General features: G+C 39.1%; 4 protein-coding genes across 6 annotated transcripts; all 4 read right to left on the reverse strand.

Annotated features, from left to right (window-relative positions):
- Nucleotides 1–4757: 4757 nt before the first annotated feature.
- Nucleotides 4758–12196, reverse strand: LOC108433909 (IgGFc-binding protein-like). The gene is made up of 8 exons (XM_017708776.2): nt 11581–12196; nt 10748–11312; nt 9976–10172; nt 9731–9866; nt 8170–8498; nt 6656–7214; nt 5067–5108; nt 4758–4973 (listed from the first exon to the last, which is right to left on the reverse strand). The coding sequence occupies exons 1-7, from the start codon at nt 12019–12021 to the stop codon at nt 5104–5106; spliced, it is 2232 nt and encodes a 743-aa protein (XP_017564265.2). The 5' UTR covers nt 12022–12196; the 3' UTR covers nt 4758–4973; nt 5067–5103.
- Nucleotides 12197–12968: 772 nt separating this feature from the next.
- Nucleotides 12969–23596, reverse strand: LOC119262338 (IgGFc-binding protein-like). The gene is made up of 7 exons (XM_037533785.1): nt 23579–23596; nt 23371–23418; nt 16168–17349; nt 15749–16089; nt 14446–15019; nt 13696–14300; nt 12969–13574 (listed from the first exon to the last, which is right to left on the reverse strand). The coding sequence occupies exons 2-7, from the start codon at nt 23414–23416 to the stop codon at nt 12969–12971; spliced, it is 3354 nt and encodes a 1117-aa protein (XP_037389682.1). The 5' UTR covers nt 23417–23418; nt 23579–23596.
- Nucleotides 23597–34403: 10807 nt separating this feature from the next.
- On the reverse strand, nt 34404–45355 carry cd22 (cd22 molecule). 3 transcript variants are annotated; one of them, XR_001858326.2, is made up of 8 exons: nt 45257–45355; nt 41123–41461; nt 40704–40970; nt 39237–39506; nt 38909–39008; nt 36439–36550; nt 34943–35010; nt 34404–34747 (listed from the first exon to the last, which is right to left on the reverse strand). XR_001858326.2 is itself a non-coding variant. In XM_017708777.2 (8 exons), exons 1-7 carry the CDS (start codon nt 45315–45317, stop codon nt 34983–34985), a joined length of 1233 nt encoding a protein of 410 aa, XP_017564266.1. In that variant the 5' UTR covers nt 45318–45355; the 3' UTR covers nt 34404–34747; nt 34943–34982. The 3 variants fall into 3 exon arrangements, 2 of the variants coding, with proteins under 2 accessions (XP_017564266.1, XP_017564267.1); XM_017708777.2 differs by having other exon boundaries at nt 34943–35066; XM_017708778.2 differs by lacking the exon at nt 40704–40970 and having other exon boundaries at nt 34943–35066.
- Nucleotides 45356–45639: 284 nt separating this feature from the next.
- Nucleotides 45640–60258, reverse strand: LOC108433853 (IgGFc-binding protein-like). The gene is made up of 15 exons (XM_017708688.2): nt 60209–60258; nt 60019–60066; nt 57903–59078; nt 57490–57824; nt 55969–56542; nt 55232–55836; nt 54529–55099; nt 53163–53764; nt 52334–52898; nt 51307–51503; nt 51065–51200; nt 48887–49215; nt 47658–48216; nt 45912–45945; nt 45640–45815 (listed from the first exon to the last, which is right to left on the reverse strand). Exons 2-14 carry the CDS (start codon nt 60062–60064, stop codon nt 45941–45943), a joined length of 5700 nt encoding a protein of 1899 aa, XP_017564177.2. The 5' UTR covers nt 60065–60066; nt 60209–60258; the 3' UTR covers nt 45640–45815; nt 45912–45940.
- Nucleotides 60259–60948: the final 690 nt, after the last annotated feature.

Consider the following 60948-nt stretch of genomic DNA (forward strand, 5'->3'; position numbering starts at 1 on the left):
GTGGCCGTATGAAAAAGATGAGCTGCCAGGAAGAGGAAATCAAATAAACTAGCATCCCCTTTGGTCAAGAATAAAGACATAACATATGTGACACACACGTCTTTGGGGTCCCAGCCACTGAGGGCGATGTTCTGACATCATAAATGCATGCTGTACCAAGGAGATGAGGAGATGATTGTGGACTACAGGAAACAACAGAGGGGTGGTCACTCTCCCCTATTCATCAATGGAGCCGAAGTGGAGAGAGTCAGCAGTGTGAAGTTTCTTGGCGTACACCTCACTGATGACCTCACCTGGACCCACCACACCAACACTATTATGAGATGCCCGTCAGCATCTCTTCTTCCTGCATAGGCTTAGGAAGTTTGGTCTGCCTCCACTTCTACAGGTGCAGCATAGAAAGCATCCTCACAGGCTGCATCACTGTCTGGTACAGCAGCTGCACAGCCTGCGACCACAAGGCCCTTAGAGGAGTGGTGAGGACAGCAGAAGCCATCATAGGCATAAAAAATCCCCCCCCCCCCCATCAAAAACTGCGTGTCCCATCATGTCACACTCTGCTGCTTACAGCTGAAGTAGACAGATTCATTAGTTATAATGTGAGTGTTTGGATTTTGTCGTTGTCGCTAATAATAATGCTAGTGTTAATGTTAGCATAGACAGCTCTCGTGTTGGGGTTGTTACTCAAAAAATGTAATGAATTAGAAGTTACTTATTTCTTCTTTATTCTGGGTTTACATTATGTACTGCTTCCTGGAACAAAATACTCACTTTTTAATTTCTACGTTACTCCATGTTACCATATTATTTCCCTCTGTTGACAAATGGTAACATCCTGTCACTCTCTGTTCCTGTCTTTCTTTTTTGCCTTGATGTGTTAGCTCTTCCCCTGTCCTGCCCTGACTTCCGCCTACACATGTTCTTTGTTTCTTAGCCCTGCCCTCTCATGATTTCCAGGTGCTCCTTGTCTTCTGTGTTAGTATATATACCCATGTGTTTCCTTTGTTCCATTGTCAGCATTAGTGCGTGTTCCTGGTTTAGGTTTGTGATTCTTGTTTCCCTGTTTTTCTTTGTGTTAGTCTAGACTTTGTTTTATAGTTTATCTAGTCAGTTCATATTCTTTGTAGTTCCCTTTGTTACCTTGTTTTGGTGTTTCCTTTGTGGATCCTAGTACTGATTTTCTGCCTGCATGTTGTTTGGTGTAACAGTGTGGAGCGATGATCTGGCACACACATATGTGAAGACAAGCAAGATATATTAAGGGCAAATCCATAATCAGGGTTGAAACAGTCCAGGGTCAGAGAGCCAACACGGAGAACAGAAGGGACAGACATAACAAAAGAAACACAGGGACACCACAACGGGAGCTGGAATAAACAAACAGCACGAGAATACAACACAATTGCATACAATACATACACGTCGAACAAATCAAACAAAGACCAGCAACCAAACATGAGAAAACACAGGGCTTAAATACAAGAGGTCTAACAAGGGACAACAGGACAGTGGAAAACAGGTGGGAATAATCAAGGGCAGAGACAAGAAACAAGGGGGGGCAGAACTGGTAGGAAACCAAACAAAGAAGCACATGGACATGTAAACAGAAGCACATGGAGGAGTGGAGGGGCCAATCGTGACATCTGGATTGTCCACGTAAGGACCAAAATAAAATGCTCTCACACTTGTGCCCCACCTCCTTGTCTATCTCATCAGCCCATTCATTATACAGAAAATGTCTATTTTTTGCAGTAAAGGTACTTAATAGAGTACCCTAGAGCCTCAGAATCACTAAATATGCCTCTGCTTACACTGAAACCATTTTGCCTACACCATTTTGCTTGGAAAATGCAGTTTTCAATCTTCATTTATTATGATATTAATATGGTAAGTGGAGCAGATAAACTGGAAAAAAGAATACAGATATAAGGATAAAATGGCTTGTCTGTTTATATATGCTTATGCAAACATTGTGTGTGTGTGTGTGTGTGTGTGTGTGTGTGTGTGTGTGTGTGTGTGTATATACTTATGGATATATTTGCTCATGGATAATGGTATGCTACTTTGTATTGAGTAGAACAAACAATTTCATTACAGAGTAATGGCTGTTAACCCTGATCCTGGAGTTATGTACTTAAACAAAAACAGTCCAAACACTTGATATGTAATATTTTATTTGATCAACTTCATTGTTTTTTGTAAATATAGGGCCGTGAAAACTTATTTGCTCCTCACCTGATTTGATCTGTCTTTGCTAATTTGTCACATTTGACATTTTCTAAACTGCTTATCCTTCTTGGTTGCATGGGGGGAGCTGGAGCCTATCCCAGTGGTTACTGGGCAGGATACACACTGGACTGGTAACCAGTCCATCGTAGCACAGACAGACACATCCATTCACACATACCTAGGGACAATTTAGCATGTCCAGTTGGCCTGACTGCATCTCTTTGGGAGAAAGGGCACTGGTTGCCAGCCAGGAATAGAACCCAGGCTGTTTTTGCTGTGAGGTGACACAAATGCAGCTTTTTTAATGATCATTCCATTTATTGAAGATGCCTTTGGCAGTAACATCTGCAATCGTTTGTGATAACTTGTGATGAATCCTTTACATTGCTGTAGAGAAATTTTAGCCCACTCTTCTTTGCTGCGTTGTTTTAATTCAGCTACCTTGGAGGGTTTTCAAGCATGATCTGCCCATTTAAGGTCTTCCATCAGCATGTCAATTGAATTTAAATAAGGACTTTGACTTGGCCACTCCAAAACATTTATTTTTGCTTCTTTTGCACCATTCAGAGGTGGACTTGCTTGTGTGCCTCAGATCATTCTCCTGCTGCATAACCCAACTGTGCTTGAGCTTCATGAACGGAAGGGTGGACATTCTCCTTCAGCATGTTTTGATAGAGAACAGAATTCATGCTTCTATCAATAATGACAAGTCATCCAGGTCCTGCAGAAGCACAGCAGCTCCAGACCATTACTCTACCACCATCATGTTTGACTGTTGGTATAATGTTCTTATGGTAGAATATAGTGTTAGCTTCATGCCAGATGTAATGGGACCCATGCCTTCCAAAAAGTTTGAATTTGATTCATCAGTCTGCAGAATGTTATCTCCAAAGTCTTGGAGGTCATCTAGATGTTTTTGGCAAATGCGACTTGAGCCTTTGTGCTCTTAAGGGTCAGCAGTGGTTTGTGTCTTGCAGCTCTCCCATGGATGCCATTTTTGCCCAGTGTCTTTTGTAATGTGCAATCATGTACATAGACCTTAACTGAGGCAAGTGAAATTAAATTTTGAAATTCTTGCCATGCACAATGAAACATTATCCAGTCAGGCTTGTCTTCTCTATGGTATATAAAGAGGATGTTAGAGAGCCCAAAAGGCATGACCAAGTCCTTATAGTGCCCCTTAGTGGTGATGAATACCATTTTCCACTCATCACCCTCCTTAAAACGGATTAAATTGTAGGCACTGCGAAGATCCAATTTAGTGAAAAAACGAGCTCCACAAAGTTGCTCAATGGCTTCTGTAATAAATTGTAAGGGATAGGTGATTTTTATTTATGTATTTTTTGCGATGTTTTAAGAGCTTGATAGTCTAAACAGGGTCCAAGACCCCCATCCTACCTTTTAACAAATAAGAACCCAGAAGCAGCTGGGAATGTGGACAGATGGATGAAGCCCTGAGCTAACACCTTGTCACTGTACTCTAGCATGGTGTTCTCTTCCTCTTGGGTTAAGGGACAGGTGCGTGATTTGGGCAATGTGGTTCCATCTGTGGTATCTATCAAGCAGTCAATAAAAACGGTGAGGGGGAAACGTGGTAGCAATTTTTTTGCTGAAGACTGAGTAAGTCATATTAAGGAGGAATGTGTACAGTGAGTGTGCTCTGTTTCTTGTTTTTTCTGGGCTAGAGCTGATTCTGAGTACACGCACAGGAGACAAAATACCTAACCTAAAGCCCGGCCTTATATACTAAACTAAATGACAAAGTAAATATGGAACAGGAGAGCATCTGTGAGAGTCTGCAGTCCCCAAATTCTGGGAATTGGGAGTCCTGGGCAGCCCCACTGGCAGAAATTCCAACCAGGCACGACACTTCAATTAAAGCCACATATAGAAAATCACTGTTACAATGGCTGCAAATAACAGTGCACCCAGTGCAGCTTGCACAAACAGCAAGTGATCAGGATCTTTGCAATCTGAGAGAGTGAAGAATCTCATAACATTTTCCAGTAACTATTATAAAAAAAATAGTATCTCTGTAAGTTCTATAGCTATGAGAGTGAGGAATTGTTAGAAGTGTTGGCCCACATACAGGCCCTTAAGGTTTATGACAATGTTTTTTTAGGAAATGGTAAAATGTCTCACTTTCAACATCTGATATGTGTTCTATGCTCTGTTGTGAATAATTACATTTATTTAAATTACATTTCATATTTATTTACATTACACAGCATCCCAACTTTTTTGGAATTGAGGTTGTATTTTCATGGATAGCACTGAGCCATTAAAGTAGGCACAGTCATAATTTCGGCAATCATTTATTGCACTAGTGTGAAAGTTTAACTGTGTAGCAGTTACAGTAATTTATAGATATATTTTTGTCAAATTTTCTATATTTGATTCAAGTTGTGCACTATTGACATTTATGTTTAATACTGACTTACAAACAGGAACACATCTATGACTCAGGAAGATGGCAGAGGCAGAGGAAATTACTCAAATGAAGAGTAGTAGAAAATTACACAATGAAATTATTGGTGATGCAAGCTTTTAATAACAAGAAAAAGAAAGGTTACAGATGAATCATGCAAAGAAACAAACAGATTAATTCCATTAGCTGGGATAACTTGTCAAGCTGTTCACTGATTTGATGCTGCCTTAGCAATTAATATGCAAATAAAATGATTAATGTTTTTCATGGAAGTTAATTGACAGTAGGACTCCGCCTCCCTCCTCTTTGATTAGATCTGCAAAACAGTAAAGACAGCATTTTTTTTTTCGTAAGCTATCATACTTCACATATCAATTACTTGTTCACTATTGATGAAACTTCTCCATACCATTTTTGCTGAAGAAAGGCCTTGAGGAATGTCTTATTCATGCTGTGGGAGTGAAAGAGAAGGAAGAAAAGTGAATAAAATTAACATTAAACAGGTATGATGGCACATCAAAGTAAACTGTGAATGCTGCATGCAGGATTAGCGTGCTGCTGTTATTTATGACATTCAGTAAACAGTCATTGAATACAGATGTAAATGCTAGAAAAGTTTTGTTCGCTTATGAAATAGGCCTCTCCAATAGTGGCTAACAAAAAACTCTCTCATGAGCGGGCTAGCCAAATATGAGCAGTCAAATCTTAGTGGAAATAATATTAGTATCAAACCCTGGCTAACTGTTATGGTCCATCTTTTTATTACAAAAGTAATGGGACACACCTCCCAATTTCAGCCACACTCAATGCTAACAGGTGGATAAAATTCAGCCATGCAGTCATGATAGACAAACACTGGCAGAAGAATGGGTCGTACTGATGAGCTCAGTGACTTGGCAGCGTCATAGGACACCACCTCTCACCTCAAATCATTTTGAGAAATTTCTGTCCTGCTGGATCAGCCCCTGTCATGAATTGGAAAATTGGCGGGGGTGGGGGGGGGGGGTCATTGGAAACATCTGTGGAGTGATGAATCATGCTCCTCTGTCACTGCTGTGGAGTTGTTTTTTTTAGGGGCTGACCTAGACCCCTTAATTCCAGTGATGGAAAATCTTCATTTTCAGCAGACCAAGACATTCTGGACAGTTTTATGCTTCTAACTTTGCAAGAACAGTTTGGGAAAGGCCCTTTTCTGTTCTAACAGAACTGAGCCCCAGAGCACAAAGCAAGGTCCATAACGGCATGGCTGGGTGAGTTTGGTGAGAAGAACTTGACTGGCCTACACAGAGCCCTGACCTTCCCCATCAAACACCTCTGGGAACTAGAGTTGCAGCTGCAAAGGGGGGATCACCTCCATATTATTGCCTATAGATTGGGATGGAATGTCATAAAAGCTCCTGTGGGTGCAACATGTAGGTGTCTCAATATTTTTGTCCATGTACTGTACATTTGTGGTTAACAAAGTAGCCACGTCTGTCTCAAGATTTCTTGCTATTATACTGACAAATGCATCCTATTACCTTGAGATACAAAGGAGAAGTGCATGTAAATAAAACTGTATTTTACACTTTACAAAGGCAATATTTCTGACAAAATAAATTACAGTAATTTTTCAGATTTTTTACTGTCATTGAGAAAACACACTTACTGTTATTTTTTGCTGCCACACCTGCTACCAGACTGTACCACAACTTTTTTTTAGCATAGCTTAGTATAGTATATTTTTTTTAGGATAGCTATTATTAGATTAGGCCATTATTATTGAATGAAATCTTATTCATATTTCAAGTGATTCCAGACTTTTGAAAGCTAGTGTAAATAAATCTTGCTGAAATTATAAGTTTTTCCATAGTGGCTTTTCAGTGCTGCTGTACTAAGTTGCCGCCCCTTCAGATGTCAATGCAGCCAAAAATTTTTGTTTGTTTCAAACCATCCTTTTCCTTTGAATTGTATGCCTTAAGTCTGTGAGTAGAAATTCAGAATGCGGATGTTACTTACGACATTTAGTAATCTGCTTCCACTGCAGTGAGACTGGTGTTTTAGCCAGCATGCAGGAGTTAACATAACTGTTAAGGGCTTTGCAGTAGGCCGTTCGGCTTCCACGAGTAAGACATGCATAGAAGAGACAGTCGTTTGGAAACTGGGCCAGCGTGACTGTCTTACTGCAGTTAGCGAAGGGTCCTGTTTTGTCTACAAGCACGCCACAGTACTCGGGGCCACGGTAGCGCTGCTTCTCTTGTTCAGTGCAGGCTGGGAAGTGCCAGCAGGTGCGGTCGTTGTCAGGAACACTCCAGGATGCAGCCCACTGTACAACGTCCGGCACACGAACACCAGCTGGCGTGACAAAGTCATCGCTTCGGTCGTTGTTATAGGTTCCGCACATGCCCACCACGTTTTTGTAGTAGCTGCTGGGCACTGTGACCTTGAAGAACTCACCCCAGTCAAAGGTGACCTCCAAGCCAAAGTCTGTCTTCAGGGTTCCAGTGATACCTGACTTAGTTATCGTGATGTTGCCGGAGTTCAGTTTTACAGGGAGTGACGATATTTTACCATCAATCTGGAGAGCAGAGAAAGAGGAAATATGGTTTGTTAGGTTACATACTTACCACAAGCCCTTAATGGCCTATATCTAGCACATCTTTATAATCTTGAAGTCTGTGTTGATAAAGACTGTGGCTGATATATAATTATTAAGCAGTGGTCACAAACTCTCCTTCTCTTCTCTAAAGAAATTAGTTCAAACCAGTATCTAATATGCTGAATCATCCCCATTACCTAAATGCATTTTATCCAGCCAATCAAGAACTTCTGAAGAAGTTAATTGGCTAGAGCAGGTGACAGATGGCTGGAACTACATTACACAGGAACATAGATCTGCAAGACCAGGGTTTGTGGCCACTGTTATAAGGCAATACCTAAGTATTTACGCATAGCTTAAACCATTAATCGCACAATGACATGATGTTTTATTAATTAAATGGTAATGTATTTACATTTGTTCCATTTATTACACTCTTATGGAACTCACAAGGCACAGTTTAGTTAGGAGACTCGTTTATCTGTTCTATGATTTTGTGATAGTTGTCATACATATTTTACCTTACATATGAACATACATATTAAAATAAAGATCAAAAGTAAATGAACTATGGTATTACAGTCACTATAGCATGCTGAATTAACTTAGTTAATGCAAAGTTAGTCGTAGAAAGTTTATATCTTTGTATAAATTTTTGCTTTTGTGTAGCACAGAACTAAAATATGGCATTCTTAACAATGCTAATAAATGTCTGTCACTTCAGTTTGTGGATCCTTATGTCAATATACTGTAATCAAGTGTTATCTTGCGATTACAATTCATAAATACTGAAGTATTGCTTTTATTCAATGCCTATACATGTGTTAAATCTCTATGTAGGTAGTCTTTAAGTACAGTTTACAGTACAGTTACTGTACACTCAGTCCAAAAAGTCCATTTCTGTAAGCTTTAAGGAAGCATTAGGTATACTCACTGTTACTTTGTTACGTTCACCATGAGTGATGACAATCTCATGACCTGGGAGCTTTATGATGGCTGACTTCATGTAAGAACCCCGTGCTCCAGAGGCAAGCCGGTTCTTGTTGATGATGGAGAAAGGTGTGAGGGTTTTGTCGTTACCTGATGTCTTAACCAATACATAGGAGCAGGTGCCCTGGAAAGAAAACTGGCTGCCATCGAATGTCTCATAGTGAGGGTCTCCAAAAGCTCGGCATGACGCCTTAGACACGGGCGTGCACACCGGCTTATTGCCCTTCTCCACACACCTCTCTCTCTCACGACAGGTTTTCTTGAAGCAAGGGTCTGAAATAGTGTAAGACATCAGTTTAGAAAACATCTTGGGTAACAGTAACATTAAAACAGTGTTCAAAATGCTACATGTCACCTCATCATGACAACTGACAAACCTACAAAAACTTCAATAAAGGCTTATTGCAGTAGGTGCTGTATGTCAGAAAAGCTGCTTTTGAGGCTCCTTAGTTGCATAAGCACTTAAGCGTTGGCCCTACCATTGAGTGATCACGGGTTCTGGTGATGTTACAGCCATCCGTGGCTGAAAGTCCAAGAGAACACAAATGTCCTCGCTCTCTCTGAATGGGCAGGATGGTGCCATCCTTCACCCCCCAGCACAATGTGATTCAGCGCAGGTGTCTGTTAGCTGATGTACCAGAACTGGTGTTTGGCGCTTTCCTCTGAGCTCATTTAGCTGTCCAATGACGTTTTGTTAGCAGCAGTTTGAAAAGATGCGACGGGTCGTCTCACAGGTCTCAGAGGAAGCCTGTGCTAGCTTTCGCTCTCCTAGTACTGGTAGTATCATGGGATAGGGGGAGTCCTAACTAGTGGACGTAACTGGATAAGACTAAATTGGAGAGAAAACTGGATAAAGCCCCCCCAAAAAAGACTGCTTTTGTCAACTCTTACATGACAGTTATGTCAGGTGACCTTGATCATGTAACATTGCTTAAAGTAAATAGTTTAAAATGCAAAAATGATCTATGTTGAATAATAAATTGTCAAATATTTTATGTATTATTTTAATGCCTAAGAAGCTTCAGTAAACCTCAGTACTCATTAATGCAAAGATCAATGAATATGCACAGTTATGCAAGCTGTAAAAACTTGACTCCCTGTTTCTAAAACACTCTTCCCTTTTCCCACACTACCCTGCAAACTGTAACTTTAATAATCAAAAAGATTCAGTCCTTCTGGGACCAGTATTTTTATTTCTTTCGCTCAGATTTGAGTCTTAATCCTCTAAACTTGCCTCATTGCAGTGTCAGTGAGCAAGAATTGCTGGTGTTTTAGCCTTTTTGCTAAGCTAACATTATCCTCTTGTGCTTAGAAGGGTATCAATTAAATACAGATTACAGTGTCAATGAAGTCTCAGTAAGTCAGAATGAACCTGTGCTGTGGTGCGGAGAAGCCGGTCTGTGTTAGTAATCAGAATGGGCTAATGTAGGGATCACATACCAGAAGGTGGTATTAATTTTTGTTATGGCCAGAGCAGTCATGGATAAGAACAGGACTGCACCTACCATTCACACATGAAGGAATGCCATCCTTCTTGCGGCAGACCTGATCTTCTTTACATCGCATGGGCTTGCATGAAAACTGTCCAGATTTGCAGGTACATGCCTCTATGCAGTTCCCCAAGACTGACGTCTCTCCAGACTACACAAAAAAGACATCTTTAACTTTTTCTCTGCTAAAATCAAGTGAGATTTCTCTAGTCAGACTGGCCATCATCAACAGAACACAAACAAACTGAAAGCCAATTTACCTTGTAGTATCTGCCACGCACCAGACAACCACAGTCACTTAAAGGCTTACACTTGCCTCCATCAAACACATAGCCTTCGTCACACTGGCATCCCTCCAGACACACTGGGCAGGTGTGTGACATCATAAGGCTGGCACAAGTGGACGAGCAGGTGTCCGCACATAGCTCATAGTGACTATTGGCAGGACATGTCATGGCTAGAATAGGAATAAGGGGGAAAAAGAGAATGATATTTATATTAATTTAAATTAACTATCTATATACCATATATAATATTAAATTATAAAATCAATTTCCTATAATACATCAAATGTGTTGAAGAATCAGGATATAACAATGCACATAGTCAAAACATGATTCAGTACGAAATGTGGTGTCTCAATGTGATAAATTTCTTGATACAGCAAAAATAAAAAGCCTAAATATTTGGCACAGAGACATAATGATGCACATATGGTCAGGTTTGGTGCAATTTTCATTTCAGAGGTCAAGATTCAATGTGATTTTTCGATATTTCCTATCTTTAAAATGTACTAAAAAATGTTATGAAAAAGGTCTGATTACATTCGATAAAGACTGGTTTGACCCAGTAAATAAAAGTTCTCTGAACTTTTTCCATGCCTGTTGTGCTACTCTGTAACAAAATAAAGCCCCATACATATACGGATTAAGCAAATTTTTTTTATACATGTAGAAATCACTGAATCCCTGTTAAAGAATCTCCTAATTAAAAAGTAATACTGTGGATAGGCAAAAGCACACAGTTACTTACGACAAAACGTTGTATTCCTCCAGATGTTGATGGAGACTCCAGCTTGCTGGCAGCTAACAACATACTTCTGGATGTAGCGGCAAAGAAGGGTCTTATCTTTAAGTTGTGATGCAACATCCTTTGCACAAGCATCATAAAATGTTTTGGGTGAAACTTTGGAATGGCATTTAGCGAATGGGCCTTTCTCCCAAATTAAGATCTTACAATCATTTTCAACCTTTGTTTGACTCCCTTTGTCAGGCTGTGGGCATTTGGAGCCACATCCTGTTTTACAGATTACTTTTTCTTGAACCAATGTCCATCCTTTCACAAATTGCGTAGCCGAGAGAGCCTGCTTACCATTTGGCAAGAGGAAGTCATCTTCCTTTTTGTCGTTATAATTGCCACAGAGACCTCGGACAGCTTTTTTGTAAGTGGATGGGATTTCAACGGTGGCCGTGGAGACAGTGTCATAGGTCACCCTCAGTCCAAAGCTGGTTTCCAAAATAATGAAAGAGCCACTTTGGTAGACTTTCACCAGGCCGTTTTGAAGTACAAGAGGCAGGACTGCTCTGATCTGGTCCACCTGCCAAGAAAGAAAAGGTTTACAATTTCCATTTCTTCATATGTTACTCAGCTATGAACATTGAATTCATGGTGCCTGAGCAATCAAAGAACCTATCTATGAAGATGCCATAGGTGCAATCCTTGCAGATAGCCTGTTGCTGCTTCCATTATTTCCTTGAAAAGACTCAAAACCCAAGTGTCTCTAAGGATACTGTCCCTGCAGTTGGCACCATATACCTTGGTAAGGTTTCTTGCTAAACTAATTAAAAATCAACTGGAAAAATTACCCTGATTTCCCATGGAAGACCAGGAATCAGTGTGATGTTATATGCAGCTACTACAATGTTGACTTTCCTTGTGATTATTACTTTTCCATGAGAAGATGTTTGTTGCACTGACACACTGAAATGTATCTGTTTCTGGTCTTTAGTCCGGATAACTTCCACCATTCTGTACATACAGTTCCCAGGCACATTGATTTGTTTGCCATCATATGATTGGTAGGTACCAGAACCAGATACAGAACAAGATCCTTTGCCCACAGGATGGCAGGCCTGAACCCCATTACGGATCCTGCAGTGACTGTTTGGACTACAAGAGAATCTCCCATTGCACGCGACTCGTCCCTGGTTACCACAGATGCAGCTGTAATTGCATTGTTTTTTGGGGTAAAACATCTGCCCCAGGTGGTAGTACTGGCCTTCATACGTGCAACCACATCGCTCCATTGCCACACACTTGCCATTGCTTAAGACAAAGCCATTGTCACATACGCAGCCCTCCACGCAAGGAGCACCCTGACAGGCTCTGGGCTTGGAGAGGCCGCTGCAAGTCTGGGGACATCCAGCAGCACACACATCATAGTGGCTGTTTGGTTGACAACTGGGAGCTGTGGAGAGACAGTATCACAGACCCAGAATTAAGACAGGAGGTCTCACCATGTTTCAAAAATTTGGAAGCACCATTCAAATGTATGGAATCAATGTTTTCTGTAATATAAATAATATAAATCAATTTGGCTGCAAAGAGATGTGCAAGATGATTCTATTATGCTAGTGCTATGCAACTTAGCAATTAGCAGTGCCTCCTGGCAGATGGCGTCGTCATCTGAGTTTTAGACAGCCACCTGTGGCTGGGAGTGCAGGGCAGCATATTCACCTGCGTGTTAACCTGTTTAATAACACTGCATTAGCAGAGAAAGGAAAGGGAAAAGCATGTGTTTACCCTCCCAGCTTGTACCTCATCTGGAGTCCTACCTATCAGGGAGAATCTGCCTGACTAAATTGGGGAGAAAAACAGGTAAAACCCCCCTCATCCTCCAAAAACATAAAAAGCAGAAAGCTCAAAGTCGCAGATATATTCAGAACTGTAAGTGGAACTATAGATGATTGTAAAATTTCACAAAGCTGAATAGAAAGATGTATTGCAGAAAGCTGATTAGGATTAAGATTGAACACAGTTAAAAGGATATCAAGGGAAGGATTTCAGAAATGTTGATCAAACTGTGAGGAGAGTACCTTGACAGAAAATTGATGCAAGATATCGAATAAAACATCTGAAAATAACTTCTAGTTTCTAATGCTTAATTGTACAATGTACAAAATTGTTATTGTATATGAAATAATTATTAATATTGCCAATGATTCCAAACTTTTAAATGGTGGTTTATATATGATCAGCTGGCTAGGATACTTTGAAGTAAGCACTTACGGCACAAGTTATTATTCCTCCATTTCTCCACAACGGTGAGTGCCGTTTGGCATGCAGCTGTGTAGGCCGAAAGAGAATTGCAGAGGGCTGTAGTATGACCACCATACATGCACATGTCATATACACAATCTTCATAGAACTGGGTAGGATTAACTTTGGCATGGCATCCTTTAAATGGACCGCTTTTATCTGTAATAAGGCTGCAGCCCTTTGTATATATGTCCTTCTTCCGCTCAGCAGCATCACATTTGGGGCACTTCTTGCCCTGGCACTCCTCCGTGCAACCAGAGTAATTTCTGGCTTTCCAGCTGGTTCCAAATACAGTTGGGTTCGTTGTGATAATTTTATTGGGCATGGTCATATCGTCATTTTGATTGCCATTCCAGTTTCCACAGAGCCCTCCTACCATGTTGCTGTAGGTGCTGGGGAGAGTGATTGATACGTAGCTGTCCCAGTTGAATATCACAGTCATGCCAAAATCTGTCTTAACTGTGGCAAAGTAGCCGCTGCGGAAAACAGACAGCCGCCCTTCCTTTTTTTCAAATGGCAGATTCACAAACAGGCCATTAACCTTTGAAAAAAGACATTGACAAATTTTACTGATATAGGTTCTGTTTGCAGGATTTAACAGTGTTCAGCTGATAAATGAGTTTATGTTGTTGGCTATTTATTTAACAGGATAAGCCACCTACCATCACTTTACCATAGTTCTGTTTACTTAGGATAATGGTGTATCCATAAATTTTAATCTCTACTGTCTTGGTGAAGGAAACAGCCTTGTTCATGCCCCTGTTTTCATTCTTGACAAGAACCTCATAGGGCACCAGTGAGGCATCAGTTGTGGTAACCAGTTTGGAGAGGTAATAGGTGCAAGTGCCCTGGAAATCAAAGGTCTTCCCATCAAAGGTTCGATAGTGGGGGTCCCCACTGCCCTGGCAATGGCCGTAGGACAAAGGGTAGCAATCTCTCACACCATTCCGTAGGGCACAGACTTGTGATGCCTTGCACTTTGTGGGTGTGCATGTGACCTGTCCAGTTTGTGAATTGCAGGAACATTTCTTGGTGCACGCCTTGTCGCCCCAGAATGTATTAGCGGGTGGGTAATAACGGCCCTCATAGGTACAGCCACACTCCTTCAGCGGCACACATTTGTCTCCACTGAGGACAAAGCCAGTATTGCACTGGCAGCCCTCCACACAAGGCTGTTTACATTTGGCTGGTGCATCTCGATCCCCACAGGAAGCAGCACAGGCTGTTCCACATGCTTCATAATGACTGTTTCCTGGGCACTGCATTGCTATTAACATCAGGAAAGACATGAATAAATGTTAAAAAGATGGTGCATACTACTTTAGCACCATTTAGCACTTATTTGCTTATATCTCAAGAAATGTAAACATATAACCATTTGCATCATCAAACTGGTTCAGAGAATCACTTACGGCAATCTGACAGCACCCTCCAGTTTGCATCGATCTTCACCCCGGCTGCCATACAAGCATCAACATAGCTCCGTATGTTGTCACAAAGGAAGGTTCTGATGCCTTTATTAATGCACACGTCATATACACAATTACTAACATATATATTTGGACTTACAATTTTATGGCATGTGGCAAATGGCCCATTTGCTTTTGTCATAAGACCACAGTGCTTCTCTTCCATGTACTTTACTTGAAGTTCAGCAGGGCAAAGCAGGCACTTTCCCACACAGTCATCATGACAGAACACATCTTTGTCAGACACTTTCCAGCTCTTGGCAAAATCCAGTGCAGTGGTGAGTACTGTTCCCTTGGGATTTGAAAACTCGTCCCTTTGGTCACCATTGTAGTTTCCACAAAGTCCACCTAAGGACCTGAAATAGGTGCTGGGCACCGTGATGTAGAACATCATGTTCCAGTCATACTTCACCTCCAGGCCAAAGTTTGTTATTATATGCACGTTCCAGCCCCTCTGCACCACTTGTAGCTTTCCTTCAGCTAGAGTTATAGGCAAGTATGTGATTTCACCATTCACCTGGAAAAGGCATAGAAGCAAAGCATTTGCAGTCACCGATTCTTTTGTCTTTTCCTTAACTCTTAAGTAAGTGCTCCCAACCTCATTCTCAGAGCCCCCCAGATAGTTTTGCATTTTTGCTTCAACCCAACTTGCAACTCACATGGGTAAAAAAAAAAAGTGGACCGCTAAACACAGGGTTGGAAACCACTGCTCTAAAGTATCTAAAGTTTTTTTGGCAATGTATTGTCCCCTTTAACATGTGCATGGCCTTATTTGGGCCATGGATGATTTTCATCAGAGTAGTAAAGAGTACTGGAATGTAAGGTATTCTAATATGTTCAGACGTAGGTAGTAACAGAATACATATAATGTTGTTGTGTAATTAGTATGCAAAAAATTTAACTCTAGTCTGATATAGTTACAGAGAAAAGAGTAATGAGAATATAGTTACATTAAAAATTAAGACAATTACTCACAGGATTAAATCAAAACCAAAACACATGATTTTGGTAAAATAAAACATTATTTCATTTACCTACTTTTAAATTTTTGCAAGATTTAGTTTGTGACATAAACAGAATTAAAAAATGACACATTTCTGGCTTAGTTAAAAGATATTCTTTATAAGTAATTTTATTCAATGAGAAAAATAGATTAAAAAGCAGAAATAGACACTTCTTAGCCCTGTATTAAAGTTAAAAAATTAAAAATCTCTTCATACCCAAATCAATGGTTCATTACCCTTACCTCAACCACACCCCTTTGCTGGCTGGCGACCACTGTTTGGTTGTACACGCTGACAGATACTGTCCTCACATAGGCCACCTGGTTGCTCCCTCTGTGGTTATTCTTCGCTAGAATAGTGAACGGGACAAGGCCATGCTCAATCTTTGTAGTGGTGGCCATGGTGTAGGTGCAGGTGCCCTGGAAATCAAACAGCTTCCCATCGAAAGTTCTGTAATGTGGGTCTCCAACAGCCCAACACGTTGCTGACTCAATGGGGACGCACACTCCCTTCCGGCACTGCTCTCTTTCACGGCATTTAATGACTGCACATGGGTCTGGTGAAGGTGTGGGCAACCGAGGAGCTGGAAAACCCCAATGAAACAATGGTTGGCATTTCTTACGTTATTTAAATAATTTAAAGAAAATATCTTGATTGCTACCTGTGTTGCAGACTCCTGTTGTGCCATAGCCACATGCCTGCTTCCCACCATAAATATAGACAGCTTGTAGTGTGTCTCCAGATATGGTTATAGGCCCTTTCGTTGATCCGATTTGTTTAATAGCCCATGAATATTTACTGTTTGCAGGAAAAGCATTCCACTGCAATACGCCCAGAACTGACTTGCTGTTCTGTCCCTCTGAGACAATCACAGCAAAGTTCTCGTAATCATCTTGAGAGTGAATTGTCCACGATTTGGACATCCTGGATGTGGGAATGATGTTAGTCAGGAACTCATCATAAGGATGGTTGCTGCTGGTGAACATAACCATGATCTTTTTGTTACTTCGGACTATGGTCGGTCTTTGAATCGCAACGTTAAGAAGCTCTCCAGCGCGGAGCTTGTAGCTCTGGGAAAGGAGCCCCTGGAAGACAGTCACATCTGTGTTGTCTTCAACTGCGACCACATTGGCTGTATCCCTGCCAATGAGAAAGTGCATGGCAGGAATCAGGTACTCATTAGAGAGGGCCTCTACTGGCACCAGCTGCTCATAGACATGCTCACAGGCAACTTCAATGCTGAGACATTCATGTCCTGAAAGGACAGCCAGGGGAAGCTTTGACTCAATTCTAGTTCCTGTCAACGTCTTCTTACTCCGCAGCAGATAAACTTGATAGGGGGCCAGGCTAATGGTTGTTTTGACCCCTCGCTGCAAGAGTTTCATGTTGTTAAGTATCAGGTCTGAATATGGAAGGATGTCAACTGTGTTGGCCTCCCTGCCATTGACGATGGCCACAATCTTTTGCATTGGTCCTCCATCTGGGGTGAAGACCACATGGCTTCTGCCAAGTTGGTTAACGGGGAAGATCACACTGCTGTCCCCAGTATATGGCTTGATGTTAGAGCTCACCACCGTGATGTCTGCATCAGCTGTAATTAGCACTGTTTTGGCCGAGACTCCATCTTGGTGAATCTCAGTACTTGGTGGGAGGACGATCCATGTGGTGGCCCCTTTTTGGATCTTCACTGTGTGTTTGAAGTTTAGCCCCTTTACCTCAACTACTACAGTAGCTTCAGACTCCTGGGCTGTGATAGAGAGTGTGGGTTTGGTGTTAGGCATAGGTACGTAATTGGGCATGAAAGCAGTGATGAACTCCCGGCCATTGGGACATCCACTGACTGCTGGAGAAAGGAAGCATATTAGCTTTATTTTCCAAATAAGCATAGCACAATGATTATCAAAATTGTGTACATATCAAATAATAATACAACTGAGCCAAATTATTAATCAATTATTATCACCAATTGGGAAAAATAGTAATTAAACAGTGACTGAACAATAATATTAATGTACAGTGCATTATCCACCTACTCATTTTTCAAAACCTGATTGGCAAAACAACAGTGAACAACAGAACATCCGTCTGTTTGTTGTTCCCTTGAACAGATGGTAGAAAGCTGAAATTTGAATGTAGGCATAATTAGAATTCTGTAACCACCTATGTTTAAAAGTTTTTTTTTTAACTTATATTCTTATATTCTTTAGATTTTTATCTGTTTTACCTCTGTCATGTCAGTTTGACAAATGACACCCAGTATATGGCACTGAAACATTTACAATGCAAATATGATTAATATATAGTGAAACATATACAACCCCAATTCCAATGAAGTTGGGACGTTGTGTAAAACATAAATAAAAACAGAATACGATGATTTGCAAATACTTTTCAATCTATGTTCAATTGAATACACTACTAAGACAAGATATTTAATGTTCAAATGGATAAACTTTATAGTTTTTTGCAAATATTCACTCATTTTGAATTTGATGCCTGTAACACGTTCCAAAGAAATTGGGATGTGGGCAACAAAAGACTGGGAAAGTTGAGGAATGCTCAAAAAAGAATGTTTGGAACATTCCACAGGTGAATAGTTTAATTGGAAACAGGTGAGTGTCATGATTGGGTATAAAGGGAGCATCCCTGAAAGGCTCAGTCATTCACAAGCAAGGATGCAGCGAGGTTCACTACTTTGTGAGCAACATTGTTAAGAACAATTTTTCTCAACATGCAATTGCAAGGAATTTAGGGATTTCATCATCTACAGTCCATAATATCATCAGAAGATTCAGAGAATCAGGAGAAATCTCTGCAAGTAAGCAGCAAGGCAGAAAACCAACATTGAATGCCTGTGACCTTCGATCCCTCAGGTGTCACTGCATTAAAAACCGACATCATTCTGCAATGGATATTCCCACATGGGCTCAGGAACACTTCAGAAAACCACTGTCAGTGAACACAGTTCGTCGTTCCATCTACAAGTGCAAGTTAAAACTCTGCCATGCAAAGCGAAAGCCATAAATCAACAACACCCAGAAACGCCGCCGGCTTCTCTGGGCCCGAGCTCATCTGAGATGGACTGACACAAAGTGGAAAAGAGTCCTGTGGTCTGACGAGTCCACATTTCAAATGTTTTTTTTTTAAATCATGTACGTCATGTCCTCCGGGCCAAAGAGGAAGGACTGTCCGGATTGTTATCAGCGCAAAGTTCAAAAGCCAGCATCTCTGATGGTGTTGGGGTGTGCTAGTGGCCATGGTATGGTTGTATGTCCTGCATGTATGCAAGACTTTATCTAGTTACATACTAGTAATAAAAGATGATAATAATAATAATAGAGTAATTTAGGAAAACAAGCCTACATGTTCAGATTTAAATGTCCTGTGTTGTTCTGGATAATCCTAGTAAGGATTTGTTGATGATGACACAGTTGAATATTCTTCCCTCAAATTTACAGAAATAGTGGCAATTTGACAAACATTTATGGAAATAGACTAAACATACAGTCTGTCATGCAGCTCATTGGATAATCTTAGAAAAACACTAACATAATTACGCTTGAAAAGTGTAGATAGTAATTTACCATTCCTGTTGCTATTTTGGTGAGCTAACCGACGTTCAGGGGCAAAGAGCAATAAATACAAAGTACTGTTATAATGATAATTTGAAAGAGTACAAATAAAACAAAGAACTACATAAGAGATACATAAGATTAATAAGTTGCTTACTGAAAATTACTTGAATTGTCTTGCTTTTTTCTGTATTTCCAGTCTGAAAATATTCCTTATTTGAGTAGGCTATATGCTTGCAAATAACTTGCAGCAGCATAACTAAAGCAAAACTTGATATTACTGTTAAAGAGAGAGTTCTGTAAAAAAAAAATCAGATCTCATCTCCATGATGCACATGATCATATTCTACATTGCAGCACCACAGTGTCAAAATGTGTTGTTACGCCATCAGTTTGCAGTAAATCATACTGTGTCCTAAACCAACAAGTCTATGAGCCCTCATTGTAAACCTATGTGTGGTTTGACTTTGAGATTTTGAGCATGTATTTATAGAAAATATTGGGGTGACTACGGAGTTCTAGTTTTTGTAAGCAACATTAAAGTCAACAACTGACTGGCTCCAAAAGTAGGGCGAACATCATGTACATATGATTAGTCACCAAACCCCTTGTCACGATTGGCCCCTCCCAGTCCGGTCCATGTGCTTTTTTGATCTTCCATGTGCATTTGTTTGGGTCTAGTCCACGTGCTTTTTGTTTTGATCCTAGTCCAGCCCCTTGTTTCGTGACTCCGCCCCTGATTGTCTCCACCTGTGTTTCCACCTGTCCCTCATTTCCCCTCATGTATTTAAGCCCTGTGTTTTCCCCTGTGTGGTTGCAGGTCTTTGGTTGAGATCTTTTTTGTTACATGTTTGATGTTTAGCTGTTATTTGTTTGGCTTGTTCTGTTCTGTTCAATTTTGGATTTTGGTGTTCTTAGTTATGTCTGTCCACCCCAAGCTCGGTATAGATTATTGGAACCTGGACTGGCTTGACCACGATCCTGGATTTGCCCATAATAAAAGTTGCTTATCTCAGCACATCCATCCACCTCCTCGCTCCCTGGCATCACACCCTTCCTGAAATGTTTCTGTTTAAGGCATCAGATTTCACAAAGCTGCCCATTAATGGTGGGTTAAAAAATTATGAAAAATAAGCATTTTTAATTAAAATTCTACCTTCAGAATGAATGATTAGTCCATGATTCGTTGATGGTAATAATAGGACAATTCTGATTATTGTTCAAATTGCAGACTGAAGATTGTCCACAAGGGGGAGCTATTAGCACACAAGTCGCTTTTGTCTGTATCATTGACAGCAGGGAACAAAAGTAAGTTTTTTTTAGGTGTGGTAATTAGATAAACAAAGACTACTTTTAAAAAGAAAGTTTCTTTATTAAACACGGCTACACAATAATATTCACTGGTGATGCATTTTCTAGATATTATAATTATATTTTAAAGCATCCCAGTTTTCTCTTTTCTGGTGTATTATGATACCTGTAAAGTGATGCAAAGTCTGTTACTGTTCAGTTAAATTCTTTTTTTTTTTTTGCCCTTAAAAAAGTCAAATTGCTTGATTAATTGTAAAATAATGGGTGGATTATTTGAATGCTAATATAATTGTGACACATAGGCCTGGGCGATAAAATATTTCATCATTTATTGTAATATTTTACATCACAATATGTTTTTCTGAGTATATTGTGGGTATCTTTAATATGCAAAGAACACTGAGACACTGAGCTGCATTTATCATTGCAAAGAGAGCATAATTTCTCTAATTTAACTAAGGCTCCATCTTAAGGAGTCACTGGCTCCTGAAAGAAAAAAAATCAGGTGCCAAAACCTTTTTTAAAGTGCCAAATAATAATATGTAAAAACATAAAGATTATTAACACACCTCAGGTCAGCTATGTGATTTAAGGGGGGACTTCACCAATTTTTTTTTATTTCTGCATAATTGTATGGTTAACATGTCAGAGTCAGAAATGTTCACAGTGATGATGATAGGAACCAGACATCTGAGGAGTTAAATGTCTCCAAAACCTTCCTCACAGAAAGGTATTATGTGAAATGGCTATGAATACTCTGCCTGATGTCTGAGACATTGTTTTAAAACTTTGAGATGAAGTTTAGGGTTAAACATATTTCAAATCAATTAATTTTACTCCATTTATGGTGGAGGGACACATTAGGGGTGTTCTAAGGCAAAGTGGTCCCCAAAGAATTTTTAGATTTATCACTATTTTACCATCATCAGCGTTACATAAAAACTATGTAGATAGATAGATAGATAGATAGATAGATAGATAGATAGATAGATAGATAGATAGATAGATAGATACTTTACTGATCCCAAAGGAAATTTGGTGAAATGTTAAATAAACATCATTCTAATTAGTTTGACAGTATTTTATTTTTTTTGATGTGGCACTACTGGTGCATTTTGTTTTTCACAGTTTTTACCATATCACCCAAAGTGAGTGATGAACTATTACCTTACTGTGAATATTGCCTTATATTAGCTAAAATAGCTGGCTCAGGTATCAAACACAGCATTTTATCCTATAACAAACTCATGTAAAAGTACTGTGATTTAACTCTACTCGAACCATGTCCTCAGGTACTGTAAGGAGAGAAGTTGTAATACTTTTCCTCTTCCCCAGATACAGAACCTGAATGTGGATCCCATCCTCTAACCAGTGCATCTTTGAAACACTGTACAACACATGTCTCCCATTCACTTTATAATTAAACTCAAATTTCAGATTTAGTGCTAACAGATGTTTACTATACTCATTTTTTTGCTTTTATGTGAGATAAGCTAGTCTGACTACTTGAATTAGTTTAAGCCCTTTATATCAGTCATAGTGTTTCAATTGATGTCTAAGCTGAGCTACTACTTCCCAAAGCTAACAGTCCTTTGACAGTCCCAAGACAGTAAGTGTTTCTACTGACACACTGTAGGTACACCAGGATTTGTAGTACGCATGAAGCTATTTGTTTGACGATTCAAATCTGTGCCAAGGTAAATGGTGTGCTGGTGGCATTTAAGAAATCAGTTTAGTGGATATCAAGTTAAAGCTTTTTATTTCTGTGTCTCTGTAATAAGAAAATATCATGTAATATTAATGTATGTGATAAGTAAGAAATACACTTGCTAGTCATGTAAGAACCATTCGCTTTTTTTTTATATGGGCATCTATTTCTGATGTTGCTGGTTGATTTGAATAGACGTAGGACAAGACAAAGGTGTTTTTTTATTAAGCCTTTTAGTGTTTGCTTGATAATTAGCCTTGATAATTTATAACTTGAAAATTTAAACAGGGACCACACAGTGTCTTAGTAGTAAAAAGCTTGGACCCACACCAGATCCTGAAGATAATATAGCGCACTTGTATAGACTTGTATACCACAGCCTTAACCACAATGCTAAAGTACAAGATTCAACATAGCAAACCACAGATCCCAATAAATACACTGGAGCTCAATATCTTCTCAAATGCTCCTGGATACTGAACAGGTTTAAATTTTAGCTCATAAAAACAAAGCAGTGCATCATGGAGTATCATTCTAAATGTGGTGATTCATCTCCATCAATTTTGAGATGTTAGAATGAACTCAAATTAGTTATAATCATATTTAGCAAAGAATTTGCTTGTTTTCTAGCTCTCAAATACACTACATGCTTGCTTGTTTGTCTATTTTTGAAACTGTTATGGCTATGTATGTACTAAAAATATTAATTACACTTAAGTGATTTAACAATTTACTTAATTTGTCATGAAATTTTACATTTGAACCATTTGAACCTGTGACGACCCTCTGGGCCATCTGGTTTGTTCTGCCCTGAATGTGCTGCAAGTGAAATGGGGAGCCAGAGCTTGACACACAGGTGTTTAAAAGGCTTTCCAGTGTGGAGTGCTAGAGCTTTTTTTTTCTTTGCCGCTCTTGCTAATGCATTCGGGGATTCAGCAAGTGGGCTATCTGGGATGAGCCTTAACCATTAATGGCTTGCTCATGTCAGTAGTGCTATCTTTGTGCTTTGGTTTTAAATAGCTTAACTTGAAAATAAAGACAAGTCTTTGCTACAACTTGCACTCGTCTCCCTCAATTGTTTGTTATGAACTGGCTGAAGGCCAGTCTGTAACAAACCAATGAATTGTAATAGAAATAATTAATGGTGAGAGTAGATATTGCATCCCTGTCAACTTCACAAAAATGATTTCTTCAGTTGTATTCTCCTAATACATCATTTTGACTAAAAAAATGTTGTATTAATGTTAATAGAATAACAGAAAGATCAGCTTACCTGTTACTGCAAGAATGCCAAAACAGAGCAGAATTTGAGTCCCCATGACTGCAAAAAAAACAGGAAAAGCTTTTTTAATCTATTAATGACATTTTATGATGGATTCAGCTGTTCATAATGAATAGATACATTTATATTTATAATAAATATAACATAATCGTAATTACACAAGCAATATTTTCACAATCAAAGTGAGGCGCGTACATACCTGTGACCTTCAATGAGTGATGGCTCTGATCATCGTGTTTCATATATTATCATGTTTATTTAAGCACTTATCAGAAACAGGATCTAATGAGTGTCATATCCCTATTCATATAAACATAATTATGCTTATGTACATGTGTCAGGGAGAAGAAAGTAAGCAGAAATAAAACAAATACCCAAATGAAAATTTTCATATTACCAGTACAACTGCGGGCAGCTTTTGGTTCCACGTGAGTGAAATGGCTAAGTGAGTAATGTCGAAAGTCCACCACAGCAAATATACATAAAGGTGGGAAGAATTTGAATAACTTGGTGTGTGTATTCAGTTGTGTATCAAAATGTTGACATGCAAGTATTTACCCTTTTCCCTTTTTCCTTTTAGCCTCGGGGAATAAGTCAAAGACCTTTTGAACACTCTTACATAAAACCTGGCTCATGTCCATCAGCAAAGGCACATCAGAATTTGACTTCATTCATCTAGTTTCTTCCAATTTTTGCATGCTCTTTTGATGTTTATGGCTTGCGCTCTAGGAATATGGACTTAGTAACTACATGGATTAAAAAATAGACTGTGCTCATTACTTTAAAAGCCTGTACTTCATTTCTTATTGCTCGTTTCGAATTTGTAGCACCACTCGATTTTTCACCCATGTACCTGTCACCAAATGTATTCAGACAAATCATTTGAATGGAATCAAATCTTATACATGCTGCATATCCTTTGCATGTAGTTACATCCTGAAATGTGTGTTGCATAGACACCAAACTCAGAGCGTCCCTACAAACTAAAATAGTGTCATCTAGGCCTACATGCTAAATTGTATTGTTAACGTTATCACGATTTAAGTTTCAGTGATAAACGAATCGTTAAAGGCTGTGATGACGGAACAAATTGCCTCACACCCAGCACCAAAATGACCTAATTACATTGATGGAGACAAAGAGTTAGAACGTCAAAGGTGCTTCCTTGCTGTGCTAGGCTTAACTTGCAGGGGAGTCTCACCAATTTCTGTGTAATTCAGTGTTTGAGACGTAAACACAGTCATTCTGTGTGGTTTGGTGTGAAATGGTGTGTTGTATAGATTCAGATATCTTTACAGTAGTGGTGATAGGAGCCAGGGGTCACCATGTTTAATACACAAATATAGTCCAGTCAGAGGTACACTGTGATACCCAACAGCTTTATAGCATATTTTAAACATCCTACATTGTAATGTAATTTCTGTGTATTTTCTATGGCTGCCTTCCTCTGTACTGTTCTGCAGCTTTTCATGGTCCTGGAGTTGTTTTGGGATGGGTATTTCTAACAATTAAGTGCTGTCACTTTCCCTTAAATTGAAATTTCTACTGTATTCATTTGTTTGGATGTACACAACGTCACTGAGAGCAGATTGATGTGAAAGTTGTTTGATGTGCTTAAGAGATTCTTACCAGGCCACAATTGTTCACATCAGTGGTGATAGGAACCAGGCTTCTGAAAAATCCTTTAAAATGTTTTTTACACTAAACTGTTATGAATTAATTGTTTGAAGCCTGCAACATTGTTTTATCAGTTTTATCAGTTTTGAATAGTCCTCATCAAAAATGATGTTTTTCAGACTTATGTTACTATTAAATGGTTGGTTTACCAGCTTTTTTTGATTGTAAAACAGCTTTATGTTCATTAGATTGGTCCGAATACCCTTCGGCAAACAAAATGGGCTGTAAAATGCTTTACAAACTGGCTAGAACAAAATAACATTAATATTGATTTAGCAAAAATTGACGAAACTGAGCTGAACTTGATATTGCGTCAGTTTTATGGCTCAAACTGATTGAGACTACATGTTTGGCGAATGGTATTTGGTTAATTTCTGTCTAACTTCAGGTTGTTTAGCTCTTCCTCTGTCACAGCTGCAGACTGAAAAGCTCGCTCAGTGGTAATGACAATTTGGGAATTGTTTGCTTGTTAAGGAACCATAATTTGACAGAAGGAATTGCTAACATTAAAACATTAAACGCCTTGTTCGCGGCCCAATTTATTTATTTCTTACTTTATTTGTTCAACTGTTGTATAAAAGCAATAGAACACTCAAGGTTGTGTGTTGTCACAAATAACAAATCAACAAACTCCCTCTTGTGATCTATTGCTTAAACAATTTGTGAGCTGACAAGCTCAGGACTATATTAGTAGCGTGTGCCATTATGTTATTATTAAATTGTAAAGAAGCAGAGCACAAAGGTTACATAGCCTAATTTTGATGAAGACAACTTCAGCAATTGCATAATTAATCATTTTCAGTTTTTTATGTTTGTTTAAAAGACAATAACAACCACCAGCAGTTTGCAGGAACAATAACATACCTTAATAGATTTTGAGAGAGCCTCAAGTAAAGCATTTATATATGTTTTATAAAGACCTTCACATAGAAATTATGAGAATAAAAGCAGACAGACTCATTAAAATGGTTACACAAAATGTTTTCATTAAAACTGACAAAGGGGCTGGGTATGAGGCAGACTTAGACAAAAAAAGTCTTGTGATACTCATAGAAAAGAGCACTGCTATAACACTAAGTGGCTGCTATTGTACCATAGAGGGTTCCTAAGGGGTTTCTAGTCAGCTCCTTTAGTATCTCTGGTGATTGTTAGGGGACTGCTGGTGTTTGCGATGGTAAATGACATGATTAATAGGGTATTACTAATGGATTTCTATCATCATAATATAAGCTGAGTGCATAAACTTTTGCACTCTATTCATTCATGTGGGGGAAAAAATCACACCATTTCTGATCAAATCAAACAAGTCAAACATCCATCCATCCATCCATTTTCTAAGCCGCTTCTCCGTCAGGGTCGCGGGGGGGTGCTGGAGCCTATCCCAGCACTCTTTGGGCGGAAGGCAGGATACACCCTGGACAGGTCGCCAGTCCATCGCAGGGCAGACAGACAGACACAGACAGTCACTCACACCCAGGGGTCATTTACAAGTCAAACATGTGGACAAAAATATGGCAGCAAAATAATAAATGGGAAAAAGTAGAAGAAGGTATTGTCCAGTCACTGTTACTTTTTTTATGTAACCACTGCTGCCATGGGGGTCCTGTTCCGTGAAGCATGGGTGTTGAACAGCATTCTGAAAAGAAAAACATGCAAATTGGTCAGCCTCATATTTCTTCACTCATTTTTCATTGTGCAACCTGTTTGACAGCTTAGACACGTCAGGATTTGTGTAACATTTTATTTTGAGTGGTCCTTTGTAGATGATGAATAAACTCTTAACCGATCGTCAGTAACACATCAACAACAAATGGATGCACTAAGGTAAATATCATGAAGATGTACTATTTATGTACATTACTTACATTAAGTAGATGTACACTCACAGGCCACTTTATTAGGTACATTCTGTTGCTCGTTAACACAAATAGCCAATCACATGGCTGCAACTCAGCGCATTTAGGCATGTAGACGTGGTCAAAACAACTTGCTGAAGTGCAGACCGAGCATCAGAACGTGGAAGAAAGGAGATTTAAGGGACTTTGAACGTGGTGTGGTTGTTGGTGCCAGACGGGCTGGTCTGAGTATTTCAGAAACTGCTGATCTACTGGGATTTTCACACACAACCATCTCAAGGGTTTACAGAGAACGGTCCGAAAAAGAGGAAATATCCAGTGAGCGGTCAGCTGTGTGGATGAAAATGCCTTGTTGATGTGAGAGGTCAGAGGAGAATTTGCAGACTGGTTCCAGATGATAGAAAGGCAACAGGAACTCAAATAACCAACCAAAATCTCTGAGGAACGTTTCCAACACCTTGATGAAAGTATGCCATGAAGAATTAAGGCAGTTCTGAAGGCAAAAGGGGCCCAACCTTTCACTAGCATAAAAATATAAAGTGGCCGGTGAGTGTATAGTTGATATTTTACACTCTCAAAAAAAGGTACGACACTATCACTGGGGCAGTACCCTTCTTGTCACTGTGGTGTGACCCTCAGGGGTACATCTCTGTACCTTTAGTCAGGGAACATAACTGTTAATCATAATAACCAGAATCCACTGAAATTATATTTTCTAAGTTGTACTGACTCCACACATCCTGTCTCATCTCCAGGCTTTTATTATATGGTTCCGTTATAAAACATTAGTTTATAAAAAGACATAAGTATCTACTTTTCCACTAGGAAAAACTTATTTAAGGAACACAATTGGACCTTAAAACTGCTTTTGCACCTTTGAGGGAATGTTTACACAGCGTGTACCTTGATGAACGAATCATGTACTTGTATGGTACCTTTTATTTCTAACAGTGTATGTTAAACAGACTTGATTTGGTATTTCCATTAACCTAACCTTGGACTGTAATGGACTATTATGGACTGTAGATGATGAAATCTCTAAATTCCTTACAGTTGCACACTGAGAAACATTGTTCTTAAACTGTTGGACTATTGCTCATGCAGTTGTTCACAAAGTGGTGAACCTTGCCCCATCCTTGCTTGTGAACGACTGAGCCTTTCAGGGATGCTCCCTTTATACCCAATCATGACACTCACCTGTTTCCAATTAACCTGTTCACCTGTGGAATGTTCCAAACAGGTGTTTTTTGAGCATTCCTCAACTTTCCCAGTCTTTTGTTGCCCCTGTCCCAACTTCTTTTGAACGTGTTGCAGGCATCAAATTCAAAATGAGTGAATATTTGCAAAAAACAAAGTTTACCCATTTTAACATTAAATATCTTGTCTTTGTAGTGTATTCAATTGAATATAGGTGGAAAAGGATTTGCAAATCATCGTATTCTGATTTTATTTATGTTTTACACAACGTCCCAACTTCATTGGAAGTGGGGATGTACATATATACATTTGGATACTCCAAATAAAGCAAACAAACAGCTGAACTCAGCAGATTATAAAACCTTTCAATTACCCAATTAATTAAAAGTGTCTTAATAATCTACTGAATGTATTTGCTGCTGCTACATCAATGATATGGTGTTGATATGGCACAGAGAGTCTATTCAGTTCTAGTTTCATCTAAAAAGGACACTCAATAATTTTTGAAGTCTTGTTGGATCTTGTTCCCATAGTGTACATGAGGAGGTGGTAGATGTTTAAGGACTCATTTTCCTATTAGCATCTGCAAATGTTGTTCTAACACATTTGCCTACTGACAACCTTGAAAACCCATATTTCAGGTGACTGAACCTCAACCAGTTATGTTTGGCAATTTACAAGCAATTGTAAGCTCAGGATAAGCAGGAGTGTAAATGAAAATACTTTGTGTGGTGTGTTACAGTATTTACATAGCAAAATGTAGTTGCTTTGTCGGAAGCAGTGACTGCTCAGCTACTTTTTTCAAACACACAGCCCAACTGATATGAAAATATTGCTCATACCAATTTTATGGGCCTAATAGTTTTAATTCATAATACCAGTGTATGTGATTTTTATTTCTTTTTTATTATTTGTTATTTCATTCCTGAAAATGAAAAGACCAGACTCACATAATTAAATTGACAATATGTAAACAAAATTACGATCAGTTAACCATTGTTTAACACCTATGTCATCAGTTATTGCCAGTTAATTTAATACTTCTGTCACTGGTTATCACTGCTTGATCTAAATATTTATGTTATTGGTTATCATTGTTTAATTAAAACTTACCGTCTTTGGTTAACTTTGTTTAGTTTAATTGTTTTATTTTGTCATTGAGTATCATTGGTTCATGTAATACTTCTCATTGGTTAATGAAATACTTATGTTACCAGTAATCACTGGTCAATCTAAGTCTGTCAATGGTTACCATTGTAATAAAATCTCACTGCTTAAACTCAAACCTTTATTGGGTCCTTGCTGTTACTGGTTGGCACTTCATGTAATTATTCTGTTAATATGCCTAATGAAAAAAAAAAGTTCTAAAAAGTCTCACTTTTTTGCCTGGATCAGTCCACTGCTACTCACGTAATCCCCTGAGCAGTAGTCCAATACAAAATGGAAAATTTTATTTAATGGCTGTTTTTACACACTGTAAAAAAAAAGAAAAGAAAAAGAAAAAAAAAGTTTTTCTTGTTCACTCAACTTTTACAAATGGTTAGTTACACTGACTGATTTTTTTTTGTCAACACTAAAATTATGTAGTTGGTCTGACATGAGAATGTGTTGCACTGAGATGTGTTGCACAGCTAGTGTTGCACAGCATGTGTTGCACAGCTAGTGTTGCACAGCATGTGTTGCACAGCTAGTCTTGAACAAATCTCTTTGAGTTGCACTAACTTTTATTTCTTTGTTTAACATTAAAAAAAGGAATTAATGTAACCATTACATTCTCACTCACTAAACACTAAACACTAAACTGAAGTTAGGGTTGAAAATAAAATAAAATAAAATATTAATTTTATTAATTTTATAAAAATCTGAAATCAGTATTAGGAAATTAAGTTGTGTCATTAAACTTAAGGACACAGTTAGTGTCCAGCTCTACAGTAAAACGGTAAATATGTAAAGAAGAGCTCTACAGTACAACGCAGGTGAACACGGCAGTGGTGTTTACCAAACTTACAAACTAAATTGGTGAGTGTAGTTCCCCATCGTACTTGATTATATGTATACACTCACTGCCCACTTAATTATGTACAGTTACCTTATATCTATGCTAACTGTCCACTAAATCAGGTCCATTTAATATATAAGTGCACTTTTTAGTTCTGCAATTGCAGATTGCAGGTTATCTGCTTCTCTGCATAATGCGTTAACCCTTTCACCTCCTTCATCAATGATCAGGACCTCAAACAGGACCAGGTGTGAATGCCAAAAAAAGCCAATACTGGCTTTCACTGATAAGGGATTACTGGATGATCAACACAAACTTTGCAGCAACAGATGAGCTAACCTATCATCTTTAACCTACCTTTCCATTTACAAGGTGGACCAACAAGGTAGGAGTTTCTAATAGAGTAGACAGTGAGTGGCCACAGTGTTTAGACTGTCAACATCACTGCTGTGTCCAGTAACACCACCCAAATTATACTTGGTATGTGATTAGCTAGTTAGCTAACTCTAACATATGTACATACATAACCTATCTTATTAAAATGGGATATACATTTGAGCCCATTCCATGCTTAAAATGGTATTTTTTAAAGCTTTGTCTTATTATTTTGTCAGAGCAAACATTTAGGTTAGCTTAAGTTATCTAAAAGTGGTGACTCGCTAGTCTAGATAGGTTAGCTACAACACATAACAGCGAGCTAACTTAACTGACTGTTAGCAAGTGATGCTCATTTTCATTTTAACATATAAAGTACAACACTTACAAATCATAGGTTTAGGTTTGAGTGAATGTAAAACTGACTGAAAAACTGTTGGTACATCAAATAATCCAATTGTTTACTTACCAGACGTGTTTTGAAGCCTTTCGAAGTTTACAGAAGCGGCTCTAAGCACGCTCTTCCCGCCTCTGCGGGATCTGCCTCAATACGGGTGGAATCTACCTCAACATCAATCGCCAAGCATCATCTGTCTCTGTCCCAAATGTGTGCCAAAACGCCAAGAATGCCGCACAGCAGCCGAGTTCAGGCAGTTCCTTTATGTTAGCTGGATTTTTAGCCCATTGGCATGTTGGCTAGCGTTATCTAACCAGAACCATTCACGATATGAGCAAAGAAAGTGGATTAGAGACACTTTGTAGTTATATCAGCAGTTACAGGCTGTAGCTCATCTGCTGAGGAAAATTTCATCAGCCCCCCTTTAACTATCCATCATTGGAAAGTGACCCCCAAAGGACTACCACTGACCAGATATTATTTGGGTTTTTGATTTTACTCTGTGTAAAAGCTTCAGCAACACCACCTTCCCTGACACACACACACACACACACACACACACACACACACACACACACACTACTGGTGTGCTGTGAATGGACCCACATAATATCTGGCCAGTGGTGGTCTTGTACTGGTCCCTTTCTATTGATAAATGGAGGTCTTTTAAGAGCTGGGCTTCAGTCTGTAAATAAACCTAGTGCACCTATACAGTAGGTACAAGGTAGGTGGACATGTGTGCATGTGAATAAAGGGCCCTTCTGCAAATGTTTTCAAACACATCTCAGTTAGGTAAAAAGTACAGTTGTTTTTGCATGAAAATACATTTTGAATGTGGTTGTCTCCTTATGATTGAAATTGCCTCCATCTTCTCTTGACTTTATACTGTTTCCACCGTCTGCCAATGTGGTGACATCTGGATAATTCATAAAAGATATCTAATTATTAATAATGTTAAAGAAATAACAGCTTAACTTATACATAAAACCTTACTTTACTTCTTAAAAATGTACTTTAGAAAATTTAAACATAACGTTGAAATAACTTGTTCATTCTGTAGTAACTGTCACTTGACAATATGTAAAAAATGCCAAAACCTCAGTACTTTCATTTTTCATAATAATGATGTGAAGTATTGTTTATGATTTGGTCTTTTGGTGAATCGTAGAGCTAAATACACACATGTATATATGATAAATCTTAAAAAGGATATAAAGTTTTATATTCATTAAAATACATTCTCAGGCAAAAGGCCCATTTTTTGTTGCTTTTGAAAAGGAGATGGAACATTATGTAAAAAATTAAGGCCCTCTTTAACAAAAAGAGCTATTAGAACTGTCAAAGCATGCATGTACTTTAAGATTTTAGTACTGTTATGTACATCCCCCTAGCTAATGTAGTCATGCATGTGTACACATGCATGTGTAGGTGGTTGGGTAGTGTAGTGGTTACCAGCTCTGCCTTTTACACTGTAGACTGGGGTTCAATCCCCACCTGGGCAAACACCCTACACTATACCAATAAGAGTCCTTGGGCAAGACTCCTAGCACCGCTTTGGCCTACCTATGTAAAATGATCAAATTGTAAGTCGCTCTCGATAAGCGCGCCAGCCAAATGCCATAAATGTAAAATAAATATGTACACTGTTATATGTGTATTTTTTTATATACATATGATGTTGTGAAATTTTAACTGTTTGCCAACACACATTCTTATTCATCCAATCTTCTGCCTGTATATTAATCACTTGGTTGACATCCGTATCTTCAGTTGTGGCTGGTACTGTGGAGCCAAAACAGTTATGCTGTTATATCACCTTGATAAGAGGATTGACTCATACATTTATTTGCACTCTTTGGTAACTGAATGAAATGAACTGAAAACCTATTTCTGAGATTTTTCTGAGAATTATGTGTGCTGGTGCTTTATCTGAAGTAGCTTGACTAATGATCTTGTGCTTGCTGTAATATACACAGACCACAAGATGTCACTATTTCAATACTCTGAGGCTTCAATGCATTTTCCAGCACAATCAGAGAAAAGCCTCAAAGCTTCATCTCTAAATAACATGCTGCTCCAATTCTTTCTTTTTTTCTGATTACCTCATACATGGGACCTCCAGTGCAATATACTCTTGTACATATACTTATTTAAAAATTATTTGTCTGCTGACATACATATGTTTACATTGCACTACACTTTGTACTACATTGTACTTTGTACTACATTGTATTACTTGTATTACTGATCTGCTCTGAGCCAAGGCAACAAAATTGCGTTCTAATGCACACTGTACGGTGTTAATTTGAATGACAAAGTCTAAACACCATCCAGATGTCAAGTTAGGCTAAGTAAAAAGAACTGTAGTAATTAACGAGAGCTATCTAGCTACATCAGCGATCCCATGCTGGTTGTAAATTAACAGTAGAAGCAATGAAATTTCCTACAAAACTACACATAATCTAGACCTACACAAACCTCCATCAATGTAAGCCTACAGCAGTTTCCAGTGGTGGACAGGACCCTGAGCTGCAACCCCTAAAGCTCATTAGATTACAATAGCCAAGTTTCTGCCTGTTGTGGAGGTTTAGACCAAAAAGCTACTTGTGCCCAACTCCAAATTTCCCCCCAAATTTTGGTAAACTAGAAAATAGCAAAACAATGCAAAAAAATTAAATAAAAATACTCAGTGAAAGGCCTATTAGTTTATCTGGAAAAGACAGAACACATACAACTGAAAGTGTTTATGAACAAGGGCACTGTTATGATATAAAAGTGCCCTGTACTGTGAGATGGCCTACCTTGGCTGAATCACTGTGTCTTTGTATTCTTTGAGCCAGAGACATGAATGGGCTAGAGAAACCGAGGGGTAGCATCCCAAAACTACAGGCACAAAAGGGGGCAACGGACAGAGAAGGTGCTCTTTTCAGAGGGGTGGATGCAGGCAAGAACTGCCATCCACAAAAAATGGCACTCTACTAACTTATTTTCTTTTTACTTTGTTTTTATTTGTTGTATTTGAACTTACAGTAGTAACTCAAGAGAAACTATAGTGATCCTGTGACAGTAATAAGCCTTCCGTCCCATCCTAACTCTAACTCAATCACTCCATTGTAAATGTAAAACAGGCTTAATATTTAACAATAACAAAGTTTTATTATTTATTTGAAGATTAATCATTTAGCTATGAATACATGTCTGTATTTGAAACTGCTGAAACAGTTTTTTTATTATTCATCTCTGGCTGAGGGCAGATTGTTAATAGCAACTTACAACTGGATGTATGAATGAATTAAGAACCATGTGTCACTGTGTTTGCACACTGTGAAACTAGACCTCTGCATTTATGCAGTGAAACACCCACATACATGCACACTAGGGGACAGTGGCACACTTGCCCAGAGCAGTGGGCAGCCCTATCCACAAAACTTGGGGAGCAACTGGGGATTAGGTGCCTTGCTCAAGGGCACTTCAGTCATGGACTGTCAGCTGAGGGGATCGAACCAGCAACCTTCCGGTCACAGGGCTAGTTCCCTAACCTCCAGCCCACGACTGCCCCCAGAGTAGGGTGTCCCCAAGCATGTTCAGGACATAACCACTGCACCATCAGGACACAAACAAATTTGCATAATTCAGGCTTCAGACTGTACTGTATATTTTTGCACATACATATTTTGTCATTCTTTTTTACACTGTAACATACTTTACAAAAACTGAAATTTATGTATTTACAGTCAAGTTGTCCATTTGACATTAAAACAAACCTTTTTTGTATAAATTTGAGAGTGACAAAGTTATTCAGCCTCTCATGTTGCTATGGTATGTGTTCCGACAGTTATGTACACCTCTTTCCTAGTCCAGGTTGATCTGCAAGCAGGGACATTCAAGACTTTAAACAGTTTTACGCTTTGAAACATAACTTATGAAATTGAATTAAATGTATAAAAATGCATTTAAAAAATTAACAATTGATCTGGAAGAAATTACTCTGACTTCTTCTTAAAATGTTGAGGAGTTTATTCATTTTGCCAAAGGATGTTTTTCATAGTACTGCAGACTAACCTGTTTGTCATGGCTGGTTGGAATCGTAGCTCCGCGAAGCTCAGCTGAGGCTAATTCCAGTGTCTGAACTGTGAATAACAGCAAAGTTGTCAGAAATCCTCTCAGAGGCAGTGGCTTCTGGCATCTAATAGAAAGTCAAACGATTTCAATACATCAGAAAAAAATTCAAAAACAGTGTATTGAAATGATGCATGTGTTTTTAGCAGTGTTAAAAATCCAAGCGTGACTTCAGATGGTATGATAAAAGTCAGTCGTTGCTTAATCATCAACTCTTTATCTACATGAAATGCTGATTAACATTTTATTTCTACCATTTTAACTTTGCAGTCACTTTATTAACTAGATGACGCAAGATAGCTAATCCAGCTAAGGCCTAGTAGAGCAGCAGGACCAGGTCATGGGCCTTTTCATTCCTGTTTCATCCATTTGTTGAAATAATGTCTGTTTTTTTGCCAGGTTTTGTCTTTAAGCAGTGACATCACTGTTGTACTAGATTACCATCACTGAAATGAATAGTCCTGTTCTAACACGTTCTTACTGTCTACTTCTCCTTTAAACCTTTCCTCGTCACCAAAACTGATGTTTTACCTGGGATGAAAATGAACATTAACTGATCAAAAGTAAACACTTTTTCTGGGAAACAAATTAAATATTAACCCTCTATTTCACAATGTTGCCTCAGGGCAACAAAACAATTGTCCTCGATTTACAAAGACATGATGCATATTTAATTACAATGAAATGGTTAGTAGTGAATAGAGCAGTGTAAATAAACCATCAGAAAGCTTGTACTTGGTCACATTATCTTCTGGTGGGCATTTTAGTCTCCTTTCTGGCATGGTGCAGCTTGTGGATGACACCGGTTGCTCGCATCATTTTTCACCCATCCATAAATGACTGTGTAAGAAATTGTAAAATTGCGTGCACCATAAAATAGAATTGTCTCCATTTTTAAGCATTTTAACAGGTTATGCCATGTAAAATCTTGATCCATGCACCTCTTATTTTGATTCTGAAACCCCTCTAAGAGTTTCTGTACAGCAACCCTACTGTTGATAGTGATGGCCATGTGTGTTGACAGTTTGAAGAAGCTGTATTATTAATGTATCTGAGAACTTCCTTATTTATTTTCAAACATTATCAGAGAAACTCATTATAATATTGAAATTGCATTAACAGCAAGGAAGCATATTTAACTTGGATACCTCTTTAAAAATATATGAAATGTAATTTACTGTGCACTGTATTTTGAGTGAATATTAAGTGAAAGAAAGTCACATTTCCAAATAAGTCTGCAGCACCTCCACTGTCCACTAGCTGTCAGTGTTTCCCATTCTTCCATTATAATGCACAGGGTTCTCCACAATCACAGTCAGGAACCATGGCTTTAGGCAAATTCAGCTTATGTTGCAATCTGCTAGGAAATGTATTGCACTATGTGGCAGGATGTTGTCAAAGACTGATAAGCAAAAATGGTAGATGAAAAACAGCTTTACTTGTAAGTTGTGTAGAGATCCAGTGCTTTGGCTAGACTCCAGCCCTGAAGTGAGGACAGTATTTGACAAGTTTTCAGTAATGTCACTGATGGAAGATGAAGGCTGTTTCCTCCTGATAAGAAACAAAAACTTTGAGCAAACCATGGCTATTAGAGCTAGGCCCTCAGTTTGGGCCTTAAAAGTTCAAATCAAACATCAGGAAAAAACAAATCATCAGGAAAAACCAAAAACATTAGGAAAAAACCCACTTCAGCGATAATTTACTTGGGACATTTCTGCTGGTGTCCCTTTAGGACTAGTAGTTTGCTATCACTAAGCTAATGGCAATTTGCATGAACAATTTCTGACAATGCTAAAATTGGCTGCTTGTTCAAAGTTGATGTTTCATCTTATACAGTAATAGTTTGAAGCATTTAGGTACCAGAATGTAACTGCTGCAGTGGAAAAACAGAAAATTTGTTTTAGCACCAGAATGTAACAGATTGTACCCAGTTAGCAAAGTGTGTCACATTATTGGCTTTCCTCTGGCCCAATTGTGGCTGGGTAAGTAAGTAAGTATGTAAAACTTTATTTATATAGCACTTTTCCAGAGTGACTCACAAAGTGCTTTACAAAATACTTACAAATAAAATACAAGTTAATTAAGATCATTATGATCATATACTCAAATAAGTAATACACACAGTTTAAATACTCAAGTGCACACCGACTTATAAAGCACATTGATCAAAAGTTGTTAAAAGCAAGAGAATAAAAATAAGTCTTTAAACGTTTTTTAAAAACCTCCGTCGATTCAGAGAGTCTGACATCAGTAGGAAGATTATTCCACAATTTTGGTGTATAAACTGCAAAAGCCCGGTCCCCCTTTGATTTTAAGTTAGTACATGGAATAGTTAATAACCCCTGATTTGAAGACCTTAAAGCTCTCGCACTATGAAGAGGATGGTAGAGCTCAGTCATGTATGCTGGAACCTTGTCCTCAGCCCATATCCGGCCCATATACTTTAAAGCAAGAAGAATTAAAGGATGTGGCCAACCACTGTAAAATGAGAACATCTAATGGATGTGGCCTAGATTTGTTTCCTATATGGCACATAGCTATGTTCGGTCATTGTGCATAATCGTTCGGGCCGGATATGGGGTGATCTAATAAAAATTGGCATGTGGCATGCAACACTTGACCCGGATGTGAGCCGAGCCGAGTCCAGGCTGATGAGATTCAGGCTTGATGTGCAGCATTCGATGATTTTTGTTATCTGAGAGTGCTTTTTCAAGTGAATTACTTCCCTTAATGCTCTTTTCCACTTATCTTATATTTAAATATTAACTGCTGGATTGTCCATTTAAAAATAATGAATTTGTCTGGGAAAACTAATCAAATGAGGCGAGCATTGGCTGCTTTTTTTAACTTCAGTAATGGGCCACTTATGACAGACTTAGGCCAAAAGTACTGAGGTGTAAATCAAGCCAGCACAGATCTGCTGTAACTTCTTTGCAAGCCATACACAGCTGTCCAACCTCTGGCCCAGTTCTGATCTAACACTTGTAAATGAAAGCCAAAATTGGCTCAGGACTGTCTACTAGATGTCAGCATGTTAGAACTTCTCTTCAGCTTTTGAAGTTCTAACCAATGCAAGAGCTGGCTTAACTATATCTACCTAGATCCCACAGAGAAAACAATTCTCAATTGGATCATTTTTCACTGGATATTTCAAGAACTTAACAATGAAGCATGAGCAGCACTGGAAAACAGAGTTTAAACATGTATTTTTGGTTCCTGGTACTTAGGCATTCCTTCAGGACTCCCCTCTGTCTGTGTGCATTAATTTGTCTCATAAGGGTCTTATCTTGCTGTGGTTGTTGGTGGTTTAACTGTCAAAATTAAAGCTTTCCTCTTTGAGATAGAGGAGAAAACCAAGCTGCTTCAGATCTGAAAACATCCACAGGTGATTCTGTCCATCCTTCCACTGTGAGAAGATGACTCAACAGCATGGGTCTGAAAGGATATGTTGCTGCCAAGAAGCCCATAATGACAAAAGGAGTGGACAAAAAATATTTGCAAATCAAAGAAGCTGCTGGTGTTTTCAAAACCATGGACTGATCACCCCAGAATCCAGACCTCAGCATCATTTAATGTGTTTGGGATTTCTAAGAATCAGAATCAGAAAATGCAACCAACTTCTAAGACTGAACTTTGGAGGTGTGGAAAAATATCCCTGCAGATTTCTTTGAAAAACTGACAGCAACCCTTCCAAAAAACTGGAAGCTGTAATAAAGGTAAATAGTGAACACACTAAATACTGAGTAATACTGATATGATATTGAGTTATTGAGGCTTCTGTGTACTTTTTGATTATGTTTCTTGATTTTCCTTGGGGCCAAAAATGAATAACTAAAGAATAACTAAATAAATGAAGGTCTCTGACTTTTTCACAGTACTATATTTCAACTTTCAGTTCGAATCACTTACCTCTTTATAAGGTACAAGAGGGCGACTGTTACAATGCCTGCAAATAACAGTGCTCCCAGTGCTGCTCGCACAAACAGCAAGTGATCAGGATCTTTGGAATCTGAGAGAGTGAAGAATCTCGTGACTCATTATTCATTTATACGTACATAAAATACTATGAAGTACTCATAATATGTAAGATTATACAAGATTATGATATACAAGATTATGAGATTGAAATATTGAAGTGCTGGCCCAAATACCAGTCTAGAAAATATAGTACCCATCTATTCAGAAGCAAGTCATGGTTTGTTTATTTTCTTGCTAAACCTTAGCCTTAGAGTCTTACCTTGTACTCTTATAGTGATCACTGTAGAGTTTTGCGATCCCAGAGCATTTTGAGCCAGGCAGAAGTACTGTCCACTGTCCCCAGGACCGACAACTGGGACAGTGTAATTATGACCCCATCCTATCTGAAACACATCTGTTCCATTCATTTTAAACAAGGAGTATGTTCTGGCCGGCGGTTTAGCGCTGCTCTCGCAGATCAGCGTCAATGTATTTCCATTATGAATAAGTCTTGCCGAATGTGCAGTGAGAGAAACATTCCTGGGACTGTCTGTGGAGAGAAACATGCTATTCATATAAACATCATATTCTTACAACTCTGCCTGCTGAATGTTCACAGAAGCGCATCAGTCAAAAGCCAAGACACGCCTAACTGAATATGTATTTTTCATAATCCTAAATACATTTTGATCTAAAGGCCTATGCTTAAATGCAAATGACAATTAGACATGCTGAAGTTGATGGAACTTGTAGTTACTTTATTCAGGCAGAGGAGAAAAAAATCAACTACGGTTTCTGTTTCTCTGTTTCTGGCAGTAGTATGTCAGAATTTTGACTTAGTATGTCTTTCGACACACTATGTTGAGATAGTGACTTAGTTTCCCAAGATGTTGACATTTTGTCTTAAAATAATGATGAGGTATTTAAAGATGATTATTTATGTCAAAGTAAGTCATTGTGTTTTTTTCAAAATGACTTATTATTTCAAAATACATACTTTCTTGAAATATAATAACTGTAATATATATATACATACACACCTATAACATTATGACCACCTCCTTGTTTCTACGCTCATTGTCCATTTTATCAGCTCCACTTACTGTATAGCTGCACTTTGTAGTTCTACAGTTACAGACTGTAGTCCATCTGTTTCTCTGCGTACTTTGTTAGCCACCTTTTACCCTGTTCTTCAGTGGTCAGGATCCCTGCTCTGTGAGGGTCCATGGGGGTCCTGACCACTGAAGAACAGGGTAAAAGGGGCTAACAGGGTATCAGAGAAACAGATGGACTACAGTCTGTAACTGTAGAACTACAAAGTGCAGCTATACAGTAAGTGGAGCTGATAAAATGGACAATGAGCATAGAAACAATGCCTGATCGGTGTGGGTGTGGGTGTGTGTATATAATATTTACATGCAATATTTATTTACATATTTGGGACAATAGATAAGCTTAATTTTTTAAGTAAAAAAATATTAGCGCTCAGACAATATTCCTAAATTTGACTTAGTTTTATGTATGACATATTTGATAATGTGTATTTGATCTATACAAACTGAATATTGGCATACATATATTAAAAGAAGTCTGTGTTCTGCGTACAAATTTCAGCACCCCCACCTTCCCACACCTCTAGTCAGCACACGTGCTAACTGGTACGTAGTCTCAGTGCTAGCCACATTTGCATTTTTAGCTGAACTACTCCTTTAGCTGCTGATACACTGTATAGATAGTAAGGTCATACATCTCACGTCGAGCAGAAAATGAGGTGCTGTTGAGATGGCGCTGTAATTTAGGCCACAGGCATAGTTGCCAAAGTCACTGGGAGAGACTGGGTTGAATCTGAGTTCCCACAATTTGATCAGAGGAAGTGGGACCCCATCCTTAAACCAGGTGATTTGTTCTCCTGAGGGGGTGCAGTTTTCAGTCTCACAGGTCAAATTCACCCTGTCCCCTTCCTGGATGAAGCCGTCCATCCTGTTGGAAATCAGTCTCACTCTAAAGGGTAGAACTAATGTAAATGTAATTAGTAGAAGGTTCTGAATAAAGGAGTTTCCTGCTGTGGTTCAAAGGGACTTTTGCAGCATGAATATGCATTGTGGCTCCACTTAGAATGCACCATACATGTTACATAGCAAAATAAATAATACGTGCTGTGTTTACCTGCTACATTTAAGTATGTTCCTTCTGAGCCTGCCTGTCCTGTATAAAAGCAGAAGTAGTATTTCCCCACGTCGCTCTCGGAAACATTGTGCAGTCTAAGGGTGCAGTTGTTGTCTTCATTAGCCAACTCCGTTCTTCTTCTGTATGATAAATCTACCTGCTCAGGGTCCGAGTGGTAAACAGGTTTTATGTGCTTTGGTTCTTGTTTGATCCACTTGAGGATTTTGACCCTGTAGTCAGCTGGGTAGTTGTATGTGCAGCCAAAATCCACAGAAGAACCTTTAAATACGCAGTATTGTTCGGATTTGTACCAAACTGCCCACTCCCTGGAGGCCACAGCTGAAAGTACATCATGTGTGTTACATTACAAACACTAAAAATTACATTATAAAAGTAAGGATTGTTTAAAGTGATGCCATACAGTCTTAACAAAAAGGGTTCTGTATAGTTACCAAAAAAGGTTCTGTAACAGCAGCAGAACCCTTCTTGATGCTATATAGAACCATTCTTTAAAGACAATACAGTATACAAAAGTTTGAACACCACAGTCAAATTATATGCTTTGTTTATGTTTTTAAGTGAAAATAACACATCCTTTACAGGGTAGTTAAATGTGCCATTATCCTGCAAATATTAGTGCACACGTTCTGGCTATTTGCTGAGTTTAACATATTGGGAAGAAAAACAAAATATAAAATATGTCAATTGTGTGTGGCACCCAAACTTTGGCATAAAGCAGTATACAACAGGTTTTCCATCATATAACCCTAAAAAGAACAACTTAAACATTTAAACCATTGCTTTTACTAAAGAACCCCTGAAGAACACCCTTTTTAAAACAATGGTTACTCAAAGAACAATGAACACTAAAAGAACTACTTTAGCGCATGAAGCATTTGCTGACAGGTCTTTATGTTGGGAACATTGGCGGAAATTTTTCATGATTATAACTATTTTCAAAAAAGGATCTATTTGGCACCAAACAGTTTTTACGTATTTACATGGAAACGCTTAATATACTTAATGGGTTCCATGCACACTCTTAAAAAACAATGGGTTCCTCAACATTTCTAGATTTTTTTAACATGTGAAGGTTTACAATCTCATTTTCCTTGAAGAGCTACACACAATCAATGACTGCAAAAAAATCCAACTCGCTGAAGGTTAGGCAAATGGAGAAAATACAGCTGGCCCAACTTTCCTGGCGGTTTAACTGACTCAACAACCTACACTGAGTTTAAGAGTCTCAGAGCAGTCACGCTGCGCCAATTGACAATTTAAAACTTTCTATAAGCACTGAACTACATAAAAGTGCATATCAAAGCCAATGTACAAATCTACACAGTCTATTTGGTTTATATTCTAAGGTTACATTATCTGTAGCTGAACTAAGTTGATTTTCTTATAGTAGGTTGGCCATTAGCTAGATAACGCTAGCTAACCCTGCTAACATGAGGAGTCTGAGTGAGCTCGGGAGATTCTACCCGTACTGAGGCAAATTCCACCTGTATTGAGGAAAATCCCATCTGTATTGAGGCAGATTCTACCCGTATTGAGATACGAGCCGCGGCGGATCGAGCGGTAAACAGGTTTTTTGTGCTTTGGTTCTTTTTTGATCCACTTGAGGATTTTGACCCCGTAGCCAGCTGGGTAGTCGTATGTGCAGCCAAAATCCACAGAAGAACCTTTAAATACGCAGTATAGTTTGGATTTGTACCAAACTGCCCACTCCCTGGAGGCCACAGCTTAAATTACATCATGTGTGATACATTATAAACACTAAAAAGTTATATAAATAAAAGTGTTTTTCATATAGTAGGCTGGCCATTAGCTAGATAACGCTAGCTAGCTAACATGCAAGCTAAAAAAAAAAAGTATCATTTATGCTAACCCTGCTAACATGAGGAGTCTGCGCGAGCTCGGGAGATTCTACCCGTACTGAGGCAAATCCCACCCGTATTGAGGCATATTCTACCCGTATTGAGGTACGGGCCGTCACCAACGCTCCACCGCAGAGGCGGGAAGCTCGCGCTTGGAGCAGCTTCTGGAAACTTCGGAAGGCGTCAAAACGCGGCCGGTAAGTAAATGCCTGGTTTATTAGACCAGCTAACCTGTTAGCACAAGCTCAGCTAATGTTAGCAGGTAAGTTAATAGCTCTGCTACAAGACCCACTCATACACACACACACACACACACACACATTTTTTAAAGCCGCTTCTTCCTCAGAGTCACGGGGCTGGTGCTGGAGCCTAACCCAGCGGTCATCGGGCGGAAGGCAGGATACACCCTGGACAGGTCGCCAGTCCATCGCAGGGCAAGACCCGCTCAGTTATGGCTAATTCACGCTAAACCACGACGAATAAACTCGTCGAGTGACTGGTTTTGGAGTGATGGAGAAGGTTCTGCATGTCTGGGCTTGTTGCTTTTTAGTACATTTTGTTATACGTCAGTATAACAAAGAGTTTACTAAAGTTGAGTGAACTAGGGAAAAAAATGTGGAAATTCTGTAAGATTTTTTTTTGCTGCACAACGTTTTACATTGTAGAGAAGGATGTTTTTGCCATTCTTTATATATATATATATATATATATATATATATATATATGTGTGTGTGTGTGTGTGTGTGTGTGTGTGTGTGTGTGTGTGTGTGTGTGTGGTGTGTGTGTGTGTGTGTGTAACTGATGCCTTTATTAAATAAGCCTTGCAGAAAAAAGAAAAAAACTCCACTGATTAAAAAAAAAAAATCTGCATAATTAAATGGTTGACAAGTCAACAAACTCATTCAGAGCGGTTTGGGGTGAAATACTCTGTTCTAGAGAAACTCACAGTCAAAACTGTTCACAGTGGTGCTGATAGGAACCTGACGTTGGAGTAGTTTAATGCCTCTAAAAGCTCCCTCGTGAAAGTTACTGTATGAAATGGTTATAAATACATTTATTATTTTACCATCATTAACATTACATAAATAGAAGACACATGTAGGATCACTGGTAGTTTTGGTTAGTAAATAAAAATCACATTTGTGGTGTAGACATCATGACTCCTGGTTCCTTTCATCGCCACTGTGATATAGTAGTCACTAAGCTTCTCTACAGATGAACCACTTCACATCAAACCACTCTATATGACGGTTTACATCCCAACCTATGAATTATGCAAAAAATTGGTGGACTTCTCCTTTAAGGGTACAGAGACATTTTTAGCTTCCTAAAACCTTTCAATGGATGCAAAAACAAATTTGAAAGAGTCTTTAGAGCAGATGTTCTCAAACCAGTCCTCAGGGACCCCCAGATGGTGCAAATTTTCACTCCAGCATACTTTGAACACAAAGTGGACCATCTGGGGGGTCTCTGAGGACTAGTTTGAGAACCACTGCTTTAGTGGCTCCTCCACTAGGCAGCTTTTATTTTAAGATTGTGATGCTGAAAAAAGGTTTGAAGAACCCTCTTTTTCATCAGCAGAACCCTTTTTTCCACTATAGAGAACAAATTGTAAAAGCTTTGCTAATGAATAGAGTGAATGAATTCTCCATCATAGAGAAGAATGTTTCTCTATGCCATTTAATGCTATTGCCTTTACAGAAGAACCCTTTTAGAGTTCTTTTTCAGGTTTAGAGTTATATGTATATACTCAGGTTCCTCTTCTATTTGATCAGATCTGGAAAATAGTGAACCAAAAGTTTTCTGTCTTTCAACATGTTTTGCTGACTTTCTAAATGAAAATAAGTTAGCACATGTTCTACAGGGAACAAACTCAAATATGGCATGTATTTCTGCAAATTTGAGTTCACAATTTCTAATTATTTGAGTTTGACAGGCTGGAAAAAGAACTAAAATGCGTAAATGAATAAACATAAAATGTGCCATAACTTTTGTACAGGCCCCATTTTATGTTTTGTTTTCTTTCAGCATGATAAATTGTGCATTAAAATGTGGAGAATTGAGCAGCACCACCCACATTTTTTTACAAGACTGTATTAGAGATTCAAATTCAATCATTGCATGTACCATAATGACTGTTTCCTCCAGTAAGTATGTAATGTATGTAATGTTGAATCTAAACAAACATTTGAAATAGTCTGAATAAGTATATACATGGACAGCACTGGACTATTAAAGTACTAAAAGTCCTCACCTGTTCGAGTGAACTGCATCAGGATGCATAAATTTAACAAATGGATCTGTTTTACAAGCATTTTAACACTGTTGTCTCCTCTAAGTTACTGTTAGTGTCTCTTCTTATGACGGTCTGAACATATTTACACAAACAAGGCCATTAAACAAGGTCTTTTTTGCAAAATGAAGAAATAGGAAGTCATTGTGCCATTTGGGGACGGTCAATAATGGTCTATTGTATTAGTGTGAAAGTTCCTTCAGAGCTGTGCAGCAGTTACAGTAATTTTACTGATATATTTGAGAGTTTGTCTGATTTTGTATCAAATTCCTACTGAAATTTATATTGACTATTGACTCACAAACAGGAAGACTTAAGAAGAAGATGAATTACACAGTAAAATGTACTGCTGATGCAAGCTTTTAATAACAAGAAAAACAAAAACAGATAAATCATAATCTAACAAACAGATAAACAGATTAATTGCATTAGCTGTTCAATCAGATAAAAGATAAGTTCAGATAATCAGAGTTGACTGACTGTAGGACTCGGACTCCCTCTCCAATTCGTTTGATCAGATCTGCAAAACAGTAAACACAGCAATATTATTCATTAGAGATTAGACATCTCGCAATAATCGTTGATTTGCTATTCAGCCTATGAAACCGCTTCATACCATTTCTGCTGGAGAAAGGCTCGTCTTATTCAAGCTGTGGGAGTGAAGAAGAAAGAAGAGAATTAAAGTATTAATATTAAACAGAGGTATGATGGAACGTCTAAGTAAGATGTGATCAGTAAATGCAGGCTTAGCATGCTATGGTTATGTATGACATTCAGTAAACATGTATATATCGCTGGAACAAAATCTCCAAAATGATAACTTTACAGGAGAAGGAAAAAACCTACTTTACTTTTTATACTTTTATGCTTTTTAAGTCAATGGAACCAGAATTTTTTCCTAGTCTTTTGGGATGTTTCTTTTGGTTCACTCATCTTGAAATTTACACCAAATGTAAAGAGCAGCAGGCATTTTCAAATTATGTCAAAAACTGAAAAACGACAAAAACGGAGATACAAGGTTTTGTTCTGACAACAGCAATATATATCTATATATTAGTTCCAGCCACGCAAGCTGATTGGTCGAGAAGCGTTGTAACTGTGATGTTATTTTGCATTAACAGCATCGTTTTTCTGAAAACCCTGTATCTCTTCACTGAGACGCTGTTTCTAAGCAACAACTTCGACAGCTGTAGGAGACACTCCAGCCATTTAAACATTTTCGCTTCTTACTTTGCTCACAAACAGAAAAAAGATACTTTATGATCCCATTTGACCAACAGCCGATTTGGTCAGACTCTGAAGATGAGACTACACTAAATTCCCAAACTATCATCCCCACTGAGCAGCTTTTCAGTCGGCAGCTGTGACAGAAGAACAGCTAAACCATTTGAAATCAGCCAGAAATGAACCCAACACCATTCGCCAAACAAAATAGGCTGTAAGATGCTTTACAGACTGGCTGGAACAAAACAACATTAATATTGATCTGGCAAAAATTGACAAAAGTGAGCTAAACTTGATATTGCGGCAGTTTTATGGCTCAGTCTGTATTTCGAAGGCGAGGGTTACAGAAGTCTGCAGTGAGTGAGTAGAGTTTGTTACTCTGACGTAACAACAAGCTGCTTGTTAAGCAACTATTAGAAATTGCAAAGGAAATTGGTAACACTTAAATTAAATGCCACGTTCACAGCCCAGTTTATTGCTTACTTTGTTTATTTGACTGTTGCATAAAAGCAATAGAACACTTGTTCTATTACTGTGTACTATGTTATCACAAATAACTTCACAGCTGTGATTTGGTTTAACATGATTGCAATATGATGTTAATATTCCATAGTTTTCAAATACTTGGTAGGAAGGTTGTTCTCTAGGAGTTCTGTTTAGCGGCTAGGGCACACAGCAGCATGCAACCTTGAACCACCTCATTCGTTTTGGGCAAAAAGATGTAAAATCTTTTTTCTTTGAAGTGTATGGCTTAAGAGCGGTACTGTGGCGCAGTGGGTAGCGCTGTTGCTCCAGAGCAAGAAAGGCCTGACTTCGATTCTCATCTTGGTGACCAAGATTTTTTCTGTGTGGAGTTTGCATGTTCTCCCCGTGTTTGGGTGAGTTTCATCCCACAGTCCAAAGACACACGGCCAGGCCAATTGGACATGCTAAATTGCCCCAAGGTGTGTGTGCGAATGTCTGTATGTCGGCCCTGTGATGGACTGCCGACCTGTCCAGGATGTTTCCTGTCTTCCATTCAATGACCACTGGGGTGGGTTCCAGCACCCCGCATGACCCAGATGGAGAAATTGTTCAGAAAATGTGTGTGTATGGCTTAAGGGAGTGAACAGAAATTCAGAATGCAGATGTTACTTACGACATTTAGTAATCTGCTTCCACTGCGGTGAGACTGGTGTTTTAGCCAGCATGCAGGAGTTAACATAACTGTTAAGGGCTTTGCAGTGAGTCTCACGGCTTCCATGAGTGAGACATGCATAGAAGAGACAGTCATTTGGAAACTGGGCCAGCGTGACTGTCTCATTGCACTTAGCGAAGGGTCCTGTTTTGTCTACAAGCACGCCGCAGTACTCGGGGCCACGGTAGCGCTGCTTCTCTTGTTCAGTGCAGGCTGGGAAGTGCCAGCATGCACGGTCGTTGTCAGGAACACTCCAGGATGCAGCCCACTCTACAATGTCCGGCACAAGATCTCCAGCTGGTGTGACAAAGTCATCACTTCGGTCGTTGTTATAGGTTCCGCACATGCCCACCAGGTTTTTGTAGTAGCTGCTGGGCACTGTGACCTTGAAGAACTCACCCCAGTTAAAGGTGACCTCCAAGCCAAAGTCTGTCTTCAGGGTTCCAGTGATACCTGACTGAGTTATCGTGATGTTGCCAGAGTTCAGATTCACAGGGAGAAACGATATTTTACCATCAATCTGGAGAGCAGAGAAAGAGGAAATATGGTTTGTTAGGTTCCACACTTACCACAAGCCCTTAATGGCCTATATGTAGCATTTGTTGCCAAACTCTGAAAGCATTTTAGCCCATTCAGGCCATAAGGTTTAGAATATCATTATTGTATTATTGTAATTCATTACCATGCTAATGTGTAAACTCAGTAACACTTTATTTGACCACTATGCTGATATGTTAACATAAAGCTGTGGTCACTAACTCTGCGTCTAACGTGCTGAATGATCCCCTTATCTGAAACTAATGCATTTGATCCAGCCAGTCAAGAACATATGAAGATGTTAATTGGCTGGAGTAGGTGTGCAGTGGTTGGATCTTCTCTACAAGTAATGTCGAGCTGCAGGACCAAGGTTTGTGATCACTATTCTTTTGTAGAAATGTAGAGAACTGAAATATGGTGTTCTTAACAAGGCCTTGGAATGATGCTTCATAACATTGTTGTAAATGCAACAGATATCTGTCACTTTAAGGGTCCTTATGTCAGTACAATGTAATCTTATGCTATCTTGCGATCACTGGAATCAACAGTTCATAAATATTGAAGTATTACTTTTATTCAATGCCTATGTATGCGTTAACTCCACTTAGTCCAACAAGTAAGATTTTGTGACCATGAGCCAACATAATACTCACTATCAGTTTGTTACGTTCACCATGAGTGATGACAATTTCATGACCTGGGAGCTTTATGATGGCTGACTTCATGTAAGAACCCCGTGCTCCAAGGGCAAGTTGGTTCTTGTTGATGATGGAAAAAGGTGTGAGGGTTTTGTCTTCACCTGATGTCTTAACCAATACATAGGAGCAGGTGCCCTGGAAAGAAAACAGGCTGCCATCGAATGTCTCATAGTGAGGGTCTCCAATAGCTCGGCATGAGGCCATAGACTTGGGCACGCACACCGCCTTACGGTCCTTCTCCACACAGTCCTCTTTTAAGCGGCAGTTCATCTTGATGCACGGGTCTGGAACAGTGCAAGAGAGCAGAGGTAAGTAAATGGAAGCAAATGTTAGGTCAAAAAATTCTTGGGTAACACTAGAGGACAGTGTTCATAATGCTACATGACACTTCATCATGACAACTGACATAAATGTACACAAAAATTAATAAAGGCTTTCTGCGAGGTGGTGTCTGTCTTGAAGGCTGCTTGTGTCAACTTTGACATGACACCAATGTCCGGTGATTATTTTGTGTCACAGTGTGACATAATGCTGCTGATGTGTGGCGTAGCTTAAAGTAAATAATATTTATATTTTTATGTATTATTGCAATGCCCAGGAAACTACCAAAAACTGGAATAGGAGCATCCATAAACCTCAACATTCATCAAAAATGTGATCTGTGAATATGCATGATTATACAAATTGTAAAAGCCCCTTTACTCCCTGTTTCCAAACCTCACCCCCACTACCCTGCAACACTGTAACTTTAACTAGAATTGTGCCTTTCCTGAAGGAAACGAGGGATAGGTGCGCAGCAGATACTATGGAAGTGTATGCGAGAAACGAGGGATGTAATAAAAGAGTGAATTCGTGCTTGGGGGCTCCTTGAGTGTATGTGAAACGGTGTTGTTTGGACAAGCAGAAATACAGTCGATACAAGGGACGAGGGATGAAAAAAGTACATATGGAACGTGCGGGTCAGTAACGCGGTGGATTTGATCTTGTGGACCTGTGCTGACAGAGTACATGTACGTTGGTTGTTGTCAGGCAAATAAATAATAGAGTTTGTGTGGTGGAGAAAATGAATGGGACTCAATGGAAGGAACGAGGGATGGAAAAAAATGACAAATGGATGTTCTTCAAAAAAGAAGAAGAAGAATATAAATTGGATAACAGTATAGTTGCGCGTTGCTCTAGCAATCAGATAATCAGAAAGATGCTGTCCTTCTGGCACAGCCTCTCGATTTTTCTCATTCAGATATGAGTCTTTATCCTCTAAACTTGTCTCGGTACAGCGTCAGTGAGCCCAAATTGTAGGTGGTTTAGCCTTCTTTCTAAGCTAATGTATGATCTGGTGTTAACAGTGATATGATTACTAGCTAACAGCATCACATACAAAAAAAAGAAAAAATAATTGTCTGCTTGGATTTGTGTCAATGAATCTTCAATGAGCCAGAATGAACCTGTGTAGTCACGTATAAAACTGCATAAATCAACAGACTGACACACAAATACACATGTTTACCAGCTTAGTTTTGAATCTTTGATTCCTCCTTGTGTCAATGAAGCCTCAGTGAGCCAAAATGAACCTGTGCTATGGTGTGGGGAAGCCATAGCATGCTACAGCAACAGAATGCTACCTGCTACTTGAACAGCTCTTATTGGATAGATGAGGAGTATAAATTCGACACCACCGTACTTTTAAATATCAATATCAATTATTTATTTTAGCAACCTGTTTGCTGTATAATTTAGACCTTCATTGTAACATCGTAATCGTCTCATTAGCTTATTTTAGTATATTTGAAATATTGAAATAGGTTCAAGCTCAATAAAATAAGCTGCTATGTAGAGCTCCGTGAATTGTTTTCTTGGATGTTGTTGAAGAGGAAGCCTGTGTTTTCAGTGGAAAATATGATCTCTGCACTATGGTAATGCATGTTTACATTTTTTAGTGCATCTATCTTAATATAAATGTTATGTTGACTGGACATCAAAGATGGCCAGCAATTGAAATAAGTGTTTACAAGTGTCTATGTAGGTCTGTGCCACTTGTCATGATGGGCTTATGTAGCTATCATGTAGCCTAAAGTGTTAATTAATTCTTGTTATGGCCACAGCTCTCTTGTATAAGAACAGGACTGTACCTACCATACACACATGAAGGAATGCCATCCTTGTTGCGGCAGACCTGATCTTCTTTGCATTGCATTGGCTCACATGAAAACTGTCCAGCTTTGCAGCTACAGACCTCTTTACAGTCTCCCAAGACTGACATCTCTCCAGACTACACAAATAAAAGACATCTTTAACTTTTTCACTGCTAAAATCAAGTGTGATTTCTCTAGTCAGACTGGCCATCATCAACAGAACACAAACAAACTGAAATTTACCTTGTAGTATCTGCCGTCTACCAGACAACCACAGTCGCTTACAGGCTTACACTCGCCTCCATCAAACACATAGCCTTCGTCACACTGGCATCCCTCCAGACACACTGGGCAGGTGTGTGACACAGTAAGGCTGGCACAAGTGGACGAGCAGGTGTCCGCACATAGCTCATAGTGAGAACTGGTAGGACAAGTCATTGCTGGAAATGGATAAAGAGAGAAAAAATGTAAGAAAATTCATGCAACATTAAATTAGCTGTCTATTTATAATATGTAATATTAAAATAATAAAATCAAATCCCTATAATACATCATATATCATATAAGGAACAGGGGTGTAACAATACACATTGGAACAGTTGTTTCTTGATATGATATATATTTTGATACAGGAAAAATAAAGAGAGCCTAAATATTTGTCTTGAGATCAAATATTAATGTTAATGTTAATATGGTAATTTGTTAATATGTTCATTTTTGCATCAGGGACATAACAATGCATTTATTCTGAGGTTTGATGCATTTTTTTAAAATCTGAGGTTCAAACTTGGAACCATGGAATTGGAATTTGTATATATTCATATTTTGTATGTTAGACATGTTGAAAAAATATTCCATAATGCTCTGTTTATATTTCACACAGACTTGTTTGGCTCAGAAAATAAAAACAAAGTTTTTAATATAATTTATATAAAATATATTTTTTTCATGCCTGCCATGCTGTCCCCTAACAAAATAAACCTCAGAAATAATAACCTTTAAAATCTGTAACTGATTTATTTAAAAGCCCAATTATTTGAGTTCCCTGCCTGCTTTAATTGGATGCATCCAAGTGCTTTGTTCTGACTGGAAATTATGATTTCCACCAAAAATGTTAAATGAGAGGCCCTTGGAAGAGACAGAGGAGCATATTGGCAATACAGTTTTAAGTATAAATATTTAGATGCATATTAAAATTATTACACATTGTTAAGGATGGGCAAAAGTAATCCATGAAAACACTATTACTTAGGAGCACACAGCTACTTACGACAAAAGGTTGCATTCCTCCAGATGTTGATGGAGACAGTAGCTTGTTGGCAGTGAGCCACATATATCTGGATGTGGTGGCAAACAAGGGTCTTATCTTCAGGATGTGATGTAGCGTCCTTTACACAAGCATCATAAAATGTTGTGGGTGAAACTTTGGAATGGCAATTAGCAAATGGGCCTTTGTCCAAAATTAGAATCTTACAAGCATTTTCGGCCTTTGTTTGACTCTCTTTGTCAGGCTGTGGGCATCGGGAACCACATCCTGTTTGACAGATTACTTCTTCCTGAACCAACATCCATCCTTGCACAAATTCCTCAGCTGAGAGAGCCTGCTTACCATTTGGCAAGAGGAAGTCATCTTCCTTTTTGTCGTTATAGTTGCCACAGAGACCTTGGACAGCTTTTTTGTAAGTGGATGGAATTTCAATTATGGCCATGGCCATGGTGTCATAAGTCACCTTCAGTCCAAAGCTTGTTTCCAAAATAATGAAGAAGCCACTTTTGTAGACTTTCACCAGGCTGCCTTCAAGTATAAGCGGGAGAACTGCTTTGATCTGGTCCACCTGCCAAGAAAGAACAAGTTTACAATTTCCATTTATTCATGTTACTCAACTCTGAATGTTGAATTCATGGTACCCTAGCAGTCAAAAAATGTATGAAGATGCTCTAAGTTCAATCCCTGCAGATAGCCTCTTCCTGTTCCTATTGTGCCCTTGAGAAAGACACTAAATCTCATGCTTCTGTAAAATTACTGTCCCTGCAGTTGGCGTCATATACCTTGGTAAGGTTTCTTGGTAAACTAATTCAAATTTATTTGAAAAAATTACCCTTATTTCCCACAGAAGACCAGGAATCAGTGTGATCTTATACGTAGCTACTACAATGTCGATTTTCCTTGTGATCATGGCTTCGCCAAGAGAAGACAGTTGCTGCACTGATACACTGAAAGGTATCTGCTTCTGGTCTCCAATCTGGATAATCTCCACCATTCTGTACACACAGTTCCCAGGCACATTGATTTGGTTGCCATCATATGAGTGGTAGGTACCAGAGCCAGATACAATGCAAGATCCTTTGCCCTCAGGCTGGCAGGCCCTGACCCCACCACGGATCTCACACCGTTCATTAGGACCACAAGAGAAGCTTTCATTGCACTTGACTCGTCCCTGGTCACCACAGATGCACCTGTGATTGCACTGGTCTTTGGGGTAAAAGATCTGGCCCAGATGGTAGTACTGGTCTTCATAGGTGCACCCGCATTGCTCCATTGCCACACATTCACCATTGCTTAAGACAAAGCCGTTGTCACATACGCAGCCCTCCACACAAGGAGCACCCTGGCATGCGATAGGTTCAGCGAGGCCACTGCAAGTCTGGGGACATCCAGCAGCACACACGTCATAGTGGCTGTTAGCTTTGCAAGCGGCAGCTGTGGAGAGACAGTATCACAGAGCAGTTAGTTAGATGTACAGGGGGTCTCATCAATGTTCAAAAGCTTGCAAGCACCATTCAAACATTTGAAATCAATAAATCAATTTTTCCTGTAACATAGATCAGTTTAGCTGTAAAGAGACTTATAAAAATGACTCTAATATGTTAGTCCTGTCCAACCTCAGAGTTGCGGCCATCTAAGCTTTCCACTTATTGGAAAATCCACAGCCGCCTGTGTCCGGGAGTCCAGGACAACTTATTTGTCCTCCCTCACCCCTTCACTCAGTGTGGTGCTAGCCAATGAAATGACTAATGAAAAGCTTGAAGTTACAGATATTTTGAGAATGGTGAACGAAACTAAAGATGATTGTAATGGGACAGGAAGCTGCATAGCAAGCTGTATAGCAACAAGAATGAACATAATGAAACAGCCATCAAGAGAAGGATTCTATCTATGAAGTGGTGATCAATTTGACAGAAATTTGTAAATAATGAAAGATAATTGGAGGATATTATTTTTCATGTATAACTACTTGTACCCAAAATTCATGAAAAGTACTGAATTAAACAGTTAAACAATATTGTATATGAAGTACTTTTAAATAATGCAAAAAATTCCAAACTTTTGAATGGTCATGCGTCAATGGTAGGTATCAAATTCCTATTTAAACAAGAGGTATGAGGCTGGCAAGGATATTAAGAGTACATAAATAGGGCCCAATTCATTACGTAATGCTCTCAAATTATGAAGTGAGCACTTACGGCAGAAGGTATCACTTCTCCATTTCTCCACAATGGTGAGTGCCGTTTGGCATGCAGCTGTGTAGGCCGAAAGAGAATTGCAGAGGGCTGTAGTATGACCACCATACATACACATGTCATATACACAATCTTCATAGAACTGGGTAGGATTAACTTTGGCATGGCATCCTTTAAATGGACCGTTTTTATCTGTAATAAGGCTGCAGCCCTTTGTGAAAATGTCCTTCTTCCGCTCAGCAGCATCACATTTGGGGCACTTCTTGCCCTGGCACTCCTCCGTGCAACCATAGTCATTTCTGGCTTTCCAGCTGATTCCAAATGCAGTTGGGTTTGTTGTGATAGTTCTGTCAGGCATGGCCATATCGTCATTTTGATCGCCATTCCAGTTTCCACAAAGCCCTCCTACCATGTTGCTATAGGTGCTGGGAAGAGTTATTGAAACATGGCTGTCCCAGTTGAATATCACGGTCATGCCAAAATCTGTCTTAACAGTGCCGAAGTAGCCGCTGCGGAAAACAGACAAGCGCCCTTCCTCTTTTTCAAATGGCAGATTCACAAACAGGCCATTAACCTTTAAAAAACACAAGTACAAATTTTACTGACATTATGTTTAGTTTGGTTTGCAATACATATAAGCGTTCCGCTTATAAATGATAATGATTTCATGTTGTTGGATATTTATTTCACAGAATAAGCCACGTACCATCACTTTACCATAGTTGTCTTTACTTAGGATAATGGTGTATCCATAAATTTTAATCTCTACTGTCTTGGTGAAGGAAACAGCCTTGTTCATGCCCCTGTTTTCATTCTTGACAAGAACCTCATAGGGCACCAGTGAGGCATCAGTTGTGGTAACCAGTTTGGAGAGGTAATAGGTGCAAGTGCCCTGGAAATCAAAAGTCTTCCCATCAAAGGTTCGATAGTGGGGGTCCCCACTGCCCTGGCAATGGCCGTAGGACAAAGGGTAGCAATCTCTCACACTGTTCCGTAGGTCACAGACTTGTGATGCCTTGCACTTTGTGGTCATGCATGTGACCTGTCCAGTTTGTGAATTGCAGGAACATTTCTTGGTGCACGCCTTGTCGCCCCAGAATGTATTAGCGGGTGGGTAATAACGGCCCTCATAGGTACAGCCACACTCCTTCAGCGGCACACATTTGTCTCCACTGAGGACAAAGCCAGTATTGCACTGGCAGCCCTCCACACAAGGCTGTTTACATTTGGCTGGTGCATCTCGATCCCCACAGGAAGCAGCACAGGCTGTTCCACATGCTTCATAATGACTGTTTCCTGGGCACTGCATTGCTATTAACATCAGGAAAGACATAGACAAAGATGGTGCATGCTTCTTTAGTACTCTATTTTATTTGCTTATATCTCCAGAAATGTAAACATATAACCATTTGCATCATCTAACTTGTTCAGAGAATCACTTACGGCAATCTGACAGCACCCTCCAGGTTGCATCGATCTTTACTCCGGCTGCCATACAAGCATCAACATAGCTCCGTATGTTGTCACAAAGGAAGGTTCTGATGCCTTTATTAATGCACACGTCATATACACAGTTATCTACGTATATGTCTGGATCTACAACCTTATGGCAGTTAGCAAATGGCCCATTTGCTTTTACCATAAGACCGCAGTGCTTTTCTTCTGTGTACTTTTCTTGAAGTTCAGCAGGGCAGCTCAGGCACTTTCCCTCACAGTCATCATGGCAGAACAAATCATTGTCGGACACTTTCCAGCTCTTGGCGAAATCCAGCACAGTGGAGAGTACTGTTCCTGTGGGATTTGTAAACTCATCCCTTTGGTCACCATTGTAGTTTCCACAAAGTCCACCTAGGGACCTGAAATAGGTGCTGGGCACCGTGATGTACAGCATCATGTTCCAGTCATACTTCACCTCCAGGCCAAAGTCTGTTGTTATGAACACGTTCCAGCCCCTCTGCACAACTTGTAATTTTCCTCCAGCCAGAGTTATAGGCAGGTGTGTGACTTCACCATTTACCTGGAAAAAGCATTTGCAGTTTCTCCAATTGGTTACTCTTCCTTCTTTCTTTTTCTTTAACTCGAAAGCAGTGGTTCTCAACCCACTCCTCAGAGACCTTATGGTCAACATTTTTGCGACTCACAACTTGGGCGGAAACTGAGAACTTGCCTGAGAACCACTGCTTTAAAGTATGCAATTATCCTTGGCAATACATTGTCCTCTTTAACTCATTCAAAACTGCCTACAGATAAATTGTAACGTGTGCATGCACTTGTTTGGGCATTTATTATTGGATGCACCACTCTGAGGGAGCAGGCAAGTTAGTACATACAGAATAGAATTCTAATGGCTAAGATCTTATGGATATTTTTCCTCAGAGTAGTAAAGAGTACTTGAGTGTGAGGCATATTCTAAAATGTTCAGATTTGAGTATTAATAGCATACATGTGATTTGTTACATCAGGATCAGGATACAAAAAAGCCAACTGTTATCCATTTACTGAAAAAGGCAGTCATCAACTTACAGTTTTTTGTTTTTTTTTTACAAACAAAGATGACTGTTAGCAGGATTACATAAAAAATCAACAAATGCCATTTTTCAAAGGCAAAAATGCAACATTATTTACCCACTTTTCAAATATTGTGAGCTTTAGCAGGCAACGTGAACTCACTCTACCAGTGAAACCATAAGCGAAAACACATTTCAGCTCCTGACTAAGAGCATGAAACTGTCTGTGCTGTTTTCACTTTAACAGAATGGAAAACAGCCTACCCCATGATATGTAATCCAAAATGTACAGTGTATTTTCTTCATGTTTTTTATATTTCAAAATAAAGGCAAAAATAGCACTGAAAAGTCATGTTAGTCAATGGAAAAAGTATATTAAGTCATAAATAGCCACTTCTTAGCCGTGTATTAAAGCTTTAATCGCTTCATAGCCATAGAATCTGTTTATTACCCTTACCTCAACCATGCCCCTTTGCTGGCTGGCGACCACTGTTTGGTTGTACACGTTGACAGATACTGTCCTCACGTAGGCCACCTTGTTGCTCCCTCTGTGGTTATTCTTCGCCAGAATAATGAAAGGGACAAGCTCAGTCTTTGTAGTGGTGGACATGGTGTAGGTGCAGGTGCCCTGGAAATCAAACCGCTTCCCATCGAATGTTTTGTAATGAGGGTCTCCAACAGCCCAACACGTTGCTGATTCAATGGGGATGCACACTCCCTTCTGGCACTGCTGTCTTTCGCGGCATTTAATGGCTACACATGGGTCTGGTGGAGGTGTGGGCAGTCGAGGAGCTGGAAAACCCCAATGAAACAATGGTTGGCATTTCGTAAGTTATTTACGTCATTTAAAGATAAAATATTGATTGATACCTGTGTTGCAGACTCCTGTTGTGCTATAGCCATGCCTTATCTTCCCACCATAAACATAGACAGCTTGAAGTAAGTCCCCAGATATGGTTATAGGCCCTTTCTGTGATCCGATTGGTTTAATAGACCATGAATATTTAGTGTTTGCAGGAAAAACATTCCACTGCAACAAGTTAAAAAGAGATGTCTGTTTCTCTGAGACAATCACTACAAAGTTCTCATAATCATCTTGTGAGTGAATTGTCCACGATTTGGACATTCCTGATGTGGGAATGATGTTAGTCAGGAACTCATCAAAAGGATCGTTGCTGCTGGTGTACATAACCATGATCTTTTTGTTGCTTCGGACTATGGTTGGCAGTTTAACCTCAATGTCAAGAAGCTCTCCAGCGCGGAGATTCTTGTGTATTGGAAGGGGCCCATGGAAAACAGTCACATCAGTGTCATCTTCAGCTGCGACCACGTGGGCTGTGTCCTTGCCAATGAGCAAGTGCATAGCAGGAATCAGGTACTCATCAGAGAGGTCCTTTACTGGCACAAGCTGCTCATAGACATGCTCACAGGTGCCTACAATGCTGAGACATTCATGTCCTGAAAGGACAGCCAGTGGGAGCTTTGACTCAATCTTAGTTCCTGTCAATGTCTTCTCACTCCGCAGCAGATAAACTTGATAGGGGGACAGGCTAATGGTTGTTTTGACTCCTTGCTGCAAGTGTTTCATGCTGTTAAGCATCAGGTCTGAATATGGAAGGATGTCAACTGTGTTGGCCTCCTTGCCATTGATGATAGCCACAATCTTTTTCATTGGTCCTCCATCTGGGGTGAAGACCACATGGCTTCTGCCAAGTTGGTTAACAGGGAAGATCACACTGCTGTCCCCAGTAAATGGCTTGATGTTAGAGCTCACCACCGTGATGTCTGCATCAGCTGTAATTAGCACTGTTTTGGCCGAGACTCCATCTTGGTGAATCTCAGTACTTGGTGGGAGGATGATCCATTTGGTGGCCCCTTTCTCGATCTTCACTGACTGTTTGAAGTTTAGCCCATTTACCTCAACTGCTACAGTAGCTACAGACTCCTGGGCTGTGATAGAGAGTGTGAGTTTGGTGTTAGCATCATCAGGTACATAATTAGGCATGAAAGCTGTGATGAACTCCCGGCCGATGGGACATCCACTGACTGCTGGAGAAAAGAAATATGTTTAATTAATACAACTGAACCAAATGATCTATCAGTCATTGTTGCCAGTTGGGAAATTCGTAATTACACTACTTGTAACTGACCAAAGAAGGCTTTATCGCCAATCACGAAGTATACACACACACACACACACACACACACACACACACACACACACATTCTCTAAGCCGCTTCTCCCTCAGGGTCGGGACGAAGTATGTATGGCAAATAAATTTTAAGGTACATTCAGTTTTTAGTTTTCAAAATCTGACTGGCTAAAATAAACAACAGAAATTTTATCAATCTGCCTGTTGTGTCTTTTAATATCTGGTAGCAGGCCAAAATGTGAATGTAAGGGTAACTAGAACTCTGTACCCATTTATTTCTGGTGTTGCTAGTTGATTAAAAAAAAAAAAACCTATGGCAGGACAGAGATGGTTGTTCTTAAAAGCTTTAAGCTTTTAAGTGCTTGCTTGATAACAAGCCTTTAAACAGTGGAACCACACAGTGTTATTGCAGAAAAAAGCCTGGTCCTACACCAGATCTTGAAGACAATATAGCACACGACTTGTACACCGTGACGTTAACCACAATGCTGAAGTACAACATACAATATATATATATATTTATATATATATATATATGTATATGGACGAGCTATAAGTAGCTTGTTCAGTCAAAGTTATTTAAATGATCATGCTATTTTACATTTCACATGAAGTTGTACATTTTATGACACTTTGTTTACTAAAGAATTGTGAAAGAAATGCTTTATTGTGAGATTTGTGTCTCTGGTAACTCCTCAAAAATTATTATTTAAATTGTACTGTCATAATATGCAATATGGACTCTCAAAATGTATTAGTGGTAGTAGTGTAACATTAATAGAGCATGTCTTATATTTACAAATATCCGAAAGCTAACAAAAAGATCAGCCTACCTGTTATTGCAAGAATGCCAAAGCAGAGTAGAACTTGAGTCCCCATGTCTGCAAAAATAGGAACAGCTTAATCTATTAACAATCTTTTATGATGGATTCAGCCCTTCATAATGTATATATAAATACGTATTTTTAAATATTATATCATAATAGTGATATTTTCACAATCAAAGTGAAGTAGCGTACATACCTGCAACCACGAATGGGTGATACCTCTGATTAATGAGAGGTTTAAATAGTACTGCTGATGAGCCTATTATCATATGTTTACTTAAGCATTTGTCAGAAACAGGATCTAATAAGTGGCATATCCCTGTTCGTAAGGACACAATCAAGATTATGTACATGTGTCAGACAGAGGAAAGCAAGAACCAATAAAACATATATCCAACAGCAAATATTTCATATCAGCAATACATCAAATATTCTGTGACAGGAGGCAGCTTTACATTCTGCATGAGTGCAAGTAACACTGGAAATCCAACAGCAAATATACATTTGGATATATTGGTTTGTGTATTGGGCCAGGTATCAAAATGTTGGAATGCAAGTATTTACCTTTGCCTCCCTTTGGCCTCGGGCTATAAGACAGTTTGGACACATTTTGAACACTCTTCAGTAAGAATCAGCTCACATCCTTCACCAAAGGCACATCAGAATTCGCCTTCATACCTCTTTCAATGGAAAAGTGTCATATTTGTGTGATACACAGGGTGTAAGGATAACAAAAGTTATGCTGTCCTCATTATTTTAAATGCATTTTTTCATTTCAGGTTATATGCTATGAACTTGTAGCACCATTTGATTGTTTACCCAGGTATCTCCTAGCAAATTCAAACAAACTGGCTGAGTATTGTTTGCATGGAATGACATCCTGTATGTGTGACACAAAGACACCAAATTTAGGATTCCTTTACGAACTAAAATATA

Source organism: Pygocentrus nattereri, chromosome 24 (genome assembly GCF_015220715.1).
Source record: "Pygocentrus nattereri isolate fPygNat1 chromosome 24, fPygNat1.pri, whole genome shotgun sequence".
In the NCBI taxonomy this organism is placed as follows: Eukaryota; Metazoa; Chordata; class Actinopteri; order Characiformes; family Serrasalmidae; genus Pygocentrus; species Pygocentrus nattereri.

Coding starts and splice junctions, on each gene's coding strand:
- LOC108433909 (XM_017708776.2), bottom strand. CDS start 12,021: ATGGAGCGATGTGGTTGCACGTATGAAGGCCAGTACTACCACCTGGGG. Junction 11,313..11,580: donor GTCTTCCATGGGAAATCAGG/GTAATTTTTCCA, acceptor CTTTCTTGGCAG/GTGGACCAGATCAGAGCAGT. Junction 7,215..8,169: donor GTGAACGTAACAAAGTAACA/GTGAGTATACCT, acceptor TCTGCTCTCCAG/ATTGATGGTAAAATATCGTC.
- LOC119262338 (XM_037533785.1), bottom strand. CDS start 23,416: ATGGGGACTCAAATTCTGCTCTGTTTTGGCATTCTTGCAGTAACAG. Junction 17,350..23,370: donor TGGCATTCTTGCAGTAACAG/GTAAGCTGATCT, acceptor TCCTTTCTCCAG/CAGTCAGTGGATGTCCCAAT. Junction 16,090..16,167: donor AACAGGAGTCTGCAACACAG/GTAGCAATCAAG, acceptor GGGGTTTTCCAG/CTCCTCGGTTGCCCACACCT.
- cd22 (XM_017708777.2), bottom strand. CDS start 45,317: ATGCTTGTAAAACAGATCCATTTGTTAAATTTATGCATCCTGATGCAG. Junction 39,507..40,703: donor TTTTCTGCTCGACGTGAGAT/GTATGACCTTAC, acceptor TTCTCTCCACAG/ACAGTCCCAGGAATGTTTCT. Junction 35,067..36,438: donor GATCTCTACACAACTTACAA/GTAAAGCTGTTT, acceptor ACTTTCTATTAG/ATGCCAGAAGCCACTGCCTC.
- LOC108433853 (XM_017708688.2), bottom strand. CDS start 60,064: ATGGGGACTCAAGTTCTACTCTGCTTTGGCATTCTTGCAATAACAG. Junction 52,899..53,162: donor GTCTTCTGTGGGAAATAAGG/GTAATTTTTTCA, acceptor CTTTCTTGGCAG/GTGGACCAGATCAAAGCAGT. Junction 48,217..48,886: donor GTGAACGTAACAAACTGATA/GTGAGTATTATG, acceptor TCTGCTCTCCAG/ATTGATGGTAAAATATCGTT.